At 52.4% G+C, this 63,693-nt stretch overlaps 1 protein-coding gene across 1 annotated transcript; it reads left to right on the forward strand.

Annotated features, from left to right (window-relative positions):
- The first annotated feature begins 1,451 nt into the window (after nucleotides 1-1,451).
- On the forward strand, nucleotides 1,452-28,991 carry LOC141975067 (uncharacterized). The gene is made up of 12 exons (XM_074935237.1): nucleotides 1,452-1,668; nucleotides 2,774-2,908; nucleotides 3,300-3,335; nucleotides 3,756-3,809; nucleotides 4,192-4,245; nucleotides 5,071-5,196; nucleotides 7,047-7,109; nucleotides 24,124-24,189; nucleotides 26,070-26,165; nucleotides 26,660-26,811; nucleotides 27,928-28,037; nucleotides 28,124-28,991. The coding sequence occupies exons 1-12, from the start codon at nucleotides 1,452-1,454 to the stop codon at nucleotides 28,254-28,256; spliced, it is 1,242 nt and encodes a 413-aa protein (XP_074791338.1). The 3' UTR covers nucleotides 28,257-28,991.
- Nucleotides 28,992-63,693: the final 34,702 nt, after the last annotated feature.

Below are 63,693 nucleotides of genomic sequence, written 5' to 3' on the forward strand. Positions count from 1 at the left end.
TTTTACCCAGAGGACTGGAAGAAAGGTGTGATCTGTAAATTACCGAAGAAAGGCAACTATTTGGTGTGTGATAACTGGCCAGAAATAACATTATTTTCAGTACCTGGAAAAGTGTTTGGTAGTGTACTATTGGATGGAATGAAATTGGTCATATATGAAAAACTCTGTAATGAGCACACAGGTTTTAGACTGAAAAGAGAGTGTGTGGAGCCCCAAGATTTGCCCTGAGATGACGGATAGAGAAAGGGCTTGCCTGGCAGAGAAAATTAGTCTTGACTGTAGCTCACGAAAGCTCATGCTCAAATAAATTGGTTAGTCTCTAAGGTGCCACAAGTCCTCCTTTTCTTTTTGCGAATACAGACTAACACGGCTGCTACTCTGAGATTTTCACAGAGTCCATCAAAATGTTTGACTGCATTCATCCAGAATTGCAATGGAAAATCTTGCAACAATATGGCTTCCTAGAAAGATCGTATCGCTGGTTAAGATGCTGTACAAAGGGTAAAATGCTACGTAAGGACAGAAAGTGGGGAGGCCGATGGAGCTGATTATCATTGCTGGAGCGCAGCACGGTCGCATCTCTTCACCCCTTCTTTTCGGCCTGATAATAGATTACGTGATGCGAAAGTGAAACGCAGCATCAAAGGAAGATACCGGAGTTATGTCAAGCAGAGGAAAACTTCAAGATCTCAATTTTGTTCCATTGGACACAGATGATGACGCTCACCAAAGTCAAACATGAGACCACCAAAGGAGGATTAAGAATTAGCCGAAAGAAAACAAAAGTTGTGCTTGTTGAAAGAGGAACCAGCCATGACGGGGCATCTGTGATTGACAGTGAAGAATACGACATGGCTAACAAGTTTGTTTATCTTGGAAGCACAATCAGTGCTGATGGCCAAGGAGGTGGAAGTAAGATCTGGGAAGGGAAGCAGAACTGTTCTGAGACTGGCATATATGGGAAAACAAGGAGCTTCACGCAAGACCCAAGATGAAGATGTACAATATGGCTGTGATATCCACATTGGGATATGCCTCTGGCACTTGGGAAATGTGAGACGCCCCCAGTAGGAAACATGCATTCCATCAGAGACGCTTGCAGAGAATAGTTGGCGTCCACAGGTGGGAAAATGTGACAAACGTTGATGTGTCACAAAGGCCTGGCCAACAGCCGTAAAGCCAATGATTTGAGAAAGAAGGCTGACGTGGTTTGGGCCTGTTACATGGATGCCAAAGAAATGTATTCTTAGACGAGCCCTTGACTGGATCCCACTTGGTAGAAGATGAAAAAGAGGACAACGGCTGCCGTATAAGAAATCCTGGCAGCCCAAGCATTGCAGAGCGGGACTCACCTTCAGTCACTCTGTTTTCTGGCATCTAAAGGGCAAGGCTATGGGCTGGGTTCCTCTTCTGCTAACTGAACCCACAGCTGGGAGCAGGGTGTGGTACGTATGGTAATGTGGGCAGTGACCCGTGGTGGGGCTGGGGGAGGAAGGAAGTTACATGCATGTGAAAATCACAGAGCTCCTGGCAGAGCCAGGCTGTCGCTGGTCCCCACAGACGTCCTTCGAGTCCGTCGGTGGGGGATCGGCATGGCTCACATAAGTGACTACGGGAACTGGATGGGTCATTCGCAGTCAAAGGGCAAGAAGCCAGCGGAGTGCAGAGGTAAATGGCCAAGTAATCTGAGTGGGGGCCTGGCTACCAGACCTTCCGGGGGCTGTTGGGTTGGCAGATCTCACTTGCTAGGTACTCGGATGGGAGGTCTCAGAGGAAAACCCAGGCTGCTGCCGGGAGCATAGTGGGGAAATTAGTAGGGGCTCTCTCCCCTGCTAGTCTGTGCTACCCTGATGTCCTGGCATGGTGCTAGGCGATGCTGTGTCACAGGGTGGGTGCTCTCCCACCCCGTCAGGGCTGACCCCAATGCCCCAGCGTGGTGCTAGAGGGTGCAGGGCTGCCTTTCACACAAGTTGTACACCCAAAGTCTTGCCATGTGTGGTTGTTAAAGATCCTCTGGCCCCTTCCATAAGAGTCTGGGTGTTACCCATTGTGTCCTGGCCAAATTCCAGCCTAGGCAATTCCAGCTGTCCCCCCAAAGCCCCATTGTGGTTTCAACTGAGAACTGGATTCGTTGTTCCCACCCTGTATAGCTGTTAAATAGCCCTCAGTGCCCCCACCCCAGAGATGGCTGCATCTCAGTGCTGGGTGAAGAATCCCTGTATAAACAGCCCCTGAGTCCTACCCCAGAAGTGGTTGCATCTCAATGCTGGATGAAGGATTTGCATGTGTAAACAGCCCTACACCCCACCCCAGAGACAGCTGCATCTCAGGCTGAAGGATCCCTGTATAAACAGCCTCTATGCCACACCCCAGAGGCAGCATCATCTCAGCGCTGGGTGCGAGAGCCTTGTATAAACAGCCCTGTGTTCCACCCCAGAGGTGGCTGCATCTCAGGCATGGGTGAGGTGATAGATCAATAGAAATACACCCAGAGCCCATGAAGTGCCTTGGGATGAAAGGGAGAGTCAAAAGACTGTATCGGTGTGTGTGAGCATGCTCCCACCCTGGGTGAAGCAGCCCCCTCCTCCAGCTGAGCCAGCTCGTCTGCTGCCCAAAAAGAGCCCCCACCCTCCCTCTTCCTTCCCACCCAAGGGAGGGTATGTGACCAGCCAGCCTCTCTTCCCATGGCTAGCTCCCTCCCGTGGAGATCTCCCATTCCCCCCATGCTGGCCCAGCCTGTCGTGGTGAGACTGAGTGGCTCTGTAATCTCCAGGTGTGGCCGCTGAGTCCGACAACGACGATGACTATGAGAACGTGTCCCTGGAGAACTGTCCCAAGCCCCCGCCCCTGCCGCGCGGGAAGAAGGCGAAGGCGGCCGCACTGAACCGGAAAGACAAAGGAGGAGCAGGTACCAGGGAGCCCCAGCTGCCCCGCTCCGCAGGGATCGCTCTTGCCCCACTGCTCAGCGGCTGGGGAGGGGGTGTCAGCGCAGAACTCAGCATCCAGCCCCGAGCCACCTTTGGGTCCGTGGGAGCTGGTGAGTCTGGGCCTGGCTTGGCTGCTCACAAACCGGCCCGGCTGGGAACGGCTGGGCAAGCCCACAGTGGGTGGTGGTAGCACAGAACGAGCAGGCTGGGTACACGGAGGGGAAGGCCGGGCCTGTGGCTCACGTGTGGGCAGGTGGGTTCAGTTCCTGACCCCTGGGCACTGCCCGGGTCCCTGATGCACAGACTCAGGCACCCGTCTCTGTTAGGCGCCCCAAGCCACCGGCCAGACTCACCCTTCTCTCCTCTCTCCAGGTCCGGCAGCGACACCAGGCAGACCCCCCAAAACCGGTGAGAAATGTTCCAGTTTTTTGCTGGGGAGCAAGTGAGGCCTGGGTACAGAGCAGCCCCCGCCATCCAGCAGCAGGTCCATGCAGCTGAGGGCTCGTCATGTACAGGCAGCATCGGGGGTCAGAACTCGCAACCTTCTGTTCTCACGACTGCTGGCCTAATGCAGCTGTGACATGTCCCAGCCAGCAGGGGGCAGTGCCACATACCCGAGCTGCTTTGACACGTCCCGGCTGTGCAGTGTGTGTCCCACCCACCCCCATTTCCAGGGCATCGCAGGCTTTACCTCCCTGGCACCCCCTTGCTCACTACGGCACTGGAAGGAACATCCCCTGCCCAAGTTCAGGGCTGCCCCTCGCCCATGCAAACCCCCATCCCGGCGCTGGGAGCTTGCACGGTATAATCCCTCCTGTTTCCTTTCAGACCTGGCCATTTCAGTGATCTCGGGGGACCCGGCCCTTAGGCCTTCCAAGCTCGGTGAGGACTCGGAGCTCTGCTCGGCTTGAGACAGAACGCCCCCTGCACCCCACATCCCGGCCCAGGGCAGGATCCGTCCCTCCAGTCTGTTCCCCGGGGCTATCAATCCCGGCTGGTCCATCCCTTGGGGCCCGGTTGCTTCCTGGGTGGCTGGGGTAGCTGAGTGCTGGTTGGTGGGGAGATGGGGGGTCCCAGCAGGAGCACCCCAGACTGGGGCACAGACTGTCCCAGAGCAGCAAGCCAGGGTGCGTGGGGAGGGTGAAGCCCAGCAAGGTAGGGGCTGTGTGCACGGCCCCCTCTGCAGCCCAGGATGGAGGGTACGATTTCATGGCCTTTGCCAGCAGAGCTGGCAGATTTAACGCTCTTTGTCCCCCATGCCCAGGGCTGGACCTGTCGTCTGCAGCCGTGGCAGCTGCCTTCCAGCCCCCGGGAGGAGGTGAGTAGAGTCTGCCAGGGCAGGGGGGCACTAGGGGGTGCTGTGCTGCAGGGTGGGGGTTCTGTTGGGGGCTCTCTTCCCTCCCCGTCAGTGCTGACCCCAATGCGGCCCTAGGGGGCACTATGGTGCTGGGAGTGGGCCAGGGGGCTCAGTAGGGGGCGCGCTCCCCTCACTGTCAATGCTGACCCCCCAGTGCCACAGTGCAGCGCTAGGGGGCTCTCTCCTCGCAGTCAGTGCTGGCCCCAGTGCCATAGGGGGCGCTGTGATCTCTTTTAGGCAAGGCATACAATCAGACGATTACGCCCGAACACAGCCAAGTAGCAAAGCTCCTGGGGCAGCTTTTGGGGAGAGTCGGGGTGCTCACCCCCGCGTCCTGCCCATTGCGGGGGAATTCCATTCCCTCTCCCTGGATTCCCCCTGCCCTGTCAACCGCCCAGGGAACTCTCCTTCCAGCCAGGCCCTGTGCTACACAACTCTCCAATGGCTGCAGCACGCCGCCCCAGAGGTGGCTGCACTGACGTGCTGGGACAAGCGATCCCTGTATGGACACAGCTGGGAAGAGGGAGCTGGGGGTCTGGCTTCTTGGCTCTTGCCAAATGGAGGTGCTCTCTGTAGAGTTACCCAGCTATCTGGTGGGATGCCCCATAAACCTCTCCTCCTTTCCATAAACCCATTTGTACCAGCAAGTACCTCCTGACGACATTTCCCAGTCACCCACTGAAGGGAGAGTCCTTCGCTATAACCTGTCCTACCGAGCCCTCCCTGCTTCCCCCCTGTCCTGATACCCTCGCCCCTCAGAGAGCTAAGTGCTGCTGTTCCCCATAGATCTTCCCCTCCCTAAGCCTGCCTCACGGAGAGGCTGCCCTGGAAGGTCTCTGCTGATCACCTACGTCCTGCTGGGGGTTTGCTTCCTCATGTGCAGCGTGTTCCTCATCCTGGCCCTCATGAAACGTGAGTGTGGTACGGTCCCGGGTGTGTCAGGACAGCTGCAAGTGGGGTCATGCAGGCTGGGCTCTCCGTGCCAGGAATGATTCCTCACAGGGACGGGGCTGCTCAGGAATTTCCCAGTGAGACTTTGGGGCAGAAAATTGAGGTTTTGATTCCACTAAATTTCGCAAAAAGGGGTCGGTTTCCACAGAAATTTTTTGCCTTTTTCAGAGAAAAACCAAGCACTGGAAAGAAGAAATATTTTGATTCAGAAATGCTGCCATGGTGCCTCAAAGGAGCTGAGTTCAGTTACCACGTGTCCCCATTCTCCTCTCTGGGCTGGTCTCCTCAACTGGACTACACCTCCCAGAATGCACCCCTGCCAGGGATTCCCATGATACACCACCTCCACTTTCCAAGAGGGGAGACTGCAGTGCATCATGGGAGAGAGGGAAGGCTCCCTGATTGGACCATTAAAATCTCACATGGTGTGCGATGGTCTCCCCTCTTGGAGAGGACAGGCAGTGCATCATGGGGCCTGGTGGTGGTGCATCATGGGAGATGAAGTCTGGGTGGGGAGACGAGTTCCTACTGGGGAAGAGGGCATGAGGCATCCAAACTACAACTCCCATGAGGTGCCGGGGCAGAATTTCCAAATCAAAGTTTTTCAGTATTTGGATTTCCACCATAGGAAGAAAAAAGGACTTAAATCAATTTTCCATGAATTTTAGTAAAAAATTAAGGTTTTGTGTGTGTGTGTAAAAAATGTCTGGGGGACAAGTCTGGCATTTTCCAGCAAGCTCTGTCCACAGGCAAGGCCACCCGGACTCAAGCGTCACCAGATCTGAAGGGGGTGGGGGGCAAATCTTGAGCAACTCTGCATCTCAGTAGCGGACGCTCTTCCCCTGGAGCCAGAATTTGTACCTGAAAAGTGTTACGCTGCGATTCTGCTCTCACTGGCCCCGATGGAAATCCGGCATCACTCCGCTGAAACCAGCGGAGTAGCTGTGCCAGGAGTGTGATTCGAATCCGGCCCAGAAGGCAGGGTGGGTCCTTGCTCCAAACTGAAGAGCCCAAACCTGCAAGGGAAGCACTCAGCAGGGCCGGACCCTAAAGGATCAGCACCCAGACTAAGCAGCAGAAGAGTAAAGTGCAGCAGAAAGAGCTGTAGAGGCAAGGGACTAACTCTGGATTTACTCCACTCAGCACCTGGTCTATAAACGTGAGGAATCACCACCTAAGAGTAAGGGGGTGGTGTTAATGGTGCTGCCAATCCTCACTATATTTGGCATTTTCCCTTAAAGCCCCAGCTCCCGGAGTCCTGGGATGATGGGAGACTCTTAGCTCATTTCCAAACAAACCAATAAATGCTTAGCCCTCATGGCTCGGAAAGGAATAGCTGGAGAACACAATCCCCAAGGGGTCTTGTGTGTTAGACCCTTTCCCCCTACTCTGCGTCTCTCTTGGCTATGTAGATCGTAAGCTCTTCAGGGCAGGGACTGTCTACTCTGAGCTTGTGCAGTGCCCGGTCCAACGGGGCGCTGATCTTGGCTGGTCCCTACGCACTGCCTTTGTACACACAATTACTAATAGCTCAAGAGACCAGAGGGCAAACAAGAAGAATCCCCAAAATTATTTTTAAAGGATTAATGGTTTTTTTTTGGGGGGGGGGGGGGGCGTGATTCATAACTTTTTGAACACCTGGCATTGAAAAATCCGTCACTGACAGCACTAAGCGACTCCCCTTCCTCCCCATCAAACCGATTCCCCTAGCAGGGGAAGAAACCAAGCCGTTGGGGCCTGGAGCAGTTTCTAGTGTAAAGGATGCCCTGGGAGATCACAGCTCTGCTGTTTGCTCTTTGTTCATCTCCCAGGCCCAGAGCTGCAGCAGGAGTCAGAGGAGCTGAATTTCCACCTTTTCCAGAGGGCAGCTAATGGTAAGTAAAAGCTCCCAATCCCAGGCTAGCCCAGCATGCTTGTCTCTGGCTCAGCATAGACGCTGGCTGGGTGGGGTCGCTGTAGCTGGTCATTTTATTACAGTGAATTGTTTAGCAGCCTGAGTTTTGAAATTCTCACTTGGTTTCAAAAAGACACAAATTGGTGGGTGTTTTTGTTTCCATGTTAGTAGTTTTCCCATCAAGGTGTTTGTCTCTCAGAGAGTTTTTTGGAAACTTTCCAAAGCCAAAAAGTTTTGATTTTCAAGAAATGCCACTGGGGAGCTAATGTGGCCAGTCAGGCGGGGGTAGGTGAGTAAGAGACACCATGGAGTGGAGGGGGGCACATGGGCATGTTCACACCAGACCTCAAATAGCCAAGCACCGAAAACACATTTTCAGTTAAGAAATTAGAAAACATCATGAAAATGTCAGTGTTTTCCCAAGTTTTCTACTTTTTAAGGCTAATTTTCATGAACACAATCAAATGAAAACTTGTAACCAGCTCTAGCTACTACTAGTGTTATCAGCCATAGTAAATGGTTCCGTATCCTAATTCTCAACATCATTAGACCTGAATGCGTGACTCTCTTATGCACCACCCATAAGCCAGCAATAACCTTCCCTCCAAAGGCACCATTTGATCACAAACCTCTACATAACTCCTGCTACTCGGAGAGGTCAGACTCAGTTTGTATCCCTGTGACCGGGGTCCTAATGGGGAGCCAGCTGTGGTCACTCAATTAGGGTGAACTGCAAAAAATGGGGCAGCCAAACCCCCAAAAGCTGGTGGATATTCCAATACTTAGATTGACCAAGCCAGCATAAAACAGCTTCTTTATTACCTCACTGGTTACTCAGAAGTCCAAACAACACAGTTCCCTTAAAGTGATCCAGCCTCGGCCTCCATCCAAATACCCACATCAAATATGATGAAAATTTCTGTAAATCTTGTTTCCTCATATAAAAGAAAAGGTTCTCCCTATCCCGAAGGGTCGGACACGTCACCTCCCAGGTGAACGCATGTTTCCGATCTTACCCAAACACACGCTACAGCCAATTCTTATTAACTAAAGTGTATTAAAACACAAAAGAGAGAGAGTCTGGTTAAACGATCAATATACAGACAGACATGAGTTCAATCCATTGAGGTGCAGATTCACAGCAGAGACGGTGAGCTTTGTAGTTGTAAAGAGTTCTTTCGGAAATAGTTCATAGGTGATAGTCCAATGTCCAAATCTCACATTCAGGGTGTACCAGCATAACTGGGACCTCAGTCTTGTGACTCAGACTTCCCCTGATGAAGTCTAAGCAGATCTGAGATGACAGAATCAGGACCCAAGGCTCTTTTATACAATTTCATGTCCTCTTTGACAAGTTGGGATTTCTTTGGGGAACAAAAGGTAATTAGGATGACTTTGAAGGAGGTCCATCACTGATACTTAGCTATACGAATTAACATAAGGCCTTTTGCTTGTTCCTCCCCGTTTCACAGTACATTTCAAAGAGAGATGAATACTGAGATATCCCCTGTTTACAGGTTTCAGAGTAACAGCCGTGTTAGTCTGTATTCGCAAAAAGAAAAGGAGGACTTGTGGCACCTTAGAGACTAACCAATTTATTTGAGCATGAGCTTTCGTGAGCTACAGCTCACTTCATCGGATGCATACTGTGGAAATTGCAGAAGACATTATATACACAGACACCATGAAACAATACCTCCTCCCACCCAACTCTCCTGCTGGTAATAGCTTATCTAAAGTGATCATCAAGTTGGGCCATTTCCAGCACAAATCCAGGTTTTCTCACCCTCCGCCCCCACACAGACAAACTCACTCTCTTGCTGGTAATAGCCCATCCAAAGTGACCACTCTCTTCACAATGAGTATGATAATCAAGGTGGGCCATTTCCTGCAGAAATCCAGGTTCTCTCACCCCCTCACCCCCCTCCAAAAACCACACACACAAACTCACTCTCCTGCTGGTAATAGCCTATCCAAAGTGACCACTCTCCTTACAACCTGCATGAAAATCAAGGTGGGCAATTTCCAGCACAGATACAGGTTTTCTCACTCCCCCACCCCCATACACACACAAACTCACTCTCCTGCTGGTAATAGCTCATCCAAAGTGACCACTCTCCCTACAATGTGCATGATAATCAAGGTGGGCCATTTCCAGCACAAATCCAGGTTTTCTCACCCCCCCCCACCCACACACACACAGTCTCTCTCTCCTGCTGGCAAAAGCTCACCCAAACTGACCACTCTCCCCACAATGTGCATGACAATCAAGGTGGGCCACTTCCAGCATAAATCCAAGTTTAACCAGAACGTCTGGGGGGGGGGGGGGAAACAAGGGGAAATAGGCTACCTTGCATAATGACTTAGCCACTCCCAGTCTCTATTTAAGCCTAAATTAATAGTATCCAATTTGCAAATGAATTCCAATTCAGCAGTTTCTCGCTGGAGTCTGGATTTGAAGTTTTTTTGTTGTAAGATAGCGACCTTCATGTCTCTGATTGCGTGACCAGAGAGATTGAAGTGTTCTCCGACTGGTTTATGAATGTTATAATTCTTGACATCTAATTTGTGTCCATTTATTCTTTTACGTAGAGACTGTCCAGTTTGACCAATGTACATGGCAGAGGGGCATTGCTGGCACATGATGGCATATATCACATTGGTGGATGTGCAGGTGAACGAGCCTCTGATAGTGTGGCTGATGTTATTAGGCCCTGTGATGGTGTCCCCTGAATAGATATGTGGGCACAGTTGGCAATGGGCTTTGTTGCAAGGATAGGTTCCTGGGTTAGTGGTTCTGTTGTGTGGTATGTGGTTGTTGGTGAGTATTCGCTTCAGGTTGGGGGGTAGTCTGTAGGCAAGGACTGGCCTGTCTCCCAAGATTTGTGAGAGTGTTGGGTCATCCTTCAGGATAGGTTGTAGATCCCTAATAATGCGTTGGAGGGGTTTTAGTTGGGGGCTGAAGGTGACGGCTAGTGGCGTTCTGTTATTTTCTTTGTTAGGCCTGTCCTGTAGTAGGTGACTTCTGGGAACTCTTCTGGCTCTATCAATCTGTTTCTTCACTTCCGCAGGTGGGTATTGTAGTTGTAAGAATGCTTGATAGAGATCTTGTAGGTGTTTGTCTCTGTCTGAGGGGTTGGAGCAAATGCGGTTGTATCGCAGAGCTTGGCTGTAGACGATGGATCGTGTGGTGTGGTCAGGGTGAAAGCTGGAGGCATGTAGGTAGGAATAGCGGTCAGTAGGTTTCCGGTATAGGGCGGTGTTTATGTGACCATTGTTTATTAGCACTGTAGTGTCCAGGAAGTGGATCTCTTGTGTGGACTGGACCAGGCTGAGGTTGATGGTGGGATGGAAATTGTTGAAATCATGGTGGAATTCCTCAAGGGCTTCTTTTCCATGGGTCCAGATGATGAAGATGTCATCAATATAGCGCAAGTAGAGTAGGGGCGTTAGGGGACGAGAGCTGAGGAAGCGTTGTTCTAAATCAGCCATAAAAATGTTGGCATACTGTGGGGCCATGCGGGTACCCATAGCAGTGCCGCTGATCTGAAGGTATACATTGTCCCCAAATGTAAAATAGTTATGGGTAAGGACAAAGTCACAAAGTTCAGCCACCAGGTTAGCCGTGACATTATCAGGGATAGTGTTCTTGACGGCTTGTAGTCCATCTTTGTGTGGAATGTTGGTGTAGAGGGCTTCTACATCCATAGTGGCCAGGATGGTGTTATCAGGAAGATCACCGATGGATGGTAGTTTCCTCAGGAAGTCAGTGGTGTCTCGAAGGTAGCTGGGAGTGCTGGTAGCATAGGGCCTGAGGAGGGAGTCTACATAGCCAGACAATCCTGCTGTCAGGGTGCCAATGCCTGAGATGATGGGGCGCCCAGGATTTCCAGGTTTATGGATCTTGGGTAGTAGATAGAATATCCCAGGTCGGGATTCCAGGGGTGTGTCTGTGAGGATTTGATCTTGTGCTTTTTCAGGAAGTTTCTTGAGCAAATGCTGTAGTTGCTTTTGGTAACTCTCAGTGGGATCAGAGGGTAATGGCTTGTAGAAAGTGGTGTTGGAGAGCTGCCGAGCAGCCTCTTGTTCATATTCCGACCTATTCATGATGACAACAGCACCTCCTTTGTCAGCCTTTTTGATTATGATGTCAGAGTTGTTTCTGAGGCTGTGGATGGCATTGTGTTCCGCACGGCTGAGGTTATGGCCCACCTTGATTATCATACTCATTGTGAAGAGAGTGGTCACTTTGGATGGGCTATTACCAGCAAGAGAGTGAGTTTGTCTGTGGGGGGGCGGAGGGTGAGAAAACCTGGATTTGTGCTGGAAATGGCCCAACTTGATGATCACTTTAGATAAGCTATTACCAGCAGGAGAGTTGGGTGGGAGGAGGTATTGTTTCATGGTGTCTGTGTATATAATGTCTTCTGCAATTTCCACAGTATGCATCCGATGAAGTGAGCTGTAGCTCACGAAAGCTCATGCTCAAATAAATTGGTTAGTCTCTAAGGTGCCACAAGTCCCCCTGTTTACAATTCATTTACATGGTAGGATGTTCTTTTGACTTCTGAATTATCAGAATACAGCACAGACAGGGACTGTTAATTACACTGTCCTCCCTACTCATACATATGTAAATACACAAAACCACAGACATTATCTCCCCACATGCCTTTTGGGGGCTATTTATTTTGCAGGATTTTTAACCCTTTCTAGCCATGTGTCACACCCCGAACGTGAGACTGGTGTGGAAGGGTGAAATGAGAGGTCCTGGATACACCTTAAGGATCTCCCCACATTGATATGAGCTGTGCTTACACTGAATTATTTGTAAGGCCAAATTATTGAGGCATGCTTTGGCTCCAGCCAAAAACTTAGTCCATACTTTGTGAAACACTTCAGTGATTCCAGGGCTTGGTCTATGTGTTAACTTAACATAGCCATTAATGTTCTTCGGAGAGCACTTACTCTGGTATTCAGCCATGAAGGCTGGGAGCTGTTGTACCTCAGTTTCCCTTCATGCACAGCAGTTCAAGCTTGTAGTGGTTTTTCTGCTGTGGAAAGTTTTAGAAATATGTCTATGCATTAGCTGTGAAGCCTCAACATTATTAGGCTTTTTAACACGAAGTGTTTTTTCGTTGAACCAACCACATAATCATAAGGGTTTCTATTATGTACGACTCTTAAAATGATCACGGGCTTTTCCAAAAGACCATGCACATTGTACATTTTTACAGTTCTTGGTATCAGCAACAAGTTAGTTGCAATCATCAGCAAGAACATTAACATCAGTTCTATCACAAGTGTACATTTACAATCATTTTTGTCGTGCCAAGTCTTTGGTTCAGACAAATCATTCTTTAGGTCAGCTTGTTCAATATCCCTTTTGAACCTTTGCAGCTTTTTCTTGACCTCGGGGTCTTCCTTAACATAGGCTTTCAGTTTAACCACTTCCTTGGGGTTTTGGTATTTAAGGGTTAACCTGTGGCTTTATTTGCATGATAAACTTTTCCCCTTTCTCCCTGTTCCAGAGGGTCAAAATCTGAGGTCTTTTGCTTAACAGAATTCATTGGCCGGCTGGGTATGTCCTTTTTGCTAACAGCTACAGGCAAGTCTTTCTCCCTCCAGGCAGTCAGGTAATTTGCATCAACACGGACACTCACCTGTTTACTAGTTTTCAGATTCTCAACCTTTACCAATTCCACAGCTGGACTGTGTCTTAAAGAAATTCCATCTATTTTCACTAGCATGTTAGACTCAAGGTTCTTTTGTCCTTCCATTACCAACCTCTGCTTCCACATGGAATCAGATGTCAAGTCCACTAAGAGACTACAAGTCATATCCAAAATATCTAGAGATGAGAGTTTGCCTGCTCTCCCTTGCATTCTTGTAACCCAGTAACCAGTATCATAGAATCATAGAATATCAGGGTTGGAAGGGACCTCAGGAGGTCATCTAGTCCAACCCCCTGCTCAAAGCAGGACCAATCCCCAATTAAATCATCCCGATCTTTCCTCAGTACCCGAGTCACAGACTGCTTACTTAAAGAATCAACATGGAGACATTCATGTTCCAACAACATTGTCTCCCCAACAAGCTGGTTAAGCTTTTAGGGCTGTTTAAATTCCCTAACAATTTTTATTTCATTTGAAACCTTTTCAAAGCTATCCACACTGGGTCTTTCTAAAGCAAAGTCAGTGGACCTATACACCTCAGAAAGACTCTGGCAGTTAGGAACTGGAACAAGTCTCCCAAACAAACTGTTGCTTTCTCTATACAGTGATTCACCCTGAGTTAACTCAATCAAATCACTTGCACACCCATCAGTTGCAGCAAACTAGGACTTGCTCTAAAGGAAAATTTTTCTGAGCAACAACAGACTCTTTTTGGGCTTCACTTAAATCCAGAATCACCTCTGTCCCATCAGGAGGATTTTCACAAAAACCCCTTTCAGGCAAACTTCTAGACTTCATAGTCACAAGATTAGAAGCATTCTTTTCCTTGTTACAAGTTTTCACACTGTCAGTGGGTAACATAGTCAAATCACCTTCATGCTTTCCTTGTGCCCTGGCTACGATATGACCCTGATCAGACAAGGTTGTCGTATCTTCACCCAGCAATACACTAGCAACAGGCAAAACAGAAGCACCAGAATCGCTTGGTCTCTGGGAGCTATTTGTGATATTAACTGGATGCAACCTAGTTACAATGTCATCATCCCTAGCAGACACAAATTCAGGACCACTTCCTTCCTGGGCTTTAGCTGTATCCAGAATCAACTCTGGGTCAATTGATACATTTTCAACCATCATAGGTGGAAAGGCTTCTTCTGTCTGCTTTACAGACAGAAAAGACCTGGAGAAACATTCCCCTTTAACAGACGCACAGCTTGGGATATCATTTCCCTTGTCCCAGCACACATGGCTGTTCATGGACAATTGCTTGGAGATTGGGGTAGCTCCCTTCATGGGTAAGTCATAACCCCTAACAGACACAGGAACATTTCCTTCACTGTCACAGTTCTCCACACTGGTAACAGGTAAGGTGTAGGGATACTCATGTTCCACTAACCTTGCCTTCCCAAACTGCTGATTAGACAAAGCCATCAGCTCAGAAGGCTGCTTATGCTCATCTAAACTCTTTGCCTTTCCCTCCCTTAACAGATAAACTGCTGTTTTCCACAAATAGTTGTCACGGAGTGTGGGGGAGTCCAGGCCCTGCGCCCCTCTTCCTGGGATTCACTGAGACTCTCAGCCAGCCAGTAAAACAGAAGGTTTATTGGACAGCAGGAACACAGTCCAAAACAGAGCTTGTGGGTACACCCAGGACCCCTCAGTGAAGTCCTTCTGGGGGAGCAGGGAGCTTAGACCCCAGCCCTGGGGTTCCCTGTGTTCCTCCACCCAGCCCCAAACTGAAACTAAACCCACCGAGCAGGTTCCTTGCTGCAGCCTCCGTCCACATTCCTGGGCAGAGGTGTCACCTTCCCCTCCCCCTCCTGGCTCAGGTGACAGGCTCTCAGGTCTCCCGTCCCCAGGGCACATTCCCAGGTCAACACTCCCCCCTCCCTGCTGCGTCACATCGTCACATCTCTCCCCCCTTCGAGACTGAACTGAGCGGGGTCACTGTGACCAGTGACCTGGGGAAGTTCGGGGCCCCCTCTCCGGGACAGCGCATCCGCTATCAGGTTGGCACTTCCCTTCACATGGACCACGTCCATGTCGTAATCCTGCAGGAGCAGGCTCCACCTCAGGAGCTTGGCGTTGGCTCCTTTCATCTGGTGCAGCCAGGTCAGGGGAGAGTGGTCGGTGTACACGGTGAAGTGTCGCCCGAAGAGATAGGGCTCTAGTTTCTTGAGGGCCCACACCATGGCCAGGCACTCCTTCTCGATGGCCGCGTAGTGTTGCTCCCGGGGTAGCAACTTCTTGCTCAGGTACACGATGGGGTGTCTCTCCCCCTTTTCATCCTCCTGCATTAACACCGCCCCCAGTCCCATGTCTGAGGCGTCAGTGAACACCACAAAGGGCTTGTCAAAGTCTGGGTTTGCTAGAACTGGGCCACTGACCAGAGCCTCCTTCAGCGCCCGGAAAGCCTCCTGGCACTGCTCGGTCCAGACCACCTTGTCTGGCTTCCCCTTCTTGCATAGCTCAGTGATGGGGGTGGCTATGGCGCTAAAGTGGGGCACAAATCTTCGGTAGTATCCTGCCATCCCAATAAAGGCTTGGACCTGCTTTTTGGTGTGGGGAGCGGGCCAGTCTCTGATCACCTCCACCTTGGCCGGTTCCGGCTTTAGGCGGCCGCTCCCCACCCGATGGCCCAGGTAAGATACTTCAGCCATCCCCACCTTGCACTTCTCCGCTTTGACAGTCAGCCCAGCCCCCTGGAGTCGGTCCAGCACTTGTCTAACCTGGGACACGTGGTCCTCCCAGGTCTGGCTAAAGACACAGATGTCGTCAATATACGCCACGGCAAAACTCTCCATCCCCCTCAGGAGCTGGTCCACCAGGCGCTGGAAGGTGGCCGGCGCTCCCTTGAGGCCGAAAGGCAGGGTCAGAAACTCATAGAGCCCCAGAGGGGTGATAAAGGCCGATTTCAGCCGGGCATCTGCATCCAGCGGCACTTGCCAGTAGCCCTTTGTAAGGTCCATGGTGGTAAGGTACCGAGCTCCTCCCAGCTTGTCTAGGAGCTCGTCCGGCCTGGGCATGGGGTAGGCATCCGATACAGTGATGGCATTGAGCTTCCGATAGTCCACACAGAACCGGACTGACCCATCCTTTTTGGGGACCAGCACCACCGGCGAGGCCCAAGGGCTGGCCGATGGCTGGATCACCCCCAAAGCCAGCATGTCCTGGACCTCTCTTTCCAGGTCCTGAGCAGTTTTCCCTGTGACTCGGAAGGGGGAGCATCTTATCGGCGGGTGCGACCCTGTCTGCACCCGGTGGACAGTCAGATTAGTGCGTCCAGGCTGGTTGGAAAACAGCTGTCGGTACGGATGCAGCACCCCCCTGACCTCAGCTTGCTGGGCAGGGGTGAGCTGATCCGAGAGGGGGATTGTTTCCAGGGGGGAACCAGCTCTGGTCCCAGGGAATAGATCTACTAAAGGGTCATCTCCCTGCTCCTCCCACTGACCACACACAGCTAACACCACATTCCCCCTGGCATAATATGGCTTCATCATATTCACATGGTACACCCGGCGGTGGTGGGCCCGGTTCGACAGCTCCACCACATAGTTTACCTCATTGAGCTGCTTGACGACCTTGAACGGGCCCTCCCAGGCGGCCTGTAGTTTGTTCTTTCTCACGGGGATGAGAACCATCACCTGATCCCCGGTGGCGTAGGCACGGGCCCGCGCCGTGCGGTCATACCAGACCTTCTGCTTCCTCTGGGCTCTGGCCAGATTCTCCCTGGCCAGGCCCATGAGTTCAGCCAGTCTCTCTCGGAAGGTCAGGACATACTCCACCACTGACTCTCCATCGGGAGTGGCCTTCCCCTCCCACTCGTCTCTCATCAGGTCCAGGGGGCCCCTCACCCTCCTTCCATATAACAGTTCGAAAGGCGAAAATCCGGTAGACTCTTGGGGCACCTCCCTGTACGCGAACAGCAGGTGAGGTAAGTACTTGTCCCAATCCTGCGGGTGCTGGTTCATAAAGGTTTTCAGCATCATCTTTAGCGTCCCGTTAAACCTCTCCACCAGCCCATTGGACTGGGGGTGATACGCTGAGGCCCAGTCATGCCGGACCCCACATTTCTCCCACAAGCACCGGAGCAGGGCCGACATGAAGTTGGAGCCTTGGTCTGTCAAGACTTCCCTGGGGAACCCCACTCGGCTGAAAATGGTCAGGAGCGCATCTGCCACGGTGTCTGCTTCAATGGAAGCTAAGGGCACTGCCTCGGGGTAGCGGGTGGCGAAATCTACCACCACCAGAATGTATTTCTTCCCCGACCGGGTCGTCTTGCTGAGAGGCCCCACGATGTCCATGGCCACCTTCTGGAAAGGCTCCTCTATGATGGGCAAAGGTCTCAACGCCGCTTTCCCCTTGTCCCGGGCCTTCCCCACCCTCTGACAGGGGTCACAGGATCGGCAATACTGCCGGACGGTGGTAAAGACCCCGGGCCAGTAAAAGTTCTGTAGCAACCTCTGCCGGGTGCGCCGGATTCCCTGGTGCCCTGCGAGGGGGATGTCATGGGCCAGGGACAGGAGCTTGCGGCGGTACTTCTGGGGGACCACCAGCTGCCTCCTGACCCCACAGGACTCCCCTTCCCCTGGGGGAGCCCATTCTCGGTACAGGAACCCCTTCTCCCACAGGAACCTCTCCTGGCAGCCTCTCCTCATGGTCCGTCCCTCACTGAGGTCGGCCAGGTCCCTGAGCTTCTGCAAGGAGGGATCTTTCCTCAACTCGGCCTGGAACTCAGCGGCTGGGGAAGGGATGGGGCCCGGTTCCCCCTCCGTGGCCAGGTCTGAGGCCGCAGCCTCTCTGAGCCGTGCCCCTCGGCGCTCCCTCCCCACCCGAGTAGGGTCTCGCGCCTCCAGTGTGGTACCCTCCCCAGGGTCAGGTCGCAGTGCCCCTCGCCGGCTCTGGCTACGGGTCACAACCAGGGCGGTCTGGGGGTCGCTTGGCCAGTCCTCTAGGTCTCCCCCCATCAAAACTTCAGTGGGCAAATGGTGGTGTACCCCCACATCCTTGGGGCCCTCCTTGGTCCCCCATTTCAGGTGTACCCTTGCCACGGGCACCTTAAATGGGGTCCCGCCCACCCCCGTCAGGGTCAGGTAGGTGTTGGGCACCACCCAATCTGGGGCCGCCACCTCGGGCCGGGCCAGCGTCACCTCCGCGCCCGTATCCCAGTATCCATTGACCTTCCTCCCATCCACCTCCAGGGGAACAAGGCACTCTCTCCGGAGGGACAGCCCCGCACCCACCCTGTAAACCGAGCACCCTGAGTCCAGAGCCTCCAGCCCTCTGGCGGGGCTGGCTGGGGGTACTCTTCCCTCCTGAGCAGGTGGCAAACTGGTAGCCCCCCTTTCCTGGGTCGCCTGCCCCTCGTCCAGCTGAGTCCCTACCCAGTTAACCCTGGGTAGGTTGGGTCTGCTCAGTTTGTCCCGGAGCCCGGGGCACTGGGCCCGTACGTGGCCTCTCTGGCCACAGTGATAGCAGCTCAGGTCACGTTGGTCCCCTCGAACGGGTCGGAGGGGCCCGACACCAGGCGTTCCCCTTTGGAGGGGGTTCTCCCTATTTCCCCGCTGGGAGGCCCCATGGTGACTCTCTCTCTGCATCGGGGGGGCCTGTTCTTTTGGGACTCCTCCCGGCTACCCCCTGACCGACTGTTCACAAACTCGTCGGCCAGCTGCCCTGCATGCTGGGGGTTCGCGAGCTTTTTGTCCACCAGCCACAGCCTCAGGTCGGAAGGGCACTGTTCATACAGGTGCTCCAGTACAAACAGGTCAAGCAGGTCCTCTTTAGTTTGGGCCCCCGCTGTCCACTTGCGGGCATATCCCTGCATCCTGTTGACCAGTTGTAGGTAGGTGACCTCAGGCGTTTTACGCTGACTCCGGAACCTTCTCCGGTACATCTCGGGGGTCAGCCCAAACTCACGGAGCAGGGCCTGTTTGAACAGTTCATAGTCCCCTGCCTCTGCCCCCGTCATCCGGCTGTAGACCTCCACGGCTTTGGGGTCCAGTAAGGGGGTGAGGAACTGGAGCCTGTCTGCAGGGTCAACCCTGTGCAGCTCGCAGGCATTCTCAAAGGCCGTCAGGAAGCTGTCTATGTCCTCCCCCTCCTTCCGCTGGGCCAGGAAGCACTTATCAAAGCTCCTTGCAGTCTTGGGTCCCCCCTCACTCACCGCAGCCGGGGCCCCACTGCTCCTCAGCCTGGCCAGCTCCAGTTCATGCTGTCTTTGTTTCTCCTTCTCCTGCTGCTCATGTTGACGTTCCCTCTCCTTCTCCTGACGTTCCCTCTCCTTCTCCTGACGCTCCCTCTCCTTCTCCTCCTGCTCATGTTGACGTTGTTTCTCCTTCTCCTCCTGCTCATGTTGACGTTGTTTCTCCTTCTCCTCCTGCTCATGTTGACGTTGTTTTTCATGATCCTCCAGCTCCCTCATTTTCCTCTCCCTCTCCCATTCCAGCCGCATCCGCTCCAGGGATGGGGAGCTCCGCTGGGAGGATCCCCTGCTGGCTGCTGGGGTCAGGGGGCCCTCGGTATTCGCTGGGCTTCCCGCAACCCCTCCCCCAGGCATAGGTAGGAAGGGTCTCGGGGTGTCCTGGGCAGCAGTCTGACCCCTCCCAGCCTGGTCAGGCCCCAGGGCCCACGCTGCGTCCGCCGGGCGGCTTCCCTCAGGGACAGGGATCGGGTCATCCAAGCGATCCCTCTCCTCCAGCTGGGCAATCAGCTGTTCCTTGGTGGACCTCCCGACGCGCAGCCCCCTCTGCCTGCACAGCTCCACCAGGTCGCTCTTAAGGCGTTTAGCGTACATCTCCCGGCTGGCCACTCGCAGGCCGGGCAGCTGTCCACGGTTTCCAGGAAAAGCCCCTAGTGTGCCAGTCCTTCTTGAGGTCACCACCTCTTTGCCAGGGTCGAGCTGCAGACTCCTCCGCCCCTGGGACCGCTCGCTGCAATCCCCCGGGGGACCCTGTTACTGCAAAAGTCCTTCTCTCTGGTCACACACTCCCAGGGGTTAACCGCCCCCTGAAACCGTCTCTCTCTGAATCTTCAGCACGCCTGGTCCCCGTCAATCCCCCTTCGTTTTACTGTTCCCCAGTCACTTACTGCAGGAAGCGCCGTTCACGGGGTGCAGTAGATCCCACCGCTGCCACCAGTTGTCACGGAGTGTGGGGGAGTCCAGGCCCTGCACCCCTCTTCCTGGGATTCACTGAGACTCTCAGCCAGCCAGTAAAACAGAAGGTTTATTGGACAGCAGGAACACAGTCCAAAACAGAGCTTGTGGGTACACCCAGGACCCCTCAGTGAAGTCCTTCTGGGGGAGCAGGGAGCTTAGACCCCAGCCCTGGGGTTCCCTGTGTTCCTCCACCCAGCCCCAAACTGAAACTAAACCCACCGAGCAGGTTCCCTGCTGCAGCCTCCGTCCACATTCCTGGGCAGAGGTGTCACCTCCCCCTCCCCCTCCTGGCTCAGGTGACAGGCTCTCAGGTCTCCCGTCCCCAGGGCACATTCCCAGGTCAACACTCCCCCCTCCCTGCTGCGTCACATCGTCACAATAGTGTCTTATTACACTGAGCTGCTTTTAAGCACATCACTTTTACCTGGGTCAGGCTTACTTTCCCACGTAGCCAACAATGTGTCACTCACCAAGACTGTCCCCCTTCCTTCCTCAGTTAGGGCTTTAACCTAATCACCAATTTTAATTTGCTCTAGAGAAACATCTTCCTGAGCCTTATCTAATGCCAGATTCACTTCTGAGATACCAGAAAGACACTCTCAAATTTTTTCCACATATGCACTGCTTCTTTGCACAGACAAACAGCCATCTTCCTCGGACAAACATTTGGATAAATTCTCCACAGGCAAATCCTTACCCCTAGTAGACGCAGGTTCAGGACTATTTCTTTCCTGTGACCGGTTTATGTCATCAACTTGATTGAACAAAATTTTAATATCACTCCCAATCAAAAGATCCTTAGGCAATAGCTTCCTTACATCAGCTGTAACTTCATGTTTAACACTATTCCATTCAAGATGGATTCTGGCTAAAGGCACACTTACAGTAAACTCATAGAGGATTACAATATTCACAACCTTCTTTGGAAAGTAATCTTCCTCTTTGACAAGATCTGCTTTAACAAGAGTGATGTTAGAAGCTGTAATTTGCCCTAAGCAGCTTTTACCATTGACTTTTACATTCTCTGCACAAGTTATGGGGTTACCTTCACTTGAGCTCACAGAAAAAGCATTTACATAAAAGGTGGCCGTGTTGGGGTAAATTTGGTTACAAACAGGTAACTTCTTAAAGTTAAACAACGTACCAACATTGTTACAAACTGGATAGATTTTATCCCCATTTTGCTGTTGAGAGGAGCTGGCTTTCCAGGATGATACAGTTCCTGTTGTTCCTTTATTCTCTTGAGTTGGAGCTTAAGTTTGTCCACTTTTTCCCTTAGCTTCTAGTTGCTGCAATCGAATATATGCCATTCTTTAGATATGAACGGCCATACTGGGTCAGACCAAAGGTCCATCAAGCCCAGTATCCTTTCCTCTGACAGTGGCCGATGGCAGGTGCCCCAAAGGAAATGAACAGACAGGTTATCATCAAGTGATCCATGCCCTGTCACCCAATCCCAGCTTCTGGCAAACAGAGGCTGGGGACACCATTCCTGCCCATCCTGGCTAATAGCCATTGATGGACTGATCTTCCATGAATCTATCTGAGTTACTACAGAGAATTCTTTCATGGGTATCTGGCTGGTGAATCTTGCCCATATGCTCAGAGTTCAGCTGATCGTCATATTTGGGGTTGGGAAGGAATTTTTCTCCAGGGCAGATTGGAAGAGGCCCTGGAGGTTTTTCGCCTTCCTCTGTAGCATGGGGCACGGGTCACTTGATGAGGATTCTCTGCTCCTTGAAGTCTTTAAACCACGATTTGAGGACTTCAATAGCTCAGACATAGGTGAGAGGTTTATCGGCAGGAGTGGGTGGATGAGATTCTGTGGCCTGCATTGTGCAGGAGGTCAGTCTAGATGATCATAATGGTCCTGTCTGACCTTAATATCTATGAATCTATCTAGCTCCCTTTTGAACCCCGTTATAGTATTGGCCTTCACAACACCCTCTGGCAAGGAGTTCCAGAGGTTGACAGTGCGTTGCGTGAAAAAACACTTTCTTGTGTTTGTTCATGTTCAAAACACATATGTTGTCTTTCAGCAGCTTCTCCTTCCATATCAGCTATTTTTTGCTTTCGTTCAAGTTCTAGCTGCTGATTTCTCACTGCGAGCAGTTTTGCTGGGTCTGCTTCCTTATCACTGGCAATTAACAGATTTCTCAGTTCCTGCTCTAGGGCCTTTTTCTTAAAAGACAACCCCCTCTGTAAGCACAATTCTTCCAGTTTTTTTCTGTCAGGAACTTGATCATGGGTCACTCATTGTAAATGATTTTTAACCCTTAAACTCTCCAATATCAAAATTAATTTTTGACAAGCTTGTGGTTCTGATCCAAAAGCCCACTTAACCTGTGGTAATGTGCATCCAAGCATGACTACGCCACTGTGACCTGGGTTCTAGTGGGGAGCCAGCTGTGGTCACTAAATTAGGGTGAACTGCAAAGAATGGGGCAGCCAAACCCCAAAAAGCTGGTGGATATTCCATACTTAGATTGACCAAGCCAGCATAAAACAGCTCCTTTATTACCTCATATGTGTAACCCTTCTGCCAGGTGTTGCCAGCAGCAGCAAGGGCCAGGTTCAGTATCTAGGAGCTCCTTTTCAACTATACAACACAAAACTGGCTCGAGCCCCCACCCAGTGACCTGAGACAATTACACACCACCCCCTGGGTGCCTCCAAGAGGCAATACTTCCCCTCTCACAAGCACAGAGTCTGAGTGTAGCAAAAACTTTTAATAAAATGAGGGAAGTAACTCAGCATTAATTTGGGAAAACACCACAACTATGGTTGATAAACATGAGCCACCAGCAAAAGACCCACCCTCAAGTAAGCTGGGCATTGTCCTTTTCCCCTCAGGGTCTTAAGTCCAGCAACCCAAAAGTCCCTTTAACATGCCCATCCCTTCTCTATACCCCACTCACAGTTGCTGTCCTTGGCCAGTGCAGCCCCAGAGTTCAGAGGTTCATCCTCAGAGTTCACCTCCCACCCTGTGTGGAAGGTGGGGGAGCAGAGGTGGGGAAAGAAGGCACCTTACACACTGCACTGCTGGGGCACTCGCTCATGGCCCCAGTGGCCAATTGCCATACCTCTGCAGGGCTCTGCTCTGATCCTCTCCACCAGCTTCTTTGCTGGCCACTTGCCACGGCTCTTCGCTAGCCACACCTCTCTGCCAGCCTCCCTGCTGGCTGCTTGCTGGCCACTTGTTATGCCTCTCCGCACGGCACACTACTGGCTGCTTGCCACACCTCTCCATACCTCTCCACCAGCTGCCCTGCTAGCCACTCACTCAGGTGTCTTCAGCCCTCTCCCCCTATTTAACATAGCTCTCAGGGATTTCAGCTGTTAGTGGGAGAGCCTCAGAGCTGGTGCACACTGGGCAGTCTCTTGCAATAGAGACATTGTCCCAAAGGAGGTCCAATACTTAGACCTAGGCATCAGTGATTACAGCTCTGCAGCGTATAACAGGACTCTCCATTGAGTCTAAATTAGCTCTTTTACTATACATGGAGAGAGAAGGGATCAAATGGTGTCCAGGCTCTTTAAACAGGGCCCCACAACACCAACCAAGACCACCTATCACCACCCTCTCCTAGCAAATTGGGCTTTGGAACCATGTCCCCTGCCTAGTGAGTGTCATTCAGTTGGGGGTGAGTCCCTCCATTGTGGTGTGCCAGGTACAGTTCTGCTGCCCTTGGTTCACACAACAAGGATAACAATCCTTTATTACTCCTGTCCCAATAACGAGGAGACTGGGGGAGCCCACACCAGCCACAAGGGATCATTTGGGGGAAACAATCCCATCATGCTGAGCACCTAGGCAGGGTGGGTGTGTCCAAGCAAACAAGATCAGCTCCTGAAGTCTTTTTCCACAGCTCACCACTAGACGTCAGGGGAGAGCTCACTCAGACTCTGCTGACACCTGTAAATACACATGATCTCCCCACGAGTCTTTTGAGGGTTATTTATTTTGCAGGATGTTTAACCCTTTCTAGCCATGCGTCACAATCCCCATGGTCAGCAACAAACCCCTCCATTACCAAATTATTCCTCTCCATGGAGACAGACAGCTGCCGCCATCCCCGAGTGTTACAGGGGCCACTCAGGACATCATCCTGGTTGTGGCGACCTTTCCCCTCTCCTGATCCCAAAGGCGTTTGTGTTTGCAGTGTCCCAGAACCTGGCGGATTGGGAGAAGATCCGAGCAGAGGTTGCGGCACTGCAGAAAACATTAGGTGAGAGAATGACACAGACGCTTCTGCCTCTCATCAGTAGCGAGAGTGAGGGGCTGCGAGGTCGCGGTTGTGGGCTTTGTATCCACCTGGGGCTGTGGACTTGGGCAAGTTTTTTATTAGGTGTATTATGGTAGCTCCTTGGAGCTTAGTCATGGCTCATGCCCCCAGTGTGCTAGGTGCTGTATGTAATGAGGTGTTTTACGGTAGCTCCGAGAAGCCCCAGCCTGTACAAACACAGACCAAAATTCTTCCAGCCTAAGCAAGTCACGTCTCTGGACCCCGGTGTCCATGGGATGGAGAGTCTGTAGCCACTGAGGGCTGTGTGGCTATCCCTGGCCTGCCCAGCTGGGGCTCTCAGAACACTGCAGGGATGATGCAGAGAGGGTCTTTGACATTCTCTGGCTTGGGCGATGCAGGGAGCCAGTCCTGATGCTCAGAACGGTCCCTTCTGGCCTTAATACCTGTGGGTGAAATCCTGGCCCCCCGGGAATCCAGGAGGGTTTCTTCCCCTCTGCCCTGCCCCTCTATGAATCTCCTTCTTACTCCGAAAGCACAGTCCCTACCTCTCCAGCTGAGCCTGGGCTACACACAAAAGTGTGCTACTTGAGTTATATTCGTCCATTTAAAGCAGTACAACCCTCTGAGTGGAGGTCCAGTTATCCTGGTGTAAATGTACTTACACCAACACAGCCATTCCTATACAGGGACGGAATACACTCTACCTGTAAAAGCTACCTTCGACTCAGTATAACTGGATCCACTCTAGGGGTTGTAATGAAATACCTAGAGCAGTTTAAAAAATAATCATATCCCTAAACAAAATAGTTATACCAATACAAAGGCTGGGGGTAGGGCAGATCTTAAGGAGAATCTCCATCAGCAGTATAGGGTCTACAACACACAGCTAAACAGTAGAGGGCAAGGAAGATATTATAATCCCTAGCTCTTGTATAGTGCTGTTCATCAGTAGGTCTCAAAGCACTTTGCAAAGGAGGGCAGTATCATTATCCCCATTTGACAGATGGGGAAACTGAGGCACAGGGAGAGGAAATTACTTGCCCCAGGTCACCCAGTGGGTTACTAGCAGAGCTGGGGATCAAACTCAGATCTCCCGAGCCTCAGGCCAGTGCTGTCTCCACTAGCTCACCCTGCCTCCTTCACACATTGCTCAGTTCTGTAGGTTTGGTACCCACCCACCTCTGGTGGGGTTCTGCCAAGCAGTGGCTGCCCTGAAGCGTTTTAGATGAACTCTTAGGGGTGAGCTTCGATGGTTTAATTAGGGCGGAAGCAATTAAAAACCCTCCCGAGTGATCCATTTTTAAAGAAACACACACAGAAAATTGTTTTGTTAACAATTCTCGAATAGCTGGTTCGTCTGCCCAGTAGCCAGCACCTGGCTCAAGGGCTGCCAAAGCCCTATTTGGGGTCTTTAAGTAGGACCTAAGCGGCCTGGTACTGGCTTTCTGCAGTCCCCTAAAGGGACCGATCCTGTGTCACACTGGGCCACACTGGTGGTGTGAAGGGGGTGGAAACTGCCCCTGCCCTGGGCAGGGGGGAATCACAGGTTAGTGTAGAGCTGGCGTCAGAGCCTTGCACCTGCCCGGCTCCCAGCCCCTGGTGTAAGGGATGGATCAGGGGCTTGGCTGGAGCGTGCTGCACCATGGGTATTCCCTGCTTCCCAGAGGAGGCAGAGTGTGAGTTAGAGCAGCCAGGAGGCTGCTCTGACGGTCGTCAGGGGTCCAGGTTCCAGGCATCGCAGAGGAGACTTCGAGCAGGGCCCGCAGAGTCTGTAGGCGGCCCAACGTTGGAGGCCATGCAGGAAGCTCTGAGATGACCATGCTGCGCGTTGGCTGCTAACCTCCTTTCCTCCACCAATCCAGACGCTGTCCATCGTTCGGTATCTGGGGAGCTGGCCTCTGTGAAGCAGTTTAGCAGTAAAATGCAAGAGCGGATCACGGCGTTACAGAAAAGAGTAGGTGAGGAGCACAGTGCCAGCTGCCATGCCCGCACTAGGGCTGCAATCAGAGGGAGGTGGCAGTACAGACTGGCCCGCAGGGCCAGATGCTCAAGGGAGCTCTCAGCACACAGCATCTCCCCTTGCGGGATTCTCTGTGGTTCTCAGTGGGAGCTGCAGGGCAGGGGGTTCTTTGAGCCAACCCCAGGCCCACCGAGGCTGCTGTCTACAGCCATCCCCTGTGGATCTCTCTCTGTATGTCTACCCTGGACCTGGAAGGGAGCCTCACACCCGGGTCTCCAGAGCAGTGCCAGCAGCGCTCGCGCTGGCATGCTGAAAAGAGCCGGGTGGCTATTGCTTTGCGCTGCGGCTGGGGCTGCACTCGGTCCCCTCGGCCCTGGAGGGGAATGGGGTTAGAACAGGGGGCCGGGAGTCAGGACTCCTGGGTCCATTTCTTGGCTCTGCCAGATTCCCTGCCTGGCCCTGAATTGGGTTATTCTGGGTTTTGCTTTCTAGATTCTGTCTGCGGCCATTGCCCATGGGGCTGGGGCTGGTTCCAGAGAACCTGTTACTACTTTTCAGAGTCTACCAAAACCTGGCGTGAGGCCAAGCAGTTCTGTTTGGATGCCGGGGCAGAGCTGGTGATCATTAACACCAAAGAGGAGCAGGTAAAGCCACCTGCCACCCTCCTGGCGTACCCCGACCAGGCCAGGGAATTGGACAGCTACCAGTGACAGCAGCAGCTTTACCCTGGGAATCCCTGGCGGGTGGGACCCAGGTGACCAGGCAGCGGGTGAGACCGCGCCTGGCCCTTAAAACACGGCTCTTTTAAGGGTCACCAGGTTTTTCAAAAACCGCAAGCGGGCCTGGGTCTCAAAGGCAGCCTGACACTCTGCAAACCAGCACACGCAACGTGCCGCGTGTTAACCAGCCCACTGTGGGCAAGCTCTGAGGGCAGCCCGGGCTAATATTCCCAGCAGAGGAATATTGGGGCCTGAGCATGCCAGAAAAGCACCCAGAACAAAAGCCTAAATAGCATGGCAAAAACCTGCGAGAGCTGGAAAATATAAGCAGGGAGCAGGGTTTGTAAGAACAGGCTGGACAAACACCCGTCAGGGTTGGGCTCGGTTTCCATGGTCCTGTCTCAGCACTGGGGGATGGGCTCAGTGACCTCTCAGGTTCCCTTCCACCCCATATTTCTAGGACTCCCTATGATGTTTTTGCCATTTCTGTTGGGATGGGAATTGCTGGGGTGTTTTAAAGAAATCAGCCAGACAAACCTACATGACTGTAGCACTGGTTCCACCCTGAACCCCTGTATGTTCCCCCAACACCAGGTCATGATTCTTCCCTGCATCCATCCCCACCTCCCCAGGAGCTCAGGCCCCACGCCCCCTTCAGACCTCCTGTTGCTCAGGGGTGAGAGCTGGACTGAGACCACACCAACTCATTTCACCCACCTGCCAGGAGCAGCTCTCACTTATGGCTGGATTTGAGGTGGTGACATATCTATGGTATTTAAGCACTCCTCCCCCCGCCCCCGCACATCACACTCTTCAATGCCTTTATCTTGCTAGCACCCTTAGGGGCAGGGCTATTGTCCAGGTGGGGGAACTGAGGCATAGAGAGAGCTGCAGGGGACTTGGCCAGGGCCACGCAGGGAGTCAGTAGCAGAGCTGGGATTTGAACCTGGGTCTCCTGAGTCCCATTGCTTCTGGTGTTGGTAGAGCGCGTGGCCTGTCCCACACCCATTCACCCCCTTCGTCTGTTCTTGTCTATTGCAGGCATTCTTGGTGAAGGCCCGCACAACGTCCCGGGTGTACTGGCTGGGGCTGAGTGACCAGAAAATGGAAAATCAATGGCTCTGGGTGGATGGCTCCCCTCTGAACCTCAGGTGTGCGGGGTGAAAGGCACCATGCCCCTCTGCCCAACCCCTTGCTCCCCGCTGTGGTCTCCATGCAGCTTTGCTCTTCTTCACAGCTTCTGGAGCACCGGGGAGCCCAATGACTCCAACGATGAGGACTGCGGCACCATGGCGACCGACGGGCGCTGGAACGACATAAACTGCTACATGACCGACTACTGGATCTGCGAAAAGGCCTGGCTCTGCTAGAGCCTGGCTCGGCTGCCGGCCCACGCCCTTCCTGAGCCACGGGCTGAGGGACCAGGCTCTGCCTCCTCCAGATCGACAGTCTCCCCAAGCTGTGTTCTCTTGATGATGCTCCCCGTCGTGCAGCTCTTTCTGGGAGCCGGGAGTTTTTCCGAATCCCTAGGGGGGACGGTATTTCTGCAGTGTTTCCTAGTGGGTAGGGCATCAGGCTGGAGCACAGAAGACCTGGGTTCTATTCCCTGCTTCATCCTGGGACCTTGGACAACTCCCTTCCCCATGCCTCAGTTTCCCCTTGTAAGGGCTCAGGCTGTATCACTTCTGAATTTTGGATGATTGTATGACACTGTACCATGAAATGGCTGGGTCATGGAATGCCTACGTGTGTGTGGATGCCCCAGGAGGTAGCAGGGTCGGCATGTCTCTGCCAGGCTAGACACAATGGGAACGGACCAGCATGCAACATTACGTTAAACACCGTGGGACAATGAGTTTCCTCTGCCTCGGAGACGCCGCTTTCTGCTCTTGTCCAAGGTGAGGGGGGCTTGGAAGTAATGGAAAGTTACCAAAAGGCAGAATGAAAGAAGCAGCAGTTTAGAAAGGGACACCCAGGGGGGAGTGTTCTTGGGGACAGAGCCACCTTGCACCAGATTAAGGGCTGGTCTACACTAGAAAATCAGACTGACCCACCAACGTGAGTGAATAATCCACCCCCCTGAGCAATGTAGTTAAACTGACCTAACACCCAGTGTGGAGAGCTCAGTTGGTGGAATAATTCTTCTGTTTACTTAGCGCTACCCGTCTCGGGGAGGTGGATTTCCTCTAGCGATGGGATAACCCCTCCTGGTGCTGTACTATATGGCTGCCCAGAAACTGGTAAACTGTTCAACTTTTCTTCCTCTATTATATGATTACTGGCTTTTAGCAATAAACCTGACTGATATTGATTGTTTGGTCTCTTGAATATGTTTCATAAGGAGCCAAGCGTGGGCAAGCAATTGACTATACTATTTAGCAACTGCTTTCAGGCTGTTTTATATGTGTATTGTTCGTTTTTGCCAATGAACTCACACAGGAAAATGATCAAAGACAAAAACACGGTATCACCCGTGTGTGAATGCTTTTCTCAAAGCGATCGCTCCCTATCTGACCTTTCCATACTTGTCCTCAAAGGCAAATGGCACAACGCCTTCAAAAGGCGAGTCTGCTAGACACCAAAAGCCATGGACTTACCAGGGACACTGGTTTTATGGCTCATTACAACAATTTGTAACACACCATGCGGCCCACCTCAAGCCCTTTATGCATAACACACTACCCCCCAATTGCCCACTTCATTTCCTGTGACCGCCTCCACCACGTATGACCCCTTCTGCTTAACAATCTGTGCCAACTTGTATTTTGCTCGCTCTGCCTCCTTCCCCAGAGCTGCAGAAGAGTTCAGAGTTGCACGAAAGCTTCTCCCAGAAGTTGGTCCAGTCAAAGATATTACCTCGCCCACCTCGTTTCTCGTTGCTTTGTGTGAATTGTGCTCTCCTGGGCTTTACATGATAAAATATAATGAACATAAAGCTGATAGACTGAACAAAGAGTGTGTGTGTGTGTGTGTGTGTGTGTGTCTGTGTGCATGCGTGTGTGTGTGTGTCTGTGTGTGTGTGTGTGTAACTGCTTCTCAACAGAGGCGTGTCCCTGAGAGGGTTAAACTGTAGGTCAGAAGCATGGCACCTTTTGGGTGGAGTTCTGGGGGAGGCTGGGTTTAAGGACGGGAGTCTGAAGAGTCAGCGCTGTGGCCAGCGGGGCAGGCAGCTGGACAGCAGGGTCCAACGCTAGGAAGGGGGTGCTACAGGGAACATCTGTGCCCTGGTAGTGAGCCTAGGTGCCCCAGGCTTGGGGCAGTGGTTGGTCTCTGTTCAGACCTCCGGAGCTTGAAACCCTTTGGAGATCGAGGTGCAGAGGCTTGGATTCCCCTCAGAGCAGTCCCAGTGGGTGGCCCTTTCCTCGAGCAGCAGTGCTCACCATCTGCACGTGGGTGACTTCCTCTCGCCCAGCCCTCGGGCAAGGGTGGACCCGGCTCCAAACGGATCCACCTACTTAAAGACTTTGCTGCCCTCCATCCCTGCACCGTACACCTGGCAACCCATCATTCAAGCCGTGCTCCAGCGGTGTAGGGTGAATGGGGGAGGATGGGGGAGGGGGAGCTGCACTCCAGGGGTGGGGGGCGAGTGGGGCAGGGCGGGGGAGGGAGATCCATGCTCTGGGGGTGGGGAGGTGAGTGGGGAAGGGGGAGCTGTGCTCTGGGTGTGGGGGCGGGGGGGAGTGGGGCAGGATGGGGGAAGGGGAGACATGCTCCCAGGGCTGGGGGGGGGAGAGGGGAAGGACGGGGCATGAAGAGCCATGCTCCAGGGCTGCGGGGTGGGGGGTGAGTGGGGCAGGATGCGGGAGGGGAAGCCACGTTCCAGGGGCCAGGAGATGAGTGGGGCAGGATGGGGGAGGGGAAGATGCACTCCGGGGGTCATAGGGAGTGAGTGGGGCAGGATGGGAGAGGGAGAGCCACACTCCAGGCATGGGGGTGAGTGGTGAAGGAGGAGCTGTGCTCTGGGTGTCGGGGGTGGGGGGGTGAGTGGGGCAGGACAGGGCAGGGCAGGAAGAGCCATGCTCCAGGGCTGTGGGTGGGGGGTGAGAGGGGCAGGATGCAGTAGGGGGAGCCGCGCTCTAGGGGTCAGGGGGAGTGGGACAGGGCGGGGGAGGGAGAGCTGCACTCCAGGTTTGGGGGCGAGTGGGGCGGGACGTGGGAGGGGGAGCCACACTCTGGGGGTCATAGGGGGTGTGTGGGACAGAACAGGGGAGGGGGAGCCACTCTCTGGGGGTCAGGGGGCTGAGTGGGACAGGGCGGGGGAGGGAGCGCCGCACTCCGGGAGTGGGGGAGCCCACAGTACCGCGATCCCCAGTTCCCATGTGCTCCTCCAGGTTCCAGCACCTTCTGCTCGTCCTGCCCCCGGTGGCGGAGGCTGGTTATTGCGATTAACGGCACTTTTAGTGGCTCGTCAGCACTGCTGACCGGACACTGCCAGGTTCCCTTTTCGACCGGACTTTCCAGCTGAAAACCAGACACCGGGCAACCCTTACGAGCCTCAAGAGGCTCTTTAATGCTTCTCCTGCGGCTCTTCGCAGCATGTGATATTAAAACACGGTGTGATTGAATTGTACCCTTCTGCCGGGTGGAGTTGGCAGCCACCAGGGCCGGGTTCAATATCCAGGGGTCCCTCTTAACAATATACCACAGAACCGCCTCGAGCCCCCACCCAGCAATCTGGGAAAATCAAACTCCCCCGGGGCGCCTGTAAGAGGCAACACTTCCCCTTTCACAAGCACTGAATCTGTGCATGGCTGAGAAAACATTTAATAAAAAGGGGGAAAGAACCCGGCATTAATTGGGGGAAACCCCACAACCATGAGTCGAACACATCTGACCATCAGCAAAACTCCCACCCCAGAGGACATTGGGCCGTGTCCTTTGCCTCCGTTTTTCACCGCGGTGTGAAAGTGCAACAAACAAACGTCCCTTTAACACGCACTCCCCCTCCCTCTGCCACACCCCACTCACAGCTGCTGTCCTTGGTCCGCAGAGACCCAGAGGTGCCTACACGTGAGTTCACACCTGGGGGGTGGGGGGCATCGAGCAATGCCTTCACTGCCCGCTGCTGTGCGTCATTCACTCCGCTGCTGTTGCTTGTGTCTCCGGTCACCACACCACGCCATCCTCTCCGTCGCCGCTGGCCCTGTGCCGTCCCCTTCTGCTGGCACCTGCCTCTCTACTGTGACCTCAGCCGGGGAACCTCACCGCTAGTGCAGGCCTAGCCGTCTCTTCCGCAGACACGCTGTCCCGCAACAGATCTAAACAGCCCTTAAACCTGATGGAGTCTAGGTACCTCTATCTTTAAACTGGCCTGGCCCCGCCCTGGCCCTTCTCCCTCACCACTGGGCTCTGGCATCCGAACCCCCTTTGTGAGCTCAGTTCAGCTGAGGGAGATCCCGTCAGCCAGGGCTGGCTAAGCACCGTTCTGCTGCCCGTTCCTCCCACAATCAGGAGGAAAACATTTCAGGCCCCCGCGCTGGAAAGTGATTTGTAACCCAGCACCAGCCAAAACTGATCACGTGGGCAACGCAGCTCTGTCTGCTGGATACCCAGGCCGAGCCAGTGTGTCTGTGTAGCCTCCCTCCCCGCAGCTCATCACTAGATGTCCGAGGAGAGCGGCTTCAGACCTTGCTTCCGTAATTATTGGCCAGTCTAAGTTATTAACCAACCAGGGTGCTTTTAACCAATTGCAGTTGATAAAACAGTGTTACTTGGTCAGTCGTTGTGGTGTGAGAATATATATATGTATAAACCGGACACACTGGTTCAATATGACCATAGAGTCCTATAGTAAATGAAACCACGAATTCACCCGACTGTGGCTCTCTTGGGTAATGCTGAGTCTTAATTTGTCTCCTGAGATCTGAGTATCATGGCGTCAGGTCCACAGTGTGATCCTGACAACCTGCCCGGTTATGTTATCTTTAAAACTAGCCTGGGGAGAACAGTCCTGCTCTGGGACAATGGACCAGATGGGACCTAGCAGGGCTGTTCCCTTTTTGCAGCTGTGATTCAATCAGGGTCACCACTGCGCGATGCAGGAGGCAGGGTGATGGGCGTTGCCCTGACATTGTCCCACCCAGTTTGCACCATGGGAGCACCTCAGTCACCGCGTGTATAAGAAGCCCAGTCGGAGCTAACAGCAGAGCACCCGGGGCACCCACCCAGCCCACTAACCTTGGCCCTAGAGAGGAAGGTGCCTGCATGACTGAGAGATCCGAGGAGACCCAGAGCAGATGTCCGACGTGGCTGGAGAACCTCAGTGGGACGGGGAGGACCCAGGAACATGGACTGGGGGTCTGTCCCCGCCCCACGGTGAGACATGCCAGCTCCTTTGCTGGCTGATGAGGAACCTGCTGCTCCGTGTGTTGCTTGTTTCCTGGGGTGGCTGTCAGGTTCCTTCTCTTTTTGCTCTTTCGTGGTGCTGGAAGAAAGCTCAAAAAGCAGTTTGTTTTTTCCTCTTTTCAAAAACAGATCAGAAATGGGGGTTTCACCTACCCTGCCATCCATGGAAGCCCCGGGGGTGACTGGGGAGCTGGCAGGACTACAGCATCACACCCTGTGCAGGGGAAACCTCACTGCTTGGCAGGGGATGTGATTATTTTCCTCCAAAGGTTTGGAAACTATTTGACCCAACATCTGCTCCCATTTACACCAGTGTAAATCCTGAGTCACACTGTTGCCTTCAGTCTAGATTTACACTGGTGTAACTGGGAGCAGAGTTTGGCCCTTTGGCTTCATGCTTTTCATTTTTGTGAGTGTACATTTAACTCAAATGCCTGAGACACAGTGGGGAGAAAAGCTCTTTTAGCTAAAGATGCTACACACAGATCCCTGCCCCTTCAATTATTGTCAGGCTTGATCAAAAGTGCATCCCACTCAGTGCTTGGGGTGGTGGTGGGGGGGTGGGGTAAGATCTAGGGTATAGCCAGGACAGGGTTATCAGAGCCATTTCCTCCCTTTCCAGATCCCCCCTCACGAACCGGCAGCTGGTGATCACCACCATGATCATCGTGGCCATCAAATTTCTCCTGATGACCCTGGTCCTCACCGGCAGTGAGTATCCACTGTGACCTGGGCCCCCTACCCCAGCCAGAGCTGGTCTGGTGAGGGCTAGTCACCTTCTGAGACAGCATGGACTAGTAGAGCAAGTATGGGACTAAGCCTTAGGAGACCAGGATTCTATTCCAGCTGTGTGACCTTGGGCAAGTCACATCAATGCCCTGTGCCTCAGTTTCCCCATCTATAAAATGGGGCTTATGAGCCTGACCCCCTTCACAAAGTCCTTTGTGTGCTCTACTGATGAGAAGGGGGAGGCATTATGATTAGGGTTTGAGATTCCCCCCTCCCCAAATCCTGCTCATCCCTGCCCTGAGGAGGTGAGAGCCCCAGTGGACTGAGGGAGCCCCTTGCTGGGATTCCTGTCCCACCCAGCTACAGAGATGACAGACCGGACCGAGGAGCTGTCAACCCGCCCACTGGGAGAGGCGTGTGATGTGTCCCTGAGGCTAACACAGGGGCTCTGCTAAGTTTCTTAGATGGCCCATCATCAGATGTGGCCAGGGACTCCAGCCCCACAACTGAGAGGGGCCCGACCAGTAAGATCAGGGCTGGGGGGGAGGGATAAATGGGAGGTGCTCTCTGGGCTCCTGTTGAATGTTCCTAGTCTTCCTTTCCTTAATGTCCCACACTGTGCACTGGGAACAGGGACGGCACCACACGGGGTATAGGGAGGGGAATGAGCAGCCAGCGGGGATGGGGGTGCTGCAGTGTCTCCTTCCAATTTAGGGGTGTCGGGATCAGGGGTGGTTCAGCCTGTAGATGAGGTGGGGGGAAAGATGCTGGAAAGTCTTGATCTGGTTTAGAGGTGCAGGGAGGTGGGGATCAGGCACTAGGCAAGGTGTTTCCTATCAATGGCCCTGAGACTAACACAGGCCGTGCTCAGTTTCACAGGCTGCCCGTTTTTCCACCGAGCCAGGAGGCTCTGGCCGCACAGGGAGCACAGCAGGTAAGAGCAGAGTGGGGAGAATGCAAATGCAGTGTCATGTTCTAGCTGGGGGGTCCCCCCTAGTTGGGGTGGGGGGCTGCGGAATCTCCCTTTAGTGCAGGGGGTGGATCTGGGGGCTGGGAATGGGGCCCTACCACTCGCTCTGTGAGAGCAGAGCCCATAAGGATGGATGGAGGGGCCCCCTGTGCCCCCTGTCTCCGCCTGTAGTGTCTGCTTTCACGTGTGGCTTCGGTCTCCTGTGGGGTACCCACACCTGCTGTGGTTTGGCCTGTGCTCTGTGCCTGGTGGGGGAGGCACATGCGGGGGAGAGATTGGCCCTCTGTCGACACATGGGGGGGGGTGGGACGGATTGGCCCTCCGTCGGCATGTGGGGGGAGGGATTGGCTCCTCAGGGGCATGGGGGGGTGGTATGGGCCCCTCAGCGGAGCGTGTGGGGGAGGGAATGGCCCCTTGTTGGCATGTGGGGAGGGTCGAATCAGCCCCTCGTTGGCGCATGGGGACGGAGGGATCGGCTCCTCGTCAGCATGTTGGAGTGAGGGATCAGCCTCCTGTTGGCACGTGAGATGGAGGATTGGCTCCTCGTCAGCTCGTGGGGTGGGGAGATCGGCCCCTTGTTGGCACATGAGGTCCTTGTCAGCATGCAGGGAGACGGGATTGGCCCGTCATCGGCATGTGGGGGGGGCAGGGATCGGCTCCTTGTCGGAGCATGGGGAGGGAGGGATCGGCCCCTCATTGGCATATGGGATGGGGGGATCGACCCCTCGTTGGCGTGTGGGGAGGGAGGGATAGACTCCTCGTGGGCACGTGGGGAGGGAGGGATCGGCCCCTCATCGGCCTGTAAGGTGGGGGGATCGGCACCTCTTTTGTGCGTTGGTTGGGGAGGGATCGGCCCCTGATCGGCACGTGGGGAGGAGCGTTGGCATGTGGTGGGGAGGGATCAGCCCCCCGTCAGCATGTGGAGGGGAAGGATTGGCCCCTCGTCGGAACGTGGTGGGGAAGGATTGGCTCCTCGTTGGAGTGTAGGGAGGGAATGATCGGCTCCTTGTTGGTAGTGGGGAGGGAGGGATCGGCCCCTCGTCCGTGTGTGAGGGGGGATCGGCCCCTCATCGGCACATGGGGTGGGGGGATCGGCCCCTCGTCGGCTCACGGGATGGGGTGTTTGGCTCCTCATTGGCGCGTGTGAGGGAGGGATTGGACCGTCGTCGTTACATGGAGAGGACGGATAAGCCCCTTGTCGGCACATGGCAGGGCAGAGATTGGCCTCTCGTCGACACGTGGGGAGGGAGGGATCGGCCCCTCGTCGGCACATGCGGTGGGGGGATTGGCCACTAGTCAGTACGTCGGGTCGGGGGATTGGCCCCTCGTTGGCACATGAGGTTGGGGGATCCACTCGTCGTCGGTGTGTGTGGGGAAGGATTGGCCCCTAAGTCAGCACAAGAAGGGGTAGGAATCGGCCCCTCATTGGCATGTGGGGAGGGAGGGATCAGGTCCTCGTTGGCACGGGGGGTGGGGATTGAACCCTCATCGGTGCGTGGGGCGGGGATCGGCCCCTCGTTGGCGCGTGGGGTGGATTTGCCCCTCATTGGCGCGTGGGGAGAAGGGGCTCACAGCTGTGTTGTCTCTGGCAGGTGCTCTCCGGTGCCAGTTGGGCTGGGACCAGGACCAAGGAAGGCACCACACGGGGCATAGGGAGGGGAATGAGCAGCCGCAGGGATGGGGGTGCTGCAGTGTCTCCTTCCAATTTAGGGGTGTCGGGATCAGGGGTGGTTTAGCCTGCAGATGAGGTGGGGGGAAAGATGCTGGAAAGTCTTGATCTGGTTTAGAGGTGCAGGGAGGTGGGGATCAGGCACTAGGCAAGGTTCAGGTGTTGCAGCCTCACCCTCTGGGGTGCAGGGAGGTGGGGTGATCAGCACCCTGCGGGGGTGGGAGGTGTTTCCTATCAATGGCCCTGAGACTAACACAGGCCGTGCTCAGTTTCACAGGCTGCCCGTTTTTCCACCGAGCCAGGAGGCTCTGGCCGCACAGGGAGCACAGCAGGTAAGAGCAGAGTGGGGAGAATGCAAATGCAGTGTCACGTTCTAGCTGGGGGGTCCCCCCTAGTTGGGGTGGGGGGCTGCGGAATCTCCCTTTAGTGCAGGGGGTGGGTCTGGGGGCTGGGAATAGGGCCCTGCCACTCGCTCTGTGAGAGCAGAGCCCATAAGGATGTATGGAGGGGCCCCCTGTGCCCCCTGTCTCCGCCTGTAGTGTCTGCTTTCACGTGTGGCTTCGGTCTCCTGTGGGGTACCCACACCTGCTGTGGTTTGGCCTGTGCTCTGTGCCTGGTGGGGGAGGCACATGCGGGGGAGAGATTGGCCCTCTGTCGACACATGGGGGGGGTGGGACGGATTGGCCCTCCGTCGGCATGTGGGGGGAGGGATTGGCTCCTCAGGGGCATGGGGGGGGTGGTATGGGCCCCTCAGCGGAGCGTGTGGGGGAGGGAATGGCCCCTTGTTGGCATGTGGGGAGGGTCGAATCAGCCCCTCGTTGGCGCATGGGGACGGAGGGATCGGCTCCTCGTCAGCATGTTGGAGTGAGGGATCAGCCTCCTGTTGGCACGTGAGATGGGGGATTGGCTCCTCGTCAGCTCGTGGGGTGGGGAGATCGGCCCCTTGTTGGCACATGAGGTCCTTGTCAGCATGCAGGGAGACGGGATTGGCCCGTCATCGGCATGTGGGGGGGGCAGGGATCGGCTCCTTGTCGGAGCATGGGGAGGGAGGGATCGGCCCCTCATTGGCATATGGGATGGGGGGATCGACCCCTCGTTGGCGTGTGGGGAGGGAGGGATAGACTCCTCGTGGGCACGTGGGGAGGGAGGGATCGGCCCCTCATCGGCCTGTAAGGTGGGGGGATCGGCACCTCTTTTGTGCGTTGGTTGGGGAGGGATCGGCCCCTGATCGGCACGTGGGGAGGAGCGTTGGCATGTGGTGGGGAGGGATCAGCCCCCCGTCAGCATGTGGAGGGGAAGGATTGGCCCCTCGTCGGAACGTGGTGGGGAAGGATTGGCTCCTCGTTGGAGTGTAGGGAGGGAATGATCGGCTCCTTGTTGGTAGTGGGGAGGGAGGGATCGGCCCCTCGTCCGTGTGTGAGGGGGGATCAGCCCCTCATCGGCACATGGGGTGGGGGGATCGGCCCCTCGTCGGCTCACGGGATGGGGTGTTTGGCTCCTCATTGGCGCGTGTGAGGGAGGGATTGGACCGTCGTCGTTACATGGAGAGGACGGATAAGCCCCTTGTCGGCACGTGGCAGGGCAGGGATTGGCCTCTCGTCGACACGTGGGGAGGGAGGGATCGGCCCCTCGTCGGCACATGCGGTGGGGGGATTGGCCACTAGTCAGTATGTCGGGTCGGGGGATTGGCCCCTCGTTGGCACATGAGGTTGAGGGATTCACTCGTCATCGGTGCGTGTGGGGAAGGATTGGCCCCTAAGTCAGCACAAGAGGGGGCAGGAATCGGCCCCTCATTGGCATGTGGGGAGGGAGGGATCGGCCCCTCGTTGGCGCGTGGGGGGGATTCGCCCCTCGTTGGCGCGGGGCGGGAAGGGGCTCACAGCTGTGTTGTCTCTGGCAGGTGTTCTCCGGTGCCAGTGGGGCTGGGACCAGCACCAAGGAAGGTGCTATCTTTTCTCCCAGACTACCCAGTCCTGGGAAGCAGCGAGAAAGTCCTGCTTAGCCAAGAATGCTGATCTGGTGGTGATCAACGATGCAAGGGAGCAGGTACGAGCCCTCAGTCCTACCCCAACCTGGGGTGTAATGACCCCTGGACAGTGGGTCGGCATGAGGCTTCGGCGCTGTTTGGGCCTGAGGGGAAGAAAGGAACGGTGGGACTGGGAGTCCCCAGCCCAGGGCTGGAGCAGGACTCCAGCAGTGACAAGGGCTAGCCCTGGCCCCCACACGGGGTGAATTTTGCCCGCCTGGGGCAGGAGGGCCTTGGGGCAACAGCACAGAGAAGAGATGACGTGGAGCAAATGGTGGGGAATTTTGAGGAGGGCTCGGAAAGCAGAGCTGCGCGGCAGATAAGAGAGGTGGTTACCCGGCAGGGTTGTCAGACTCCCTGGGGGGCTGGGAACACGAAACTATCCTGCCAGAGGTGGATTCCCACCAGACTGCAGAGCCCAGGGGCGTCTGCTGGCAGGGGAGAGCCAGGACACTGGCACTGGCTTTTATTTTTCTGGGTGGGTGCTCCACCCCCCTCCGGCCCCGCCTATACTCCACCCCTTCCCCTAAGACCCTGCCCTTGCCCCACCTCGTCCCACACCTGCTCCGTCCCCTCTACCAAGCACCTCCCGCTGGCTGCCAAACAGCTGATCAGCGGCGGGGTGGCGAAACAACTGATGGGCGCCCACAGAGTCGGCGCCTATGGTGGTGAATGTATTTCCTTTGGTCAGTGCTTTCCAGTGCCAGGAATGGGCCAGCACCCTGGCTGGCGCACAGCAGCCGTCATCGGCGCGATCCCGATTGACATCAGCTGGGGATCCAGCGTAAAGATCCTGCAACAGGAACTTGGGTGACAATTCTGATAAGGCCTGAACCAGACCAGGCCCTGGCTGGCTCTGCTGGGCGTATGGGAGGGAAAAGCAGGAATGACTTAGGTGAGCCCCTGTGGCCAGCAGCTCTGGCTCATACCCACAGGGATGGGGGAGCCCATCTGGGGCAGGCTTTTTACAGTCACTTTCAAAGTGGAACAGCCCTTTGGAAAGAGGAACTCGGGCGGTGTATTCATAACGCTCACCCTTATCTCCTGCTGGACCCTGTCGTAATAACTGGCCTCACAAATTTACCCTCACTGTGAACGCAGCTGTAAAAGTTTGTGAGCGTTCCTGAGATGGCACAATGACCGGGCTGATGGAAAACGGTCCCAAACAGGCAGCAGACGGAGTTAGTCCAAACAAAAGAGCCTTCTGCTGTAACTCAAGGACTGGGTTCAGATCACGCCTGGCAAACAAGAAACGTGTGGAACCAGAAAGGAGTGAATCCAGTGTTGGAGATTAAACCTACGTGGTGGCCCAAGGAACGAGGGGATGGGCTTTTCCACCCATCGCTCCCTTTTGGGGCCCTGAAAGAGACTTTGGGGAGAAAAACAGGGTACTGGAACGAGCGTCACCCTCATGGCCTCCCCACCCGCATCTCCTGGGGCCTTTGCCATCCTGAGCCTGAGACGTGCTGACCAGATGGGGCCAGAGAGAGGGACCCCGATGACGTCGCCTCTACCGGCTCCAGCTAATCCCAACCACCACCGGGGATGAAATGGGTCGGATGGAATAACAGCAGCCGCTCCCGCCCGTCTCAGCAGCCGGATGGTTGTTACCAGTTCTGATACCATCTAAGAGACAGTGCAGGGTTTACAATGGCGCCAACGGCGCTGGGGCCCACACTGAGAAGGGGCCCCAGCGCCCGGACTGTGGCCCTGCCCCCTGCGTTCTGCCCAGGCTTTGCACCAGCGCCCCGCCCCCCCACAGCGCCTCCCCGCCTGCCGCTCACTCCTCTCCCCCCTCTCCCAACCCTTAATCCGGCCCTGCTAAGAGCCTGTCACACAAGGGGGGGCGGGTTCCTTCTAAAAGCTTGGCTGCTGAAGGGGACGGGACCAAGGGAGGCTGTCGGAATGAAAACCTGGCTTAGTGCTTTACAGTTCAAAGGCTTTCCCTTGTTTTCTCTTCTTTGCCTTGTCTTTGATCAAAGGTTAAAAGGGTTTTCAAGGGAACAAAGCAGGCCGGGTTAGTGCTGTTTAATGTTGGCCAACGGCTGGGTTCTGGTAACACCTTAGGCCCGTATATTCCAGCTAAATTAACACCACAGGCCCTCTTGGACTCCCTGTGCATTACCCTCCCCTGCTGGGATGTGCCCAAGTTTGACTGCAGGGTTGGGATCTGTTTGGTGCGGTGTGATCTATGCCACAGCCCCCTCTGTCCCACTGCAGGACCCAATACCCTCCCCCCTGTTCCAACACCATCCACCCCCCAGGCTCGGTGCCTCCTCTCCCCACCCCAGGCCTAGACCATCGCCAACCCCTGCTCCTCCGCTGACGTCTCTCCATCCCCCCCCACCCTCCACTGGAGGGAGAGGAGAATTGGGCTCCTTGCCTCCTCCTCTGGCATATGCAGCACTGAGCGCACTCGCTGATGGGCCGAGTGCCCAGGCCATCCCTGGGGGTTAGTTCCTGGCACGGGAGACGCCTCAGGATCTGGCTCCAGTTCTAACCACCCAGTCCTCTGTGCTGTCCCCTCTCTAGAATTACTTGGCCATTAAAGCTGATTCTGTTCGTCACTGGATTGGCTTCACAGACCAAGACATTGAAGGCGTCTGGCGCTGGGTGGACAATACTCCTGCGGCATTTACGTAAGCTTGGGGCGATCCTCTGCTCTCCCCTTCCTGCCCCTGGCCTTCCCCAGCTGCCCCTGCTCCTGTAGGCGCTTTCCACCTCAGTAGCTCCAAGGCTGAGACCAGGGATGGAGCCGCTCGGGTTTGATTTCATGCCCTGAGGACTGAACGACTTGAGGCTCTATCGGTCGCCCGCAGATCACTGGTTCAAATATGGCCCAGGTCTCTAGTGACCAAATGGCATTGCCGCTGGGTGCAACTCTGTATGAAATGAGCTTGCCGGGTCTCAGCCCAGCTCCCAATGTGTAAAGCATCCACAGATCACACTGGGTGCTCGTTGGCCATCACAGCCAATGGACCAAGGACGGAATGGGTCATGGGGACAGAGCGCCCCTCTCAGCCTACAGAAGGGTCATAGAATCATAGAATCACAGATTATCAGGGTTGGAAGGGACCTCAGGAGGTCATCTAGTCCAACCCCCTGCTCAAAGCAGGACCAATCCCCAATTAAATCATCCCAGCCAGGGCTTTGTCAAGCCTGACCTTAAAAACTTCTAAAGAAGGAGATTCTACCACCTCCCTAGGTAACACATTCCAGTGTTTCACCACCCTCTTGGTGAAAAAGTTTTTCCTAATATCCAACCTAAACCTCCCCCACTGCAACTTGAGACCATTACTCCTTGTTCTGTCCTCTTCTACCACTGAGAATAGTCTAGAACCATCCTCTCTGGAACCACCTCTCAGGTAGTTGAAAGTAGCTATCAAATCCCCCCTCATTCTTCTCTTCTGCAGACTAAACAATCCCAGTTCCCTCAGCCTCTCCTCATAAGTCATGTGTTCCAGACCCCTAATCATTTTTGTTGCCCTTTGCTGGACTCTCTCCAATTTATCCACATCCTTCTTGTAGTGTGGGGCCCAAAACTGGACACAGTACTCCAGATGAGGCCTCACCAGTGTCGAATAGAGGGGAACGATCACGTCCCTCGATCTGCTCGCTATGCCCCTACTTATACATCCCAAAATGCCATTGGCCTTCTTGGCAACAAGGGCACACTGCTGACTCATATCCAGCTTCTCGTCCACTGTCACCCCAGGTCCTTTTCCGCAGAACTGCTGCCTAGCCATTCGGTCCCTAGTCTGTAGCTGTGCATTGGGTTCTTCCGTCCTAAGTGCAGGACCCTGCACTTATCTTTATTGAACCTCATCAGATTACTTTTGGCCCAATCCTCCAATTTGTCTAGGTCCCTCTGTATCCTATCCCTGCCCTCCAGCGTATCTACCACTCCTCCTAGTTTAGTATCATCCGCAAATTTGCTGAGGGTGCAATCCACACCATCCTCCAGATCATTTATGAAGATATTGAACAAAACCGGCCCCAGGACCGACCCCTGGGGCACTCCACTTGATACCGGCTGCCAACTAGGCATGGAGCCATTCATCACTACCCGTTGAGCCCGACAATCTAGCCAACTTTCTACCCACCTTATAGTGCATTCATCCAGCCCATACTTCTTTAACTTGCTGACAAGAATACTATGGGAGACTGTGTCAAAAGCTTTGCTAAAGTCAAGAAACAATACATCCACAGCTTTCCCTTCATCCACAGAACCAGTAATCTCATCATAGAAGGCGATTAGATTAGTCAGGCATGACCTTCCCTTGGTGAATCCATGCTGACTGTTCCTGATCACTTTCCTCTCATGTAAGTGCTTCAGGATTGATTCTTTGAGGACCTGCTCCATGATTTTTCCGGGGACTGAGGTGAGGCTGACTGGCCTGTAGTTCCCAGGATCCTCCTTCTTCCCTTTTTTAAAGATGGGCACTACATTAGCCTTTTTCCAGTCATCTGGGACTTCTCCCGTTTGCCACGAGTTTTCAAAGATAATGGCCAATGGCTCTGCAATCACAGCCGCCAATTCCTTTAGCACTCTCGGATGCAACTCGTCCGGCCCATTGGACTTGTGCACGTCCAGCTTTTCTAAATAGTCCCTAACCACCTCTTTCTCCACAGAGGGCTGGCCATCTACTCCCCATGCTGTGATGCCCAGCGCAGCAGTCTGGGAGCTGACCTTGTTCGTGAAGACAGAGGCAAAAAAAGCATTGAGTACATTAGCTTTTTCCACATACTCTGTCACTAGGTTGCCTCCCTCATTCAGTAAGGGGCCCACACTTTCCTTGGCTTTCTTCTTGTTGCCAACATACCTGAAGAAACCCTTCTTGTTACTCTTAACATCTCTTGCTAGCTGCAGCTCCAGGTGCGATTTGGCCCTCCTGATTTCATTCCTACATGCCCAAGCAATATTTTTATACTCTTCCCTGGTCATATGTCCAACCTTCCACTTCTTGTAAGCTTCTTTTTTATGTTTAAGATCCGCTAGGATTTCACCGTTAAGCCAAGCTGGTTGCCTGCCATATTTACTATTCTTTCGACTCATCGGGATGGTTTGTCCCTGTAACCTCAACAGGGATTCCTTGAAATACAGCCAGCTCTCCTGGACTCCTTTCCCCTTCATGTTAGTCCCCCAGGGGATCCTACCCATCCGTTCCCTGAGGGAGTCGAAGTCTGCTTTCCTGAAGTCCAGGGTCCGTATCCTGCTGCTTACCTTTCTTCCCTGCATCAGGATCCTGAACTCAACCAACTCATGGTCACTGCCCCCCAGATTCCCATCCACTTTTGCTTCCCCCACTAATTCTTCCCGGTTTGTGAGCAGCAGGTCAAGAAAAGCTCCCCCCCTAGTTGGCTCCTCTAGCACTTGCACCAGGAAATTGTCCCCTACGCTTTCCAAAAACTTCCTGGATTGTCTATGCACCGCTGTATTGCTCTCCCAGCAAATATCAGGAAAATTAAAGTCACCCATGAGAACCAGGGCATGCGATCTAGTAGCTTCCGTGAGTTGCCGGAAGAAAGCCTCATCCACCTCATCCCCCTGGTCCGGTGGTCTATAGCAGACTCCCACCACTACATCACTCTTGTTGCTCACACTTCTAAATTTAATCCATAGACACTCAGGTTTTTCTGCAGTTTCGTACCGGAGCTCTGAGCAGTCATACTGCTCCCTTACATACAGTGCTACTCCCCCACCTTTTCTGCCCTGCCTGTCCTTCCTGAACAGTTTATAACCATCCGTGACAGTACTCCAGTCATGTGAGTTATCCCACCAAGTCTCTGTTATTCCAATCACATCATAATTCCTTGACATCACCAGGACCTCCAGTTCTCCCTGCTTGTTTCCAAGGCTTTGGGCATTCGTATATAAGCACTTGAGATAACCTGCTGATCGCCCCTCATTCTCAGTATGAGGCAGGAGCCCTCCCCTCACAGACATTCCTGCCTGTGTTTCCTCCCGGTATCCCGCTTTCCCACTTACCTCAGGGCTTTGGTCTCCTTCCCCCGGTGAACCTAGTTTAAAGCCCTCCTCACTAGGTTAGCCAGCCTGCTCGCAAAGGTGTTCTTCCCTCTCTTTGTAAGGTGGAGCCCATCTCTGCCCAGCACTCCTCCTTCATGGAACACCATCCCATAGTCAAAGAATCCAAAGCCTTCTCTCCGACACCACCTGCATAGCCATTCATTGACTTCCACGATTCGACGATCCCTACCCCGGCCTTTTCCTTCCACGGGGAGGATGGACGAGAACACCACTTGCGCCTCAAACTCCTTTATCCTTCTTCCCAGAGACACATAGTCCGCAGTGATCTGCTCAAGGTCATTCTTGGCAGTATCATTGGTGCCCACGTGGAGAAGCAGGAAGGGGTAGCGATCTGAGGGCTTGATGAGTCTCGGCAGTCTCTCCGTCACATCGCGACTCTTAGCCCCTGGCAAGCAGCAAGGTCTCTCCAAGGCTGGTCTGATCTGAGACACCATGGTGAGGGGAAGCTTGTGCTGCCATGGCGTGTGTGGGGAGCAGCCTCTACCCCTGTACCAGGGCCTTCAACAGCGCAGCCCTCCACCACTTATGCCATTAACTGGTAGTAGGTGGTTATCCTCTAGTGGGCCAATCATGATGCCTGCCCTATGAGCAGGTAACACTGTCTCTGGCCCCACATTCATTTGGATACTTCAGAATAAAAGATCTGTCTCCTCTAGGGGGAATGTCACAAACCCTTGAGACTGGCATGCAAACTGTTCAACCCCCCTTTCCCCCGCCCCATGCAGAGAGTATTCAGCCTGCCATCATGGGCAGCCATATTGTTCCCTCTACTTGCTTTAATCCCTCCTAGCGCTGGCCAAAGTCAATGGAATGGGCCCAATACTCCGTTGCTCAATGGCCCTTTACTCTGCTCTGGCAGCATCAAGGGATTTTGAAGGATATTTAATCTCCTCCCCCACCCTCACCCAGGATATAACCAGCATAAAGGGGCTGGGGAAGAGCTGGCACAACAGACCCTGGCGCAGGGGTGGGGCTGGAGCCCTGCTGGGCTCTGGCTGTTCTAAGCTTCTCAGAACCCCACCAGGGCCTGAGCATAAGTTAAATGAACCCTAAATGAGGCTGCTCTAGGTTACACTGAGGGTGGGGCCGAGCTTACAGGGGGTGTATCTCCCCTGGGACAGGGAGTCGGTGGGCTAGGGGCTCTGAGGGCTCGTCTCTCTCTTCTCGTTCAGACAGTGGAACAAATTGGAGCCCAATAACCTCAGAAACGGACTCAGTGACGAGGACTGCGCCCACCTGCTGGAGATCGGCCTGTGGAACGACGAACCCTGTAGTACCTCTTACAGGTGGATCTGTGAAAGGGCCGCCACTGTGTAAACAGCTCCCCTTCCCCCCGGCTCTGAACACAGGCTGAAATTCATCCCCCCCGCCGCGAGGCCTGGGCTCCGCTCACGGCCTGCGCATCAGCCCATCAGCCCATCGGTGTGAAGATGATGTAACTGGAATATGCTTCATGCAAAAGGTCTCTTGTAAGGTATCATTACAAAGCTTATAATCTACCGTGTGTGTTCATCCAATGTGTATAAATGTATCACTCTTGTATCTGAAACTAGAAATCCAACACTACAACTCCTTTCTCCCCTCCCTCATGGAGATAACGAGGCTGCACCAGTGCAGGCATCCCGAGGGGAGGAGGGTGCTGGGAGTTGGTCCCTTGCTCTGAAGGGGCTGGGAGCCAGGACTCCTGGGGTCTATCCCCAGCTCTTGGAGGGGAGGGGAGTCTAGTGGTTAGTGTGGAGTGGGTCTTGAGCTCCTGGTCCTCCACAGTCACCTGGAAGAACTAGGAGGCACTGCAGCAGGGAGCTTAATAAACATGGGCACTTCCCAGTCAGAGAGGTCACCAGTTGCTGCTTGAGGCTTGGGTCTTTGTCTTTGTCATGAGAAGCGAGTGAAGGGAAGAAGAGGCACTCCCAGTGTGCTGAGTGAGTGCAAAATCCAGGAGCACACCTGGGCAAGCTGCAGCAGGAAGGAGGCAGAGCCCTGTCTCAGTGCAGTGATGGAGCCCACAGCCCAAGGGGCTCCATTAGAGAAGCTTAGTTTTGGGAACCCAGGTAGCTGGAGCTGGCAATTTGAGCAACCCCACATGGCGTCTGATTTAACAGCGAAAGCCCAAGGATACTGGCTAAATGCCCTGATCTTTGCCTTGGGTCCTGCTGCCCTACCCCTCAGTGAGGAGGAAAAGAACGAAACTTCAAAGAGAAAGAGGCTTTTGATGCCCAATTCATAGGCAGACAGAATATTATATGTGAAAGGGCCAAATTTAACAGGAGGCACCAGGAACAAGGGAGCATCAGCTGAGACTTTTATTACTGCAGTTGCTAGTCTTGCTGAACGTTACAGATATGGTGTGATGCTGGTAAAGCAAGTACAAGCTCTGGCCATGGCCTTAGGCATTCATTAGGACCTGACAAACTTATAGCTGGAAACCAGACCAGCTCACCTGTATGTTAGTTTTGTTCAAAGTAGGTCGTAGTCTTATAACACTGTATTCATTGTGTAGACTCGTGAATTGCTGGCTGTGTTAATCTCACTTGTAATGTCTGTATTCAAGGCTCTAAGCACATATGAACGTTTTGCTTTGTAACTTTGACAATGTTGGCTCTGAATTCGTGACCCCAGGCAAGAGACTCATCCCCCCTCCCCTTGCCCACTTGTTCAGGGGGCCTAGCAAGATTAAATGGGCTATTAAGGAATATCACAACACAAAGGATTGGTGAACGGCCCTTGCAAGCTTTGGGAACATGACATGCAGAGAGTGGAAGACTAAGGTCTGGTCTGCCCTATATCTAGGGCCCTACCAAATTCATGGTCCATTTTGGTCAATTTTACAGTCATAGGATTTTAAAAATCATAAATTTCATTATTTCAGCTGTTTCAATCTGAACTTTCATGGTGTTGTAATTGCAGGGGTCCTAATCTAGAAACGAGCTGGGGTGTGTGTGTGTGGGATGCATGGCTAGAAAGGGTTAAACATCCTGCAAAATAAATAACCCTCAAAAGACAGGTGGGGAGATAATGTTTGTGTTTTTATGTATTTATATATGTATGAGTAGGGTGGACAATATAATCAACAGTCCCTGTCTGTGATGTATTCTAATAATTGAGGGGTCAAAAGAACATCCTACCATGTAAATGAATTGTAAACGGGATATCTCGGTATTCATCTCTCTTTGAAATGTACTGTAAATGGTGGAGGAACAAGCAAAAGGCCTTATGTTAATTCGTATAGCTAAGTATCAGTGATGGACCTCCTTCAAAGTCATCCTAATTACCTTTTGTTCCCCAAGGAAATCCCAACTTGTCAAAGAGGACATGAAATTGTATAAAAGAACCTTGGGTCCTGATTCTGTGATCTCAGATCTGCTTAGACTTCATCAGGGGAAGTTTGAGTCACAAGACTGAGGTCCCAGTTATGCAGGTACACCCTGAATATGAGATTTGGACATTGGACTATCACCTATGAACTATTTCCAAAAGAACTCTTTGCCACTACAAAGCTCACCGTCTCTGCTGTGAATCTGCACCTCAATGGATTGAACTCATGTCTGTCTGTATATTGATCTTTTAACCAGACTCTCTCTCTCTCTTTTGTCTTTTAATAAATTTTAGTTTAGTTAATAAGAATCGGCTGTAGCGTGTGTTTGGGTAAGATCGGAAACATGCGTTCACCTGGGTGGTGACGTGTCCGACCCTTCAGGATTGGGAGAACCTTTTCTTTATAGGATGAAATAAGATTTTCAGAAATCATCATTTGATGTGGGTACCTGGATGGAGGCCTGAGGCTGGATCACTTTAAGGGAACTGTGTTGTCTGGACTTCTGAGTAACCAGGAAGGTAATAAAGAAGCTGTTTTATGCTGGCTTGGTAAACCTAAGTATTGGAATATTCACCAGTTTTTTGGGGTTTGGCTTCCTCCAAGAGACTGCTCCAAAGCCTGGGGCGTGGCACTGATCCTGTGGATCCGTGAGAGCTTGCCTCTGCACTGTCGCCAGCAGAATGTTGGATGGGAAGGTCGCCTTTCCCTGGGGCACCGATACAGCTACGACCTGCGTGGCCCAGCCTGAAGGGATTTCAAAAATTGGGACACTGAGATAAAAATTTGGCCACAACAAAACTTGCACGTTTGGCACCGAACAAGCAGCTGCCTGAACTGAGGCCAGGGAACAAAGCATGGATCAAAAGCTCCCAGGCTGTCAGAACTGGTAAGAAGCCCCCAGATCCTCCTTAGCGGAGCTGCTATGGGGGGAGGGATAGCTCAGTGGTTTGAGCATTGGCCTGCTAAACCCAGGGTTGTGAGTTCAATCCTTGAGGGGGACATTTAGGGATCTGGGGCAAAAATTGGGGATTGGTCCTGCTTTGAGCAGGGGGTTGGACTGGATGATTTCCTGAGGACCCTTCCAAACCTGAGATTCTATGGTCTCAGCATTTCCGAATGTGATGAAGAGAGGCTCTGGGACCTGCAGGTGCCCTGCCAGGCAGAGTGCACCTCAGGAGACATGAGAACATGCCAGGACCAATCAGACCTCCTCAAAAATTTGATCTTTAGACTGCTGCTCAGGGCCATTTACATGGAATTGATAAGGAGTCATGGTGGTGTAAATCATTTAAAGGAATATCAAGTTTCTTTGGAATTGCTGGGATATACAGTGAGTAATAATTTAAGTTTTAACCTTTTATTATAAAGGAAGGGAGATGTGGAGTAATTATACAGCTCCTGGCCTTCCACAGTTACCAGAGAGAAGCAGGAGCTGTTGCAGTGGGGAGTTTAATAAACATGGGAACTTCCCGCTCCCATCGCTATTTAAGACATGGCTCTTTGTGTTTGTCCTCACACTATAGTTATCGCAGGGGTCTGGGCGTTAGGACTCCTGGGTTCTATTCTCTGTTCTGGGAAGGGAGGGCAGTCTAGTGGTTACAGAAGGGGGGGCATAGGCGCCGCTCCGTGGGTGCTCCAGGGCTCAAGCACCCACAGAAAAAACAACAGTGGGTGCTCAGCACCCAGGAGTCAGAGCTTGAGTGTGGAATGTGATGCATTCTGTGCTGCTAACAACTTTTGCCCTTGGGGCAGGGAGTTTATTTACAAACAGGTTTCAGAGTAGCAGCCCTGTTAGTCTGTATCCGCAAAAAGAGCAGGAGTACTTGTTAGTCTCTAAGGTGCCACAAGTACTCCTGTTCTATTTATAAACAGAGGCAAGGTGATTAAGATAACAAAAGGCTTGTCATTACATTAAATTAAGGATCATTAGATGATCCTGAAAGCATTGCCAGACACTCCAGTTAAAGGATAGGAAACAAAGGGCAGGAATAAATGGTCCATTTTCAGAATGGGGAGAGGTAAATAGTGGTGTCCCTAGGGGTCTGTACTGGGACCAGGGCTGTTTAACATATTCATCAATGAGCTGCAAAAGGGGGTAAACAGTGAGGTGGCAAAGTTTGCCGATGATACAAAATTACTCTAGCTAGTTAAGTCCAAAACAGACTGCGAAGAGTTACAAAGGGATCTCACAAAACGGGGTGACTTGGCAACAAAATGGCAGATGAAATTCCATGTTAAATGCAAAGTAATGCACATGGCAAAATATAATCCCAACTATACATACAAAATGTGTAAAAGAAGCATACGTGACACTGCATTCAGGGCCGTCCTTAGGATTTATGGGGCCCTACGCAGTATTATTAAACTGGTGCCCCTCGCAGCCCGGGGCGGGAGGGACGAGGCAGCGAAGGATACCGAGACGCCCAGCCTGCCTCCCGGCAGCAGAGAGTCACAATTCCCCGCAGAGAACTTTCTGTAACCTTGCAAAACTATGAGGAAGCTAACACACAAACAGACATGTTAGCACACGGCTCGCTGGCCGAAACCAGCTTCGGCCGGGTAAACGTACAGATAAGGAAGAAATGTTTAGCAAAAGCTAGTAACGAGTATAACCAAATAAGGCAAGGCTTGAACAATGCTAATCAGGAAAAATGTAACTGGCTGCTTTAGATGATTGGCTGCGCTATTGTATGGGACAACAGGTAATTGGTTGTATATGCTTGTGTCGTTAAGTAGAAACAAAGGTATAAATTGTATGGCGTAACCTGCATTTGGCGTGCAGGATTTGAGACAGCTCAGTCTCCCTGTGTCCCTATTTGAAGCTTCAGATAAAACTCTTGGCTTCTCCACCCCGTTGTGGTCATTGGCGCGATGCACACCGGGCAACGAACCCTGCTGTTGCTTGCCTCGGGCACTCTGTGCCGGCAACAATTTTATCTTTTAAATGGACTGTTAAGCCTTCATAAAGTAACCATTCCAGATTACTACATATTTAACTCACTGAAACAATGACATTATTTTAAATTAATCAGTCACAGAGGTTTAGGGTGTTCATAACAATGTTCATTGCTTTTAGAAAAAGGGAACACTAATTTACTTTGTGTGATCTCCATAATAACAGACACGTTTATGAAGTTTCACCAACTTTAAAAAATATGTTTCCATAGATTTTAGGCATAACAAAGGATTTTATATCTTACTAAGGTACTGGTTTTGCTGGAGGGTTCTCTTAAAACTAGTTCATCAAGTAGTCATGTCGAGGACTCGAACCCCAGATGGCACGGTTCGTTGTCTGACCGGAGAGAGACAGGCAACACCAGCAAGGTCCGAACACAAAGCTCTTTACTGAAGAGTGCACACAACAATAGGGAGCAGCCCGTCTCCAAAGAGAACCAGCCAGCCTCTAAGTAAAACTCATAGGTTTTTATAGACAGTTCCGTCATGTCACAGATTTATTCATAAAGCAGCCCACCCCTCCCCTATGTTAGTTAAAATCCTCTTTCTCTATTATGCATGCACTTCTACCCCCTTATTGTAGATAACTTTTAGCAAATCATAATGCTTCACTAACTTTATCGATATGGGTGTCAACCAGGAGACAAGGAGTTAAGAACAGACATAACACAAAAACAAGGAGTGGAAAACAGTGCCTCCATATCTCAACAAGACAGTTCCCAGAACATCTGGTACAAAAATGCAGGAATGCAGACCTCCCCTTTTTTCTTACTCCCTGCAACTTAAACAAGTATTCTTTTATTCTATTTATCTCGTTCAGGGACTTTCCCAGCAACCTTTATTGGCCTGACTTTGGTTCGGTTGGTGTAACTGCTTCATATTTAATTTTTCTCACCTAACAGTCAGAAGTAAAGAAAGGGAAACTCATTTGTCCAGCTATCTGGCAGGAAAGGGGTGTTGTCCTTTTAAGGGCTAGCCTCTCTTCAACGCGGGAGTGGGGGAGAAGGATGGACAGAAAGGACAGGAAGACTTTGGAAGCAAGTTTTTTGTACCATAGTCATTAAAATTAAAATGTGTATTTTAGATAAGGGTGGTCCTTTGAAGGATTTATTTAAAAAACTATATGTCTGAAGATCCAAGCATTTAAGGCTAAGGAATACTCAGATTGTGCATCTAAAAATCTATGCAAGGATTTTTTAGAGATGTGATTTTATCATCTTCAGCAACACACTAATGAAATATTTTTAAAGCAAATTTTAAACTAAGGTCCTGTAGACTAACATGTTCGGAGTAAATATTACAGTAATGCACAACTGCTTTTGTCAGTAAATTCAGAAACTGACAGTATATACCTGGGGGTTGGCAAATGCCTGTTAAATGGCTTTGTTACCACTTGAATGGCTCTTTAACAGTTTCAATGTTGTGCTAATAGGTCTGGCAGGCTGGAAAGTTTTTCACTTTTAAGTTACTAGATCCCCTCCGGAGGAAGACTCACCAGCCTGCAGCAGCCAGCTGTGGTGGGAGCCTGCAGGAAGGGTCAGAACAGGAATAGGAAGAGGCAGGTGGGTGGATACTAAGACCCAGGGGTTCTCCAAATTTTCAGGTGCCCTACGCAGCTGCGAAAATGAGACCTGCTCTGACAGTTGAGAAGCAACTGGCGATAGCTCTGTGGAAGCTTGCAATGCAAGACTGCTACTGGTCAGTGGGGAATCAATTTGGAGTGAGTAAATCTACCGCGGGGTCTGCTGTGATCCAAGTTGCCAGGGCAATCAATAGACTTCTTCTAAGAAGGATAGTGACTCTGGGAAATGTGCAGATCATAGTGGATGGCTTTGCTGCAATGGGGTTCCCTAACTGCGGTGGGGCAATAGATGGAACACATATCCCTATCTTGGCACCAGACCATCTTGCCGAAGAGTACATAAACCAAAAGGGAAACTACTCAATGGTGTTGCAAGTGCTGGTGGATCACAAGGACTGTTTCACAGACATCAGTGTGGAATGGTATATGACAGTAATATTTAGAATCATAGAATCTCAGGGTTGGAAGGGACCTCAGGAGGTCATCTAGTCCAACCCCCTGCTCAAAGCAGGACCAATCCCCAATTTTTGCCCCAGATCCCTAAATGGCCCCCTCAAGGATTGAACTCACAACCCTGGGTTTAGTAGGCCAAAGCTCAAACCACTGTGCTATCCCTCCCCCAATGTGTGCATCTTTAGAAACTCCAGTCTCTTCTGAAAGCTGCAAGCAGGAACTTTCTTTCCAGAGTGCAAAATAACCATTGTTGACATGGAAATGCCAATCATTATCCTTGGAGACCCAGCCTACCCTTTGCTCCAATGGCTCATGAAGCCGTACACAGGCAGCCTGGACAGCAGTAAGGAGCAGTTCAACCATAGGCTGAGCAAGTGCAGAATAGTGGTAGAATGTGCCTTTGGACGTTTAAAAGTCCACTGGCGTAGTTTGCTTACTAGGTTAGACCTCAGTGAAATCAATATTCCCATTGTTGTTGCTGCTTGCTGTGTGCTCCATAATATCTGTGAAACAAAGGGAGAAAAGTTTCCGGCGGGGTGGGGGGTGGAGGCAGATCGCCTGGCAGCCAATTCTGAGCAGCCAGACACGAGGGCAATAAGAAGAGCACATTGAGGCCCACTGCGTCTCCATGAGGCTTTGAAAACTAGTTTCATTCATGATGCACAGGGATGTGAAACTTATGTGTGTTGTTCCTTACCAAGCTGCCCCCTTCATTGCATGTCCTCCCCTGTAAACTACACCCCCGTTAACCACAGTGTGCTGAGTGAATAAAGAGCCTTTTCTTCTCAATCCATTAATTTTTATTACAAACACTGATGAGAGACAGCAAAGAAAAGTAAAGATAAGCTGGGGCTAATGGACCGATAACACTGCGGGTGCGGGGAAAAACAAGGACAGGTTGCTTACAATTTGTACTGCAATAACAATAAAAAGCTGTGGGAATGCCTTCTGTTCCTTGTACCCTCCCCTGGAGTTGAGTACAAGGGATACCAGAGCGTCCCCTGCCTCCTCCCCCCAGCATCCTAGGAAGTCTGGGAGAGAAGGATGTGGAACTTGGCGACAAGGCCAGCAGGTTCAGCACAGGGTAGAGCGGGACTCTAGCGTCCAGCTGCCTTTCTTGAACCTCAACCAGATGCCTCAACATGTCTGTTTGCTCCCTCATAATCCTAACCATCTCATCCTGCGTGTCACGCTTGTGTTCCCTGCATACTCCCCTGTCCTTGTGGTCATTGTGCATGCTCTCCAACAGTGCAATCCTCCATGCACTGAGCTTGGTCTTGTCACTCTTGGAGGCACACATTAACTCATTGAACATGTCCTCCCGAGTCTTTAAACCATGATTTGAGGACATCAATAGCTCAGACATAGGTGAGAGGTTTATTGCAGGAGTGGGTGGGTGAGATTCTGTGGCCTGCGTTGTGCAGGAGGTCAGACTAGATGATCATAATGGTCCCTTCTGACCTTAAAGTCTATGAGTCTATGAGTCTTCTTTTGCCACCTTCTAACCTAGGAAAGTCACTGTCCCGTTGTGGAGGATGCGCCTATGAACAAGGTTTCAGCTGCAAAGAATGCAAAGCACAAGGCTAGCACTGACGGTGCATACATTGTTTGAGGTGTAATATTAAATCTTTTCATAAAAGAAACAGCCCTCAATGCACTTCCCTGCAAGCCACAACATAAGCAGAACTGCTGGCTACTGCAAGAGTCACATGCAGCTGCTCATAGAAGTGGCTCAGAACCAGAGCAACTGTTCGCCTTCCTTGTCTTCTGGTATGCTTGCCAAAGCTCCTTTATTTTCATGCGGCACTGCTGTGTGTCCCTGGTGTAGCCCTTGTCCCCCATGCCCTGTGAGATTTCTGGCATAGATGTTACCATTTCTTCTGCTGGTTCAGAGCTCTGCCTGCACAGACTCTTCTTCCCGCACAGCAATAAGATCTAGTGTCTCCTGCGTACTCCATGCTGGAGCCCGTTTGCAGCCCTGAGCATCCATGGTCAGCTGTGCTGGTGAGCTCGCCACTCTGATCAAACAGGAATTGAAAATTCAAAAGTTTCCGGGGCATTAACACGGGAGGGGCTGTTTCCTGTGTACCTGGCTGAAGTGCAGTGGAGTTGAAAGTGCTCTCCAGAGCGGTCACAGCAGAACACTTGCGGACACTTCCTGGAGGCCTATCCCTTCGAATTACACAGAGGAGGGTCTACACTAGCCTTATGTCAATGCTGGGATGTCAACTGAAGCGCTACGCATCTTGTGGAGGTGAAGTACAGAAGTCGACTTTACAAGTCCTTTAGGTCAGCGGAAGGGACTCGGTAGTGTAGACACATACATTATTAACTCGACCTAACGCGCCATATGCCAACCTAACTTTGTCGTGTAAACCAGACCCAAAAAGGGAAATAAGGACAAGCTGGGGAATTACAGATTAGTCAGTTTAACTTCTGTACCCGTAAAGATAATGGAGCAAATAATTAAGCAATCAATTTGCAAACATCTAGAAGATAATAAGGTGATAAATAACAGTCAACATGGATTTGTCACAAACAAATCATGTCAAACCAACCTAATAGCTTTCTTTGACAGGGTAACAAGCCTTGTGGATAGGGGGGAAGCGGTAGATGTGGTATATCTTGACTTTAGTCAGGCTTTTGATATTCTCTCACATGACCTTCTCATAACCAATCTAGGGAAATATAACCTAGATGGAGCTACTAGAAGGTGGGCGCATAACTGGTTGGAAAACCATTCTGAGAGAGTAATTATCAGTGGTTCACAGTCATGCTGGAAGGGCATAATGAGTGGGGTCCTGTAGGGATCAGTTCTGGGTCCGGTTCTGTTCAATATCTTCATCAGTGATTTAGATAATAGCATAGAGAATACACTTATAAAGTTTGCAAAAATAAAAGGAGTACTTGTGGCACCTTAGAGACTAACCAATTTATTTAGTCTCTAAGGTGCCACAAGTACTCCTTTTCTTTTTGCGAATACAGACTAACACAGCTGCTACTCTGAAACTTATAAAGTTTGCAGACAATACCAAGCTGGGAGGGGTTGCAAGTGCTTTGAAGGATAGGCTTAAAATTCAAAATGATCTGGACAAACTGGAGAAATGGTCTGAAGTAAACAGGGTGAAGTTCAATAAGGACAAATGCAAAGTACTCCACTTAGGAGGGAACAATCGGTTGCACAGGTACAAAATAGAAAATGGCTGCCTAGGAAGGAGTACTGCGGAAAGGGATCTGGGGGTCATAGTGGACCACAAGTTAAATATGAACCAACAGTGTAACACTGTTGCAAAAAAAGCAAACCTCATTCTGGGATGTATTAGCAGAAGCGTTGTAAGCAAGACACGAGAAGTAATTCTTCCGCTCTACTCCGCTCTGATTAGGCCTCAGATGGAGTCTTGTGTCCAGTTCTGGGCGCCCCATTTCAGGAAAGAAGTAGAGAAATTGGAAAAAGTCCAGAGAAGAGCAACAAACATGATGAAAGGTCTAGAAAACATGACTTATGAAGGAAGATTGAAAAAATTGGGTTTGTTTAGTCTGGAGAAGAGAAGACTGAGAGGGGACATGAGAACAGTTTTCAAATACATAGAAGGTTGTTACAAAGAGGCGGGAGAAGAATTGTTCTTCTTAACCTCTGAGGATTGGACAAAAAGCAATGGGCTTAAATTGCAGCAAGGGCGGTTTGGGTTGGACATTAGGAAAAACTTCCTAACTGTCAGGGTGGTTACGCACTGGAATAAATTGCCTCGGGAGGTTATGGAATCTCCATCATTGGGGATTTTTAAGAACAGTTTAGGCAAACACCTGTCAGGGATGGTCTAGATAAAATATAGTCCTGCCATGAGCGCGGGGGACTGGACTAGATGACTTCCTGAAGTCCCTTCCAGTCCTATGATTCTATGATTGTGGGATAGAGTTGGCGGACTCTCCACACCCGAGTCTGGTGACTTGGAGCTGAGCTGCATCCACACTACAAAATGTCTGGGCTCTGACTTGCATCACAGTGGGACTTGGGCTCTGACCCACCCCAGCAGGCTCTGCAGGCCTGAGTCAAACGAATGTCTCCGTGGACAGAAGCAGGGCTTGGTCATAAACCTGAGTCAGAGTCCTGGTTAGTATGCTGTGTAGACATACCATAGGTGTCTACCCTCCGACAGGGCCAGATTTCCAATTAGGCACAGTAGCCTCGTGCCTAGGGGTGCCGGCATTCTAGGGGAGCCTGACCTCTCTAAACCAGTGTGCAACATGTAGGTCAGCTGTAGGAAGGGGGGGGCACTGAAGATGCAGTGTCTAGGGGCGCATAAGGTGTAAATCCGGCCCTGCCCTCTGGGGCTTGAGATGCTGTTTGATAATCACCATTGTGTTATCTGTCTAAATGTCAGTTTTGAGGCAACAAACTCCTTAAGAGGGAATAGGTTTTACTTAAGCAGCCCCTGAGGCATATCACTCCATTTGTCTTTTATTTATAATCTCATTTGCAAGGAAATTACTGGCTCCGGCTTTCCATAGATTAATGCGGATCCTCACCTTCAACAGGAAACTCTTCAATTTTCCCATAACTCGCCAGCCTTACATTATTCCTCATCACCAATGTTGTAAAGTGACTGCTCAGTGCCACCAAAATAAGAGCTGAAGAGTGCTGCTGGGAACTCGTTGCTTTACTTACCTGCATTCTCCATCTGTGCATAGCCGCCAACCCCATGGGTGCTCAGCACCCACTGGAAGCCATGTGGATCAGTGCCTCCCTCTCCCTCCCAGCTCCTCCCACGGGCCGTGATCAGCTGTTCAGGGGCATGCAGGAGGCACTGGGGGAGGGGCAGAGAGGGGTGGGAAGGGGCAAAGTGGGGGCGAGTCCTGGGGTGGAGCCGAGGCGGGAAGAGGTGGGGTGGTGGTGGGGGTTTGAGGGAAGGGGTGGAGTGGAGGTTGAACCCCCCCCCCAAGAACTGAGGAAGTTGGCGCCTGTGTGTGTGTGAGTGTGCGTGAATTCCCACGGGGGGGGGAAGTATTGGGCGGGCGAGCGGGGATCCCACTGACGAAAACAGGAAGTAAGTGGCACACGATAGCACAGGCTGTCAGCTAGCAACCCAAGGCAGAGCACGGCAAGGTTCCATCCCATAATAGTCTGGGCAACTCTGCCAAGACCAGTTTACTACACCACCCCCCCGCCTCCTCCTGCCCCAGAGCGACGGGGCAGAGCCGTGGGCCCCCCCTTTCCCGCCCCCCAGGAGCAGAAGCAGCAGCCCCTTTCTCCCACAGAGCGGGCAGTGGGGCCCTCCCCATATTTACCTCGGCAGCCCGGGTGTCTCGGGGGGGGGGGTGGGGAGGGGCAGGCATGCTGAGCTCTTACCCTCCTGCCCCCACCCCACAAACCCCCCTGCCGGGCAGGGCTGGCAAAGCCCCTGCTGCAGGGCTCAGAGTCCATGCCCCAGTGAAAGGCACAGTGCAGCTCCCCCCCTCTGAGCGGTTGTCTCACAGCCTGGACGAAGGGGGGCTGCCACATACACAAATGTCAATAACGTCTGGCGCAGGCCAGAGCACCCTCACCCCCGGGCACGGCCCACCATGATCCCCTCCCCACCCCGATTCTTTTCCCCCAAGGCAGGGCCCACCATGAGACCAAGCACCTCCCTCTCCCTCCCTGGGCCCACCACAAGGCCAAGCCTGTCCCCCCCCACCACGGGCCCACCACAATGCCAAGCCCTTCCCCTCCTCCAGGCAGGGTGGCAAACCCCAAGGCTGCCAAATTAAGCCCCTCCCTGCACCCTCAGCAAGGTTGCAGATGACACTAACCTGTGGGGAGAGGTAGATAGGCTGGAGGGTAGGGATAGAGTATAGAGTGACCTAGACAAATTGGAGGATTGGGCCAAAAGAAATCTGATGAGGTTCAACAAGGACAAGTGCAGAGTCCTGCACTTAGGATGGAAGAATCCCATGCACCGCTACAGACTAGGGACTGACTGGCTAAGCAGCAGTTCTGCAGAAAAGGACCTGGGGATTACAGTGGATGAGAAGCTGGATATGAGTCAGCAGTGTGCCCTTGTTGCCAAGAAGGCCAATGGCATATTGGGCTGCCTTAGTAGGAACATTGCTGCAGATCGAGGAAAGTGATTATTCCCCTCTATTTAGCTCTGGTGAGGCCACATCTGGAGTACTGTGTCCAGTTTTGGTCCCCCCACTACAGAAAGGATGTGGACAAATTGGAGAGAGTCCAGCGGAGGGCAATGAAAATGATTAGGGGGCTGGGGCCCATGACTTACGAGGAGAAGCTGAGGAAACTGGGGTTATTTAGTCTGATAGCAGTCTTCAACTACCTGAAGGGGGATTCCAAAGAGGCTGGAGCTTGGCTGGTCTCAGTGATGGCACATGACAGAACAAGGAGTAATGGTCTCAAGTTGCAATGTGGGAGGTCTAGGTTGGATATTAGGAAACACTATTTCACTAGGAGGGTGGTGAAGCACTGGAATGGGTTACCTAGGGAGGTGGTGGAATCTCTATCCTTGGAGGTTTTCAAGGCGTGGTTTGACAAAGCACTGGCTGGGATGATTTAGCTGGGGTTGGTCCTGCTTTGAGCAGGGGATTGGACTAGGTGACCTCCTGAGGTCTCTTACAACCCTGATCTTCTATGATTCTATCTCTCACACTAGGCAGGACCCAGCACAAGCCCCCATACTTCCCACTGACCCCCCAGCCCTGCTTAGGGCCCAGCATGAGGCCAAGGGACCCTCGCCCCTGCGCAGGGTGTTCTGCTCCCAGCCTACGCACAGAGCGATAGGGAAAGGAAACAGAATTCTTACTGGCAGATTGCCACATAATCCAGAAATCTAACTGTGACCCAAGTCCCTGCTGATGCCAACTGGTAGAGGGCACAGGTGCACATTGGGGTTACAGGGATCCCCTTGGATATACTAGTCCACTGAAGAGTGTCACGTGAGAGCACTAATGAAAGCCTGTGTCACACTGGTTACCGTAATCATTGTGAGACATCTGTGTGGCAAATAGGAGAACAGGTATGTACAGATCCTGGCAATTATTGTCTCTAGGTCTGTGAGTTAAGGCAGGTCATCAAACGGTAATCCACATACTCCAGGTATGGGATTGGGGGAGAGATACTTATCTCATTTGGGTTTGTCATATGTGAATGAAGGAGTGGATGGTTCACAACGGGTGCCCATTTACAGTCTGAGCACAGTGCTAACCGTTAGCCTGCAGAGATTGCAGGAAACGCCAAATCCAATGGGGTTATCCTGTGTAGGAGTGAGAGAATGAATGTTTGAAGCTCTATCTGGGTTGCGGATGAACCCCCAGTGACTCCTTCAATCTGTGTGGACAAGCCACCGGCAGGCTTGATCTTCTGAGAAAAGATCTCTGCCTGACTGGTTGGACGTGCCGGGAAAAGCCCTTGGGCTAAGGTATCTCATAGGAGACAGGGGAATGACTGGTCGTTAGTCTTAGGCTTTAGAAAGCGGGTTATGATTTTGTTCTTTGTATGTAACTGTGACACTGGCAAACCAAGTGTCAGCTCTGCCAAAGCTTTAGGCCTCAACTGAGCGCTGACAAATTCATTGCTGGCAACCAGTCCCACTTACCAATATGTTTGCGTGGTTAAGATGGGTAGTGGACTTACGACAATGTGTTTAGTTTTCAGTTTTTATGAAATGCCTGTAATTGCTGCATGGATTAATCCTACTTATAATGTCCGTATGCCATGCTACAAGGTAATACTTGAGTGCTTGCTCTATTAACTATAAAATGCTTGTTCTGTACTATGTAACTCACCAACTAGGGAAAAAACTTCACCTAATGTACAATGCTGAATCCTTACAAAAGGTGTTATCTCCTGCCCATCAGGAAGGGCTGTTGAATCCAAATGGGCCATTGTGGGACATCACAACACAAAGGCTTTGTTAAGGACCCCGTCGCACCCATGGAGAGGCTCCGTGCAAAAGGTCCGGACCAATCATCTTGAATTGTGGAAGAAGGAAATAAAACTAGATGACAAGAAACTTTTTCATCTCTCTCTCTCTCTCTCTTTGCTGTTTGGACTCTCACAGGCTGGAGCTAGGAAACAGGAGCTGAGATCCCCTGGGTCAACCTGGGTGAGCCCTAACAGACATTCAGTGCTGACAGGTTACTACAACTGTCACCTTTGGGAACCACAGCGTGTAACTCATTTGTGTATGCATGCTGCCTGCTTTAACTCTCTTATTTCATTTCCCTGGTTAATAAACCTTTAGTTAGTTTATTACAGGACTGGCTACAAGCGATGTCTTTGGGGTGTGATCTAAGGTCCAGCTTGCCTGGCCAGACAGACTGGAATGCCCACAGGGACTGTGACTCCGTGAGAAGACTGTTACAGTACTTCAGGAATTCACTCTTGTTACGGGGTTAGTGAAAGCTAATCACAGAACATACCACCAGTTTGGGGTCTCTGCCTTGAGGTTGGCACTCAGGGTTGTGAGCCTCTCCAGACAGCGTGACAGTAACCATTTGTCTCCAATATTTTCACTCTCGATTATGAGAGTCTCTGTTTGATGATAAACTTATTCTTGTTTTCACTACAGTAGAACCTCAGAGCGGCTAACCACACACCTCCTTTGGAACCAGAAGTACGCAGTCAGGAAGCAAGAGAGACCATTCCTTTGCTAATGGTTGTGAGATTGCTTCAGCAGCTAGTTCCTTAAGTAGGACGAATTGCATTGGGCCCTGCCATCTTGAATACAACTTATTGAACTATCCCTTAACCTGATCATTCCCTAGATTGGCTTGTGTTCCTTCCCCCTGGTTGTTAATATTAATCGTGCTGAATATCTGGTCTCCGTTAACCATTAACCTGAAGACTGAAGCAAAATAGGTATTAAGTGCTTCAGCTTTCTTGATGTCATTGGTTGTTTGCTCTCCTTCCCCGCTAAATAGAGTACTTATGCTTTCCTTCGTCTTTCTCTTGCTCCTAATGGATTTAAAGGATTTCTTCTTACTGCTGTTTATGTCCCTTGCTAGGTGTAACTCATTTTGCACCTTAGCCATTCTGACGTCGTCCCTACAAGCTTGTGCTGTTCTTTTGTTCTCCTCCTGAGCAACCTGTCCCTGTTCCCATTTCTTCTAGGTTTCTTTTTGATTGTTGGTTCATCAAAGAGCTCCCGACGGAGCCATCTTGGCCTCTCCCTATTCTTCCTCTCTTTCCTTCACATCGGGATGGTTCGCTGTTGCGCATTCAATAGTGTCTCTTTGAGAAGCTGCCAGCCCTCCTGAACTCCTTTAGCCCGTAGTTTCTCTTCCCATGTGACCTCACCTACCCGTTCTCTGAGTTTGTTAACGTCGGCTTTTTTGAAGTCCATTGTACTTATTCTGCGAGGGCTGGGCGGTTTGAGGGAGCTCTGCGGAATCGGGTCCGACATACAGAGCTGTGCAGTGCTCACCCGTGAAGGGGCCCCTGTTCTCCGGAAGGGGATGGGGTGGGAACTGAGCAGGTTTCTACTCTGGGATGTGGCTTTTCAGACATCGCAGCCGGAGGGCGCTGGACAGAACCAGGCTGGACTTCCCAACTTGGTTCAGCAGCATTTTGTCAGATGTTTGTGTTTGGTGCTTTGGTAGTACAGCAACGAGGGATCTAAAAGCAGACAGACAGATAGATAGATAGTCTTGTAACTGTATTGGTCCCAGGATGTGTGAGAGACAAGGCGGGTGGGGTAATATCTTTTCTTGGACCAATTTCTCTTGGTGGACGGGACAAACTTTTGAGCTTCACAGAGCTCATCTTCAGGTCTGGGGAAGGTAAACAGAGTGTCCAAGACTTCAGTCTGATCACCATCTAGTTTTATTCTTTCAGTGCTAAAAATTGTAACTGAACTTCATTGAGATCTGTCAATCTAGACAGATTAGATTACCTGACGGTTATTGTTTTGTTTGTACTTTTAGTAGCATGGGGGGATCTGTGTCTCCTGCGGGATTTGCGGGATCTAAGGTTTTTACGGGTGGGAGCGGGATAAAAACACAAGTAACAATGCGGGAGCGGGTGGGCCTGCGTATTGCAGAGCAGGACTAGAGCGGGATTAAAATAATTGTCCCATGCAGGGCTCTCATACACATCCCAGGTGGTGCCATCAGCAGCCTTGTCCCCAGTGCCTTTCCTAGGCCCAGAGGTACATGTCCTGCCTGCTGCGTTTCAGCTCCGGAGTCCTGCTGACCAGGCAGCATGCCCCGGGTTGTGCAATGGGAAGGTGTCACGTGCTTTCTGGGTAGAAACAATTCTGCATTTACAGCAGATTTTCAGTTCTTTTCTTCCTCTTTTTTATTTTCATGCCTGGGAAGCGAAGGGGGGTGATGGGTGGGATGGGGCTGATGTGGGGGTTGGGGACATAGCTGCTTCCTTCCCCTCTCCAGCCCCCCGCTGACAGGAGCACAGTGGGCTGAGGCTGGGGAGTGGCTGGGGTGCACAGGGCACTGTGCAGGGAACACCCTTCCGAGCTAACGGCTAGTCCCTGCCTGTAGGAGGCTACAGCAGAGGGGACAGCGGCACAGAGCTGGGGGCAGCCTCGCTGGCTGGGGGTCTTCATGGCGCATGAAGGATTCTTGGGGGACAGTGCTGGGGAAGCTCCAGGCACTGGGAGAGGAGGCCAGGGCTGCGAGGGGATCACAGGTCGAGCAGGGGATGGGGCTGGGGGGGAGATGTACACAGAGAGCTGAGCCATGGAGCTGGATGCTGATGGTGGAAGC

Source organism: Natator depressus, chromosome 20 (genome assembly GCF_965152275.1).
Source record: "Natator depressus isolate rNatDep1 chromosome 20, rNatDep2.hap1, whole genome shotgun sequence".
Classification (NCBI taxonomy): Eukaryota; Metazoa; Chordata; order Testudines; family Cheloniidae; genus Natator; species Natator depressus.

Bases quoted from the DNA above. Each gene is read 5' to 3' on its own strand.
- LOC141975067 (XM_074935237.1), top strand. From the start codon at position 1,452: ATGGTAATGTGGGCAGTGACCCGTGGTGGGGCTGGGGGAGGAAGGAAG. The intron at 4,246-5,070 runs GTGAGTAGAGTC...TGTTCCCCATAG, and splicing joins CTTCCAGCCCCCGGGAGGAG to ATCTTCCCCTCCCTAAGCCT. The intron at 5,197-7,046 runs GTGAGTGTGGTA...TTCATCTCCCAG, and splicing joins CATCCTGGCCCTCATGAAAC to GCCCAGAGCTGCAGCAGGAG.